Consider the following 72089-nt stretch of genomic DNA (forward strand, 5'->3'; position numbering starts at 1 on the left):
TGCTGTCTACAAGAAAGATGATTCGCGTGTAAACACTTCTGATTAAAAATGAAAGGATAGCAAATTATAGACAATGCAAACATTAATCAAAGCCAATCTGGAATGACTATCTTAATATCAGAAAAGTAGACTTCAGAGCAAGGGATATTTCCAGAAAAAAAAAAAAAAAAAAAGAGCATTGCCTAAAGATATAATTACATAAAGGAGTCAATTCACAACTATCCTAAATGCTATACACCTAACAACAGATCTTCAAAACAAATGAGGCTAAAACTGAAAGGAGAAATGGATAAACCACAATTATAGTTGGAGGCTTCAACGCTCCCTTCTCAGTAGTTGATAGAATAAGTAGACAGAAAAATCAGTAAAGATGCAGAATACCTGAACAACACTATCAACCAATTTGACTGAATTGACATTTATAGAGCACTCTAACACTCATACACATTCTTTTCAAGTGCACATAGACTATGTTTTGGACCACAAAACAAACCTCAAAAAATGTTTAAAAATTGAAATCATATGAACCATGTTCTCTGACATTAATGGAATTAAATAGAAATCAACAATTTTCTAATAACCAAAGACTGCTTCTTCATTTAGAATTTATCTTCTGGGAATAGCAGGGAAACTGGTCCAGATATAAGCTAAATATGAATCCCTTAAGTAATATTATGCTTAACTTAGGTCCTCAAAATTTCACTGCTAGATATTATTTTGGAATTTGGCTTCACCTCTCATGATACAGAAGGGGAAAATGAGACCTTGAAAGGCTGGATGGCTTACTTGAGGTGTCCATGGGCTGAATTCATCGTGGTCTTAGGACAGTCTGCCAAATAGTGGTAGCCCTTGAAGGAGAAGATAAATGTTTCCCCCTTGGAATGGGATGTTAACTTGTTTGAAAAGAAAAGCCATCTTCAAATAGTGTTGATTCACTAGGCTAGGAATCTGTGTTTTTCTCTGCTCATATATTAGAGAATAACATAGAAAATATGCATCAACTATCATCATTGCTGGAAAACGAACAGGAGAGATACATCACAGAGTCATGGGAGAGGGAAGGACCAGGATAGGCAGCTTATTTTTGGGCCTATAAATCTGGTCATTTGATTTTAAAAATACGACAATATCTATATCTATGTATCTATATATAAATAAATACATTTTAAAGTATTTTTATTTAGACGCTCTATGAGGTAGATAGGGATAACCTCAATTCTTATAAGAGAGCTATTATAGTGAAATTGTTAAGAGCTTGAGTTCTGGATTTAAATAGTTTGTGTTCAAATTCTCAGCTCTGCTACTTTGAAGCCCTATAACTCCCCTAGTGTATACAATGGGTCTAGTAAGAGCACCTTCTCATAGCTTTGTTTTATGAATTTCTGAAGAGATACATGAAAAAACCACTTACCCTAGCACCTGGCACAGATTAGAACTGTGTGGCTGTACGTCCTATTCTGTTACACCAGCTTGCTTTGGTTGGCTTGTCCGCCATCTCTATGAACATCACCCTGTTACTGCCATATTTCCTGCCCTCCTATCAACCAGCAGATATTTTTTGAATACCTAATATATGCAAAGACTTTTGCTAGATATTGGAGAAAATGGCAAAGAGAGATTATCCTTTAGTAAATAAAAAAGCTTTTATATTAAATAATCCAGGGAGGAATTTGGATAGTTTCTCCCCCTTTACCAGATAAGGAAACTTTTCAGTAAAAACTTTATTGTCCTCTTTATGCTATGTCACATTTTCTCAGCAAGTGTCCTCTGCAAAAAAGAAGACAAACATTCTTTCTATAGGAAATATGATGTTTAAGTAATTAAAATAATTCAAATAAGACAGGATCTATGAGTACAGAGCAAGTGATCAGAATTCTGAAGCTATAAGGATAGCTCTGGAAACAAAGGATGAACAGATGCAACATAAAGTCACATGTTTTGTTAAAAGCCTTTTTATCACCCCCCCAATTTATTGCTTCAAATTTATGGCTCCCTAAGGGATTACTCAAGCCAAATGGGTCAATCCATTGCCAGACAGGAAGATTTAGAAAATGTTCTTTTTCTACTAAAAGATTCCAGATTTTGACTCACAGCTGCTTCTATTTCTGCCACATAGTGTAGCTACTGAAAATTAGCCCCACACAGTCTAATACACCTGGATTCTGCACAGCACTGACATGCCTACAGTTTCCCGCCCCTGTGTGAGTCCTTTAGATTGCAATCACTGGTTCAGCCATCATCCCTAAGCTTGCCCTAAGCTCTAGAACACTGGCCTCAAAGGCCACCTATTCTCTGCCCAAACTCGCTTTCCCTTCATGACTGCCTTGTTCCTCACCACATTTGATTTCCTTTTCCTCATCGTGAATTCCCTTTTGAGGCTCCTTGTTTAATAGAAAACTCTTTTTTTCTTTAAGATTGGCTCCGAGATAACATATGTTGCCAATCTTTTTTTTCCTTCTTGTCCCCAAACCCCCCTAGTAATAGTTGTATATTCTAGTTGTAGGTCCTTCTGGTTGTGCTACATGGGGCACTGTCTCAGCATGGCCTGATGAGCTGTGCTAGGTCTGTGCCCAGGATCTGAACCAGCAAAACCCTGGGCTGCTGAAGCAGAGCATGAGAACTTAACCACTCGGCCACAGGGCTGGCCCTAGAAAACCTCCTTTTATAACCAATTTATCAGAGAATTTTTAATAGCTTCCCCGAAAAGACAGTGGTTGGTTTCCATCCCTTTCCTCCCAAAAGACTCATCTGAAAAACTGTAGAAATAAACCAGTTTCCTTCCTACTTTAGCTGAGGTGCTGTCAATATCATGCTACACGGTTCCCACAAGTACTGTGGACCTCTCCATCTAGCCTTGACTCTCAGGTGCCAGTCAGATTCTTCTCAGGACAAAGAAAACTGCTCCAAGCAGATCTGCCATCTTCAAGAAAAGCTGCTGGAAACTTTAAAATGTCAGCTTTTCCTTTAAACCAAATAAACATTTCACAACAATTAAGACCAAAGAGAATTCCATGAAGCTGAAAAACAGTAGGTTTTGAACAAGGAAAAGGTAATTCTGGGTTTCAAACTGTGAATTAAATATATGGAATTTTCTTGAAGCTGAGCCTCTAAATAAGTTCAAAACATGTTTTGAAGATAGACTCCAAGTGGGGATCAGCTGGGCTTTTGGGAAATGGCTTCACACTTTGAGTGAAACTGAGATGGACAACCCACATTACCAACAGGCAGAATGTTAGACTGAATGTAATTCAAATTGAGTTAATATTTTTGAGGCTGACTTGGCACAAGTTCTGTACCAGGCACTGTGCCCAGATAAAGGCAGCATAAAAGCCATGCTACTGAGCCTTGCGGAGCCTGAGTTGAACAATTCTAGTAATTAAGTAAGTGAAACTGTAGAGACTCTATAAAAAAAAAAACAGAGCAGTTCCACGTTTCTCAAAGTGTATTGTAGATTGTTAGACTGTTAGCAAAGTAGTTTGAGAAACTTTGGATTCAACAAAAGTAACCAGATTTCTTTACTGTGAGGCTTTGGGACATGTTTTGTGAATCTCCAAGACAAGTGTAGAGAATGCAAAGTTTTCTACGTGTGCTAACTGAGAAACTTTTATCTTCTGAGCATCTTTCAGTGATGGCGAGTGGTCTGCAGATCCCTCTTTGGGACTTGTATTGTTGTTGTTTCTTTCTCCCCAGCTGTAATATTTTGGGAAAGAGAAAATGGCACTGGTACAGACCCTGCATTTGCCACTTGTGCTAGCAAAGAAGAAAGGACAGCAGTATGCTAATATCCATTAACTTCTTTGCCTCATTATGCAGTTACTTCAGGGTTTTGATTAATGGAAGTATTATTGGAGACAACAGTTCTCAGGTCTTTTTCAGGCAGGCAGCACATTATTCCTAAAGGCGTGTACATTAATCTTTCTTACTTTGTTTACTTTTCCCTCTTTCTTCTTTATAAATGGCTACTTATACCATTTCTGGATGTCGTTCATTTGGATGAATTTGACCACAGGAAAAGACTTTTCAATAGAGAGGGATCTACAATAAGAAGCACACATGATATCCTCATACATACACCTATTCCTAACATTTCTCCAGTTGTGAGACCCAACTTGAATAACACAGCTATTTCAAGTCTGTGTTCTAAAGACATGAACTTAGGCAGCTTGAAAAGCTACGGAATTAGGGCACATGAACTGCTATTTGGCCTACTGCCTGGCAAAGGCAGGGCAATGCAAAATAATTAAGTCAAAGTAAGGGGACAAGGAATAAAACACCCAACTCTGACTTTGGGAACAAGGACTTCTCTTCTTGTGGGAAAACAGGAGCCTTGGAGCATTGGGCTGTGAAAAAGCAGTTGTTGCCGGAAATCAGAGAAGATAAGAGCTGAGAAGAACTCAGAAACAATCTAGACTAAACCAGTCATAAAATATGAAAAATCTGAGACTTTTGGGGTGTATTTAGGGAGAATGCCTGGGATTGCTCATATAATCAAGAGACTGAGGGGTAGAAATCTGTTCTCCTAATGCCCAATGAATTGTTCTTTTGCCTCTACTGTGACTTTCTTAAAGGTTTTGCTATCCCATTTGTCTGACACAAGAGACTCAGTTCCATCTCCGATCAGTTCCACCCCATGCTTTCTCATTTGGGGAAATGTCATCACCAACAATCTAGTTGCACAAATCCTCAGCCAAGGACTCATTCTTGATTTCTCTCTTTTCCCCAATACTTTCACTCAATCTATCCTCAAATCCTACTGGCTCAACCTTCAAAATATACCCTTCAAAATATAGCCATCTCTACTGATATACTCTGCTACATTTCTTTCATGGACTTTTTCCAACTGGTCTCCCTGATTCTATGCTTGATCCCAACATTCTATACTCCACCTAGCAATGAGGGATATTTATAAAATATAAATCATATCATCTTACTCTCCTACCCAGTGGCTTCCCATGGCCCTTAGAATATAATAGACTTTCTCATTATTCATAAAATCCATGATCTGGCCCCTAACATCCTCTCTAACATCAATTTGTGCATTAGAGCAACATTAATCTTCTTCCTTTTCTGCAGAAAAACCAAGCATTCACCATCACTGCTTCCTCTGCTTGGAGTGTTCTTTCTCTCCAGGACTTTGCAAGTCTGTCTCCTTATCATTACTGAAGCCTCAGTTCAAAAGTCTCCTCTTTAGAGCCCTCACACACTGCTGGTAGGATGCAAACTGGTGCAGCCACTATGGAAAACAGTATGGAGATTCCTCAAAAAATTAAAAATAGAAATACCATACGACCCAGCCATCCCACTACTGAGTATCTATCCAAAGAACTTGAAATCAGCAGTTCTAAAAGTCCCATGCACCCCTATGTTCACTGCAGCATTATTTACAATAGCCAAGATGTGGAAGCAACCTAAGTCCCCATCAACTGATGATTGGATAAAGAAGACACGGTATATATATACAATGGAATATTACTCAGCCATAAAAAAGGATAAAATCATCCCATTCACGGGGCTGGCCCCGTGGCTGAGTGGTTAAGTTCGCGCACTCCGCTGCAGGCGGCCCAGTGTTTCGTCAGTTCGAATCCTGGGCGCGGACATGGCACTGCTCATCAGACCACGCTGAGGCAGCGTCCCACATGCCACAACTAGAAGAACCCACAACGAAGAATACACAACTATGTACCGGGGGGCTTTGGGGAGAAAAAGGAAAAAATAAAATCTTTAAAAAAAAAAAAAAAAATCATCCCATTCACAACAATATGGATAGACCTTGAGGGTATTATGTTAAATGAAATAAGCCAGATTGAAAAAGACAATCTCTGTATGACTCCACTCATAAATGGAAGTTAAACATGTAGACAAAGAGAACAGATTAGTGGTTACAAGGAGAAAGTTGGGGTGGGGGGTGGGCACAAAGGGTGAAGGGGTGCACCTACACCATGACTGACAAACAATAATGTATAATTGAAATTTCACAAGGTTGTAAACTATCATAATCTTAATAAAAAGTAAAAAAACAAAAGTCTCTTCTTTAGATACGTCTTCCCTGACCAGTCAACTCCCTCCCGCCACCCCAGAATCATTGCTACCATGTAAACCTGTTTTCTTTTTTTCAATAGCTTATCACTACCCACAATTCAGTTTGTTTTTCTTCTTCTTTGTCTTCCTCCTTTCCACTCTTCATTAAAATATGAGCTACATGAGATCAGAGGCTTGTTCATCTCGTTTATCCCTGTACCCTTGGAGCCCAAAAGATTATCTGTCTCATAAAATATCCTCAATAAATATTTGCTGACTGAATGAGCATCCAAAAAGTTTCAAAATAAAAAGCAATGATATTTTTTGTTAAATTCACATATTTAATCAGAAAATGAGAAAAAATTCATAAAAGATTATAAGTCTTTGGGCTGTTAAATAATACCAGATAGATTTGGCAATGATATTTAACCTGGAAATACATGGGAATGAAGAATAAGAGAGAAGATGATGTACAAAAAGTTTTATTCAAACATTAGGGGGTTAATCCCATAGAAGAATGATAAGACTAGCTCTGTGTTGCTGCAGAGAGCAGAATGAGAACTAAAAAGTGAAACACCCCAGGAGGCAGATTTCAGAAACTACACTATAACTAAGTACTTGTAATAGTGACAGCTGTCCCACATTTAATTAGGTCATTTTAGGGACCAGGGAGAGCCCATTACTGGAACCCTTCAGAGAATGACTGTAGACAGGGAATGGTGTGCTGGCAAATGTTGAAACCTAGATCTCTATGGAGGGTAAACAAAAAAGCCCTGATTTGTTGAGTTTGTTGAATTCCACGGTGTAAATTTTCCCATCATGTCTAACCAACATCATTAAAAGCAGAGCTGGGGAGAAATAAGCACATTCGGTTCTCATAAGCTGGTGTAAGCCAGCTCTAGCACCGCATGGGCTGTAGTCAAAACTCTGTCAACTGCAAGTTTCAGGAAATGGAACTCAAATATAAGTGAAAAAAAAGAGAGAATTTTTTGATTCATATAACTAAGTTAGGGGAGAAGGCTATACCTTGGCAGTGCTGGATTTGGATGCTCAAAAGTCATGTAAGGAATTTTGCTACTTTCATTCACTCATCTATTCATTGATTTGTTCAAATATATTTATTGAATACTCACACTGTGTCAGGCACTACTCTGAGTTCTGAGTGTACAGTGGTAAAATAGACATAGTTCTGCCTTCATGAAGTTCTAATGGTAAAGACAATCAATCAATCAATCAATATACAATATTAGAGTGAGTGAAGAGTGCTATGCAGAAAAACAAGCCTAAAGAACAAGGAGTGATGGTGGGTTTGAGAAGGGACTATAACACATTGGGTGGTCAGGAAGGTGACGATCAGGAGGTGAGTTAGGTGAGAACTGGGCAAGAATATTTCAGGCAAAGTGAGCAGCAAGTTCACAGGAGCTGAGATGGAGCATGCTTTCGTATTTGAGTTGAGGAGTGTCAGGAAGTTCTCTGCGGTTGGAGCCAAGTGAGTGAGAGGAAGAGCAGTAGGAAAGGAGTTTAGGAGGGAAAAGCACCAAAACGTGTATGACCTTGAAGCCAGAGTAAGCAGTTAGGATTTTAATCCAAGACTGATGCAAAATGATTAGAGGTTTTGAGCAGTGAACTTCCATGATCTAATTTATATATTAAAAGAATTCATCTACCTGCTGTGTAAAGTATTGTCTGAAGGGGGCAAGACACTCCAAGAAGCAGGGAACCAGATAGGGGACTATGGTTATAACCCCAGTAAGAGATGGTGGTGGCTTGGACTAGGTAAAGCCGTAAAGATGGAGAGAGGTGGCCAGGTTTGTGACTGACAAGACTTAATGATGGGCTAGATGTGTGGTGTAAGAGAAAGAGAGGAATAAAGATTGGCTTTGAGATTTAGGGGCCTAAACGGGAAAATATTCATGCATGTATATTTTGAGATTTATAGAAATGCATATCAGACCATCTCAAGGGAGAAGTAAGGGCTAAAGGTAACAACTTGGGAGCTATCTATAAGTGAAAAGATGATATTTAAAGCCATGGACAGCAAGTGTACACAGTAAAGAGAAGAGGCTGTAGGACTGAGCTCTATTCTACAAGAGGAAGAAGACCTAGCCACGAAAAAGAGAAAGGAACAGCAAATGACAAGCGAAAAACAAAAGTTCTCAAAGTCAACTGAAGTCATATGTCAAGAGGTGGGAGTGATCAACAGCGCCAAATGCTAACACATTGAGTCAGGTGAGAACGTGACAAGAGCGATTTCAGCGGGATGATGTGATCATAATCCTGATTGGTGAGGGTTACAAGGAGATGAGAGGAGAAAGAAGACACACGGGAACATCAATTCTTCGAAGGAAGTTCACTGTAAAGGACAATAGAGAAATAGAGCAGAACTTGAAGGAAGATGTGAGAGTTAAGGGAAAGAATGTTTTGTTCGTCTTTTTAAGTTGGGAAAAGTCACAGAAAGTTCATAACTAGCGGCCATAATATAGTAGAGAAAACTTTGATAATGAAGGAAAGCCAGGAGTAAACAGAGGAACAAACTCCTTGAGAAGTAGGTGATAAGATTTGGGATCCAGTGCCCACAGGAGAGGGTTGTTATTACATACTGGCAGGGACAGATCACTATTGTAATCAAGGGAGGAAAAATATCTGGTACAAAGCTGGAAGTCTGATGGACTTATGAGTGGAAACAGGAAGTTCTCTTCTGATTGCTTCTATTTTCTCACTGAAACAGAAAACAGGATCATCAGATGCAAGTGGATGGTGAAGGGAAGATATGGGAAGCTTGAAGAGAAAGGAAAAGGTTTGAAGCAGACCTCTCTGAGAACAAGAGAGTAGATTGACCAGGAAAATATATTAGAATTGCCAGGCATTGCCAAGGGCTCACTTGAGGTTTGCAGTCATATTTCTGGATGCTGCCTTCATTTTCTGGCAGGCTCAATCCTGTTTATGCCAAGGTGGATACCTGCTTCTCTTGGCTTACGTCCTAGTAGCCTAGCAAATCCAGTGGAAAGGTAGAGCCTCTTTCCCAAGAGTTCCAGTAAAAATCCGAGTGAGCTCTGATCTGTTGGACTTCAGCTTTGGCTCAACTTGATCTCATTCCTGTGCTCGGGGGATGCTGTGCTCTGATTAGCTGGGTCATGCATGCTCCCAGAAGTCTGGGGTTGGGACGTATTCAGCCCCATTCAAACACAAGGATGTGGTGGGAGGCTTTCCAAAGAAGATAAGAGTATATGCTACCGTATGAAGGAGGAGTACAAACTATGCAGGCAAAAAGGCCAGTATCCACCACTGTGTGTTACTGGCATATCATTTACTGGAAAATTCACAGGGAGAATCAAGCATCACAGATGACCTCTGAAAACTCTTTCCATTCTAATAGTCTTTAATTCCCCAGCTTTGAAACTCCCAACTTGGGCACATTTGGCTGGGGAAAGGAATCATTTTCATCAGTCCTCTGAAATATTCACCAGTTATTCCTATTCAGTACATTTTCAACCTACTCCTAGTATGCACACTCTTCCTTCAGCCCTCTATCTTACATTGCTATACAAGCACTATTTTCTTCAGGATTTTTTTATACCTGTCATATTGTATTGAATTATTCTTACAGAGTTTCTCATACTTAAAATAATAAGATAAGATTCATCTTTAACTCTTTCTGCACCATCACCCCACAAAAAGCGCAATTCTGTTTTTATTAAATTCTAACTGTATACGTGTTTTAAAAATTTTCCTTCCTAACCAATTCATTGTGGATTTATATTCTCAGTATCTGTGTAATCACGTAAGTTGCTATGGTAATATTATAAAATTATTCCAAATCACGAGGCCTCTGAAACCGTGTATGCTGGATTTGGAAATAACGTTGCTGAAAACCCTGCATTTCAGATAAGAAAGACCCAGAGAAGCAGAGACTCAACGAGGTTTACTGCCTTGATTTTTTTTCCTTAACTTACCATTAAGTCCTTGGTTTTGAGTGATAACAAGCAGTGTAAAGAAAAATGATATCCTGCTCACCAAAAAACAAATTAGTCTTCAAAGAGAGCTATGTTGATATTTAGAAAGAATTCTGTTAATTAAACATAAGATAGATTTTATTTCCTCTTCTGCCATATACAGACTTATATAATTCTGGGCAAATCACTCGCCCTGCTTTAGTTGGCTCATCTATAAAATAAGAATGAAAATATTAATCCACCTTTTAGGCTTATTAGAATGTATTTGTTTTTCATTGTGGTAAGAACATTTAATATGAGATCTACCCTCTTAGCAGATTTTTAAGTGTACAATACAGCATTAACTACAGGTACAACATTGTACAGCAGACCCCTAGAACTTATCCATCCTGCATAAATGAAACTTTATACCCATTGAATAAAACTCCCCCTTCCCCACTCTCTGCTGCACCTGGCAACCACCATTCTCCTTTCTGTTTCTATGAATTTTACTGTTTTAAATACCTCATATAAGTGGAATCATGCAATACTTTTTCTTCTATGACGCTTATTTCACTTAGCACAATGTCCTCCAGTTTCATCCAGCATTATTCACAATATCCAAGAAAGGGAGCCAACCTAATGTCCATCAATATGGACAAAGAAAATGTGGTGTATACACACAATGGAGTATTATTCAGTCTTAAAAAAAGAAGGAAATCCTGTCATATGCGACAACATGGATGACCCTGGAGGGCATTATTCTAGGTTTATTAGAATTTAGATAAGGTAAAGTATACATGAGGTCTGAACACAGTGTCTGAGACTGAGTAATAATTTGTTCCCTCCCTTACTATCTCCCCAACCCTCACAGCATGGAGAACTCACAGGTCTGCAGCACCAAGCTGGCTTCTGTGTCCTTGGTGATTCATTCTCCCATCTGCCAGCTGAAATCAAAACAAATGGTTGTTTCTGGAGTACCCCTCTAAGTTCAGAAATAGGACACAAGGAGGACATTCCTCCGTGGAATTTGTCATGAATGGTTGTTATCGAATTGAGATAGGGCTCTTAGGTGAAATCAGTTTGGGAGTGAGGAAGCAGGATCAGGCAGGGGAAGATGGAGGGAGTGAGGGGGTGGGGTGCCAGGCAGGGGAAGATGCTAGGCAAAGACTCAGCCTGATCCCCACCCCCCGGGAGTTCTAAAGCAACAATGGCCCCACCAAAACGTCCCACCTTGGGGCAAGAGAGCCAGGCTTTTATGCCTCCATTTCAATCAGTCATTAACTGAGAGCTGCACTTGTGGTTGGGGTTGGCGGTGCTGGCATATCCTCCCAGGCATCCCTGAACAAGGTAGCTTCCACTGGCTTAGGGCAAATTTCCAAAGAGTATCCAGCTATGAGCCATTAGCGGCCAACACACGTAGCAGCTGGGCCCAGCAAAGGGACTCTGGGCTTCTTTTTTCTCTTTCACACTCTCTGTAAATGATTTGCTGCCCCTCTAAGAACCACTTCCCACTCTCCCTCCCACACATGTGTATGCAGTTTTCTGTCTCCACGATGGGAAGGAGAATGTCCTTTCGTAGGAATTACTATTAAGCTCTGGGTAATTGAGGGATAACGTATAGTGATACTATTACTCCCAAGGACCAGTGTAATGAGTTTTTTTTCTAGAAATAATGCAGTCTAAAACTTTGTTTTATGGAAATCACCACCATTTACTTATGAGCAACTATGATGTGTCAGAAACTGCTTATTTTATATACAATTTTATATACAATCTTGTCTATAGAACATTATGTCATTTGATCTTCACAGTAACCTGAAGTGGGAGGGTAAACCTGAGTAAATTGTCCAAGGCCACATTGCTATTGAGACGGAACCAGAGTCCAAACCCAAGTTTAGACAATGACTTTGGAGTTGAAACTCCTAACAGCTGTACTATACTTCCTTGCTTCTTGAGGACAAAGAGTATAGCCCTTTGCATCTGCCCCTCTGGCACTTAGATAGCAAGCACTCCTATGTTTGTGCATTGGAGAGGACAGACAGAGAGAGAGCATAATCATAATATGATTAAAAAAACAAAAGAACAACTACCACCAAAAAAACCACACAAACTACTATCTTACTAAGACTAGAGATACCATGTAGTGGTTAAGAACATTGGCTTATAGGTTCATAACCTAAATGGTTGTCATCTGGGACAGAAATATCTATATTTGATGACCTTGTCACACTCCTTGGATTTCAAAAGTGGCATTGTCCTTCTTCTTATCTCTGATCCCTAGCTCAGTGCAGAGAATATATTTGTTCAATGAAACGAGGCAGCTCCAGGCTCTCCAGCTTTGCAGCAGGACACGGGGGAAAGGAGCCTCCTTTCTCCAGCTGCTCTGTCGGGAGACACAGTTTTGAAGTTGACCTCAAGAGCCAGAGTAGATGGATAGAAGCATTTTCGATCCTAGAGAGACTCTGCATCAAACACTTCTTCCCTCTGTTTTCTTCTTAAACAATACAAGAGACCTAATCGGTGTCCTTGGAAAGCCTTGTTGGAGGAGCCTGCCCCGCCTCACAGTCCCCTCACTTCAATTTTATCTCCAGTCCCTTTACAGAACACAGAAATTACTTTCAACTTTAGGGTTTAAAAGGAAAAATTTGACCTAAAGTTTTCCCCAGCGAGGCAGCCAAGGCAAGGAGTCCCCTGCTCCCCCAACCTTAAATAAAGCCTTACACCTGATCGCCCACAGGATTGATAAGAAGAAAGATTTCTTGGGTGGGTTGGGAGCCTCTGGTTGGATTTTCAGTTTGACAATATTTGAGAAATGAATTTTAAATATGAGGCATTAGAGTGAAAGGATGAAGAAATATCTTTCTGACGAATATAAATCAAGGATATTTACAAACCATTACCAGAGACTCCTATAAATTATGCTATATATTATAAGTAGTTTTCAGTCAATTAATCCTCTTGGTTTTCAGGAGTATGTAGATAAGAAAGCTTTCTCTGCTTTATTGTTCCTCTGCTTGTTGGTGATGAATTATTAACACGACTCTGATATATGTGGGAGGCTTCCTGATGTTCTTCCTGCTCCTTCTCCAGGGGTGTCACTGCTGAAGGGAGCTTGCCTAATGAAACCTCATTTGATCATCTATGCATTTATTGAGCACCTATCATCTGTCAGGCTGTAAGGGAATACAGCCATAGAAAACACAATCTTTGCCTTCAAGGAGCGGGAGACAAAGAATCAATTCCAATGCTGTACGTTAAGTAACAAAAGAAGAAGATGCTCTGTAAGCATGGAGGATGAGGCCCTGAGCATCTTGCCTAGGTTGGCTAGAGACGGATGACCAGGGATCTGGGCAAAGGCTTTGGAGAAGACAAGGAATTTGAGGTGGGCTGTAAAGTGTAGGTGAGATTTCAATAGGTCAAGAGGGCTTTAAGAACCTGAGAAAGAGCCTTGGAGGGTGGGGATAAAGGCAGAAAATGCCCAAAACAGTAGAGGGCACCTTCTCATTGGATGATGTTGGATACAGGTTATTAAATGCTTGGAAAGTACCAGGTATTAGGCATAGCTCCATGTACACTGACTCATTTAATTGACATGCAAACTATATCAGTTAGGAATAGTTAGATGGCAAGTAACAGAAAATCCAGCTCCAACAGACTTACTCACAATAGAGAATTTATGGATCCATGTAACTCAGTAGTCCAAAGGTATATCTTGGGTGTGAGAAGGCTGACTCACTTGCGCAAGCAATTAAGAAAGGAAGCCAGATAAACCCTTCACCTAGAACGATAATACTTTGTTTTCTCCCTTATCTTTAAACACCTTGGCTGGTTTCACATGCTGACTCTTCCACTAACTAGATGTGTGATCTTGGGGAAGTTCCTTTGGGAGAAATTCTCCATGCCTCAGTTCCTTCACCTATAAAATGAAAATGACAATAGTAGAATCTACCTTACAAGGTGGCCATGAGGATTCCATGAGTTAATTCTCATAAAGCACTTTGAACATGTCTGGCAAAAAGTAAGTGCAAAATAAATATTAGCAGCTGTTAAATCTGTTAACTCAGAGGTCCTGGCTACATCTCAAATAGAGTCATTTTTTGCTGACCCAGAGAAACAAATCAAGGTCCCTGTCATCTGACATCCTGAAAATCCAGCGATCTCTACTAACTGGCGTGTCTCTCCATGAGAATTTTCATGCCTAACAAGGAACTAGAAAAATTGCAAGAACCTGCCGGGCTGGAGAATTACTGAGAAAAGATCCTGTTATATTCACTGTGATTGTATTGTTAAATAGATTCTCTTAAGTCTTGGTGTTTATGAACAGAAAATCAGAACAGAAAATAGGCCAAATTAATCACTTCCTGGATGTGTGAAACAATTGTTCAAGATAATTAGTTTGCTATACCTCAGTTTCTTCATGTATGTAGTTAAGGAGTTTAACTAGAAAAGCTTGAGAAATCCTTTCCGATGGTAACATCCTATGGCCCTATTAATTGATTACTTATGTGTACCAGCTATGGGGAACTGAGGCTCTGTATAATTAGATGTTTCAATAATTCAACAAATATTTATTGATTTCTTCCTATATGTCAGTCACTGTAATAGGTGCCAGGGCTACATTAATGGATGGAAAAGGCAGGTGCCTGTCTTTATGGAGCTCACAGACTAGAGAGAGGGGAGTAAACAAGCTACTGTAATATACTGTACATGAGTGTTTGGGACAATCAAGAACTTTTGACTCTGACCTGCTTGGAAAGGTCATAGAATATTAGAAGAATCAGAGAATATCTAGTTCCACTACCATAATTTAGAAACAGATAGAGGACAGAGAAAAGTTTTTGGAGAGCTTAAATAAAAAGATAAGGCTATGTTGGAATTGGGGTGCTATCGTGGGCTCCCTTTTTAAGTGGTGGCAAATCTACTTTGATGAAAATTGTCTTCTCTTTGTTCTTTAGGACCAAGGCATTGCTCCAAGTGATGCTTCAGTCTTCTGTCTTCTCTTCTCTTTTAGACTTGTCTGGGCTACCTAGTGATAGTCTGCACTCCACAATTATCTTAGAATGCTTTTAACCTTACCCCTGCCTGACATGTAGGAGCTATATAATTTTGGTATTCAGATGACATGTTAAAGTTGAACATGAAGAAGGAGCCAACCTATGATTTAGGCAGCAAGATACCTAGGCAAGTCTAATCCTTCTGTGCATATCAGCAAGTGCTAAAAACTGGGAGATACCAAGGGCAAAATGGAAAACTAGAAAAAGTCACTGGTTTGTGAGATGACCATGTCTGAAGTGATGACAAAGACTTCTGACCCCCGACCCCACAGAATGCTTTGATAGTGTTGCTTCCCATCATTCTTATGAGGTACAGGTGGTTATGGTGGTGTGTTGAGAATGGCCTGGAATATGTATGTTGAAGAATGTAACCATTTCATTCATGCCTGCCTTCAACAAATAGCAACAGAACAACAGCTGTGGCCCGGTCAATGTACTGTATCAGGAGGTATAACGTAAGACTTGACAGAAAAGGTCCCTGCCCTCAGGGAGTTTACAATCCAGTGAGAAAATAGACAATAAATGAGGAAATAATAAATAAAATAGTTACATATTGTGATTCAAGATTTATAAGATATTTACAGGCTTTTGTGTAGAGGATAACAAAGAAGATCTGCTTAGGTCACACGGTTACTTATAAGTCAGTTCTGGATTGTGATTTGTCTTCTGTATGGTTCTTTAAAATCATAAGAAAAATAAATGACTGAAATCCAGGCTTATCTTTGGCCATAGATCATCTCTGCTAACAGGGCATCTTAGGACCAGTAATAAAGCTACTTGTTGAAGCCAGTTAACCGCTACGAGAGATGACAATCCAGGCCTCTTTTCTTTCATCTATTGGAATAATGGCAGAGAGCTGGCCTTTGCAATTAGAACCCAGAATCTGCCTGGCCTTCTCTCATTTCACAGAAGTGAATTCCTTCTAGAAGTGAATTCCTGAGCTGTCTACTTTTTAATAGGGCTGTCTTCATTGCATGCATTATCCTGCAAATATTTGGAAGTATTATCCTTCTGAGAAAAACCCTAATGTGCTGGCCATGCCAAAAAGCATGTGTCTCCATTGTTAAGGTCTTAGAGTCTTTTTGCAGGGAGGTTGACCCATAAGAGTGACAGAAGAAAATGCCTTTTCAAGGGGCATCCAGCAGGACTCTAAGGACTGCGGTAATTCGGAGGAAGGATCAGTCCCTGAGTACAAAAGCAAAAGGGTCTTCATGGAGGAGGAACAGTAAGAGGAAGATGAGGATGAGGAGGAAGTCAAAGAGAAGGCGGCGTGGAGGTGGAGGGAGAGGAAGAAAACAGGAGGAGAAGAAGACGGGGCAACTTTTGAAGAAAGGGGAGGAATTAGGCACAATTAGTAGCATTTCTGGGCCTTACTTTCCTTGCCTGTAAAATGGTGGGGTTGGATACTTGGACTTACAAATCCCTTTGAGCTCAACAACCTATGAGTCATGGTTAAGCTACACTGATATCTTGTCTGGAATATTAGCAATTAATTCTTTCCAGACTGTCTTGCATCTCATCTTGCAAACTTTCATCCATCCTCCCAAGTCAGCTGGTGTGATTGGTCAAAAGAGAAGTTTGATCCTGTCACCTACCCTGTTTAGAATCCCAGGGTGGTTTCCCATTGCTCTAAAGAAATAGCCAAAAACAAAAACATAATGTGACACAGAAAGCATATAGAGTCTGGGTCCTGCTTGCCTCCTCAACCTTCTTAAGCCCTCCTCTCCCCCTTTTCCTCATGTACCAACCACATCGGTTTTCTTTTACTTCCTCGAACAAGCCATTTCTCTTCACACCTGCCCCAAACACACAGACACAGACACACTCTTAATTTCAACTAGTTTGCCTTCTTCATATCCTTTACATCTCAGGTCAAGTAGTCTCACAATAGATAAAACTTTGATGCCCGAATCAAGATCCATTTCCTATTTAATCCCTCTCATAACTGCCTGTAATTTCTGTTCACCACACTGATCACAGTTTGCCATTTTATATTTTTCGATTATTTGATTAATATCTGCTTAACTCATTAGACTTTAAATTCCGTGACAGGAGAAATTTGTTTTGTTCACCATTGTGCCACCATTAAACTCAAGGTAACTCCCCCCTGCGGTAGTTCCCTATTGCTTCTGTAGCAAATTCCCACAATCTTATGTCTTAAAACAACATGCATTTATTATCCTACAGTTCTGGATGTTGGAAGTCCAAAAATCAGTCCCACTGGGTAAAGTCATTATTGGTGGGTCTGTTTCCTTCTGGAGACTCCAGGGGAGAAGTTGTTTCCTTGCCTTTTCCGGCTTCCAAAGACCACTTGTATTCCTTGCCTTGCCTAAGGACCCATCCCTCCACCTCACAGTAAGTAAAGTAGCATCTTCAGCTTTGTCTCTGCTTCCACCATCACATCACTATCTCTCTGACTCTAAAACTACTGCTTCTCCTTTATAAGGACCTTTGTGATTACATTGAGCCCACCCAGGTAATCCGGCATAATCTCCCATTTTAAAATCCTTAACTTAATCACATTTGCAAAGTCCCTTTCGCCGTGTAAATTAATACAATCATATATTCCATGGATTATGACATGGGCATCTTTGGGGGGTCCTTTATTTAGCCTACCACATACCCAAACTGTACATAAAATTCTTTGGTTTAAGATACTGATGTCTTCTGATCACCTACATGAATTTAGATAAATAGCACTGTCTGCTACAGTTAGTCTTGGGGTTCAAACAGCTTTTGTGATAAGCCTTAAGGTGACTCTGAGGAAATGGGACACTGGACAGTTAAGATTTTATATTTAAAACAATGCTTGTATTTTATTCTAATTGTGAATGTAATCCTTTCATATTTTGTAAAAATCCCAAGAAATATAAAAAATAGAATAAAATTTAACATAGTTTTCTTACAGAGACAACCACCATTAATATTTCACTATATTTCCTCACAGTCTTTCTTCCATGAGTGAGTATAAGAGTACATACATATTCATATACTACACGTATAAACACGTACTTTTTTCACCCTGCAAATTTGACATCATAGATTAAAGGATTGTGCATCTTCCTTTTCGATCACTTAGCGTTATGTTATAGGCATGTCCCATGTCATCAAATATTTATTGAAAGCAAAACTTGAATGCCATAATATTCTGTAATATAAATAACTACCCCAAATTTTTAAACAATCCCCTATTTTCAAAGTTCTTTTTTTAATGCTCACAGAGCTTTATAGAGGTGTAATTAGGTAAATGCGCAAATAGTCACTTACTCACCCATGTAAACATCCAGACGAAGATGTACATTTCTATAACGCCAAAAAGTTCCCCTTTGCCTTTTTCCAGGCAATCCCCCTACCCAAGGGAAGAAGCATTCTTATTTCTATCACTATAGATTAGCTTTGCATGTTCTTGAGCTACATATAAATTATTTCATGCTGAATGTGCAATGCATTCTTTTTTGTCTGTCTCTTTTAATCAACAGAATGATTTTGAAATTTATTCATATTGTCTCAGGAATCACTGGATTTTCTTCTTATTGCTGAGCAGTATTCCATTATATAAATATAGCACAATTGTGATGTTGAACATTACTAATGGACATTTGGATTGTTTCTTGTTCTGGGATATTATGAACAAAGAATTTTTTAACATGCTGATAGACATTATCTGTGACCACATGCATTCACTTCTCTTGGGTATATACCATGCATGGAATTGCTAAGGCATTAGGTTGATTTCAGTTTATTAGAAACTGCCAAATGGTTTTCCCAGTGGTTGTACAATTTCACACTCCCAATAACAATGTATAAGAGTTTTGATTGCTCCACATCTTCTCCAACACATAATCTTTTTAGTTTTAGCCATTTTGATGGATGTAGTAGCATCTCATTGTACTTTTGATATGCTTCCCTAATACTAATGATTTTCATGTGCTTATCAATCATTCAAATGTCTTCTTATGTGGAATGATTTATCTTTTTATTACTGATTTGTAGAAGTTCTTTATATATTCTAGATACAAACTCTTTGTCAGATATAATGCATTACAAATATTTCTACACAGTCTGTGGCTTGCCTTTTCACGTTATTAATGGTGTGTTCTGATGAGCAGTAGTTCCAAATTTTGATGAAATCTGATTTGTAATTTTTTTATTTTATGATTGGTTTTATTTTACTCTCTTTACAAAATGTTTGCCTATCTCAAGTTCATAAATATATTCTCATAAGTTTTCTTCTAGACAACTTTCTAGCTCTAGCTTTTACTTTTAAGGCTACGATTCATCTCACATTAAAGTTCACTTTATTTTATATGAATATCTGCTTATTCCAGCACCATATATTGGAAAGACATTCCTTTTGCTGTTGAACTATATTGATGTCTTTGTCAAAAATCAGTTGACCATATTTTAAAACATTATAATTATTTCCAGTTTCTTGTCATAAATTATTTATTTATAAGCATTTTATTGTATTATCTGATTATGTTCTTAGAATAGATTACCAAAGTGGAATTGTTGAAGAGTCTGAATACTTTTAATGCTTTTAATACATTTTGCTAAATTTCTTTATAGATGGGCTGCTCCGGTTTATACTCAAGCCAACATTAAGTGAGTACACCCATTTAATTACCCTATCAATAGCAGCAATATTATCTATAAAATATAATTAATTTATAGGCAAAAAGATATGTCACTGTTTTAACTTGTTTTCTTTAATTTTTACTGAAGATTGTTCAGAACAAATTCAGAACCAGAATACTTGGATTTGAATTATGACTCTGCTACTTTCTAAATTTATGATATTGGGGATGTGATTTGAATTTTATGTACATTCATTTTCTCATCTTTAAAATGGGAATAATACCAGTATCTACCTCACAAATACTATAGGGTAGTAGAGATGTGAGAATTAAAATAATAAGCCAAGTATTTTATTATTTATTATTTTACTATAATGTATTTACAACAATGCCTGGCATTTAGTAAATCTTCAACATGTGTTAGCCATTATTAATATTATTACATAATCACTAGGCCTTTCAATTTCTTTTGGAGTTTTTCCATCTGCTGGGTAAGTTATATTTCATGACAATGGAAAAACATGTGAGAGATTTTACTCCAAAGTGGTGAGTGGTCCCAAGAGCCTGTAAGTGACCGAGTGAAGAGAAAGCAAAAAGAAGGGTGAAAAGAAATAAAAATCAAATTTCACTTACTTTAAAAATTTGCCTAGAGGTAGTCTTAGAAATATCTGTAAATTTAATTTGAAGCAATGCTTCTTAACATTAAATTCTAAGTGAAATTGTCAGGGTCATGCATGCACACACATGCATTTTTCTGGAAAGGAGTTCAACACTTTTCCGTAGATTCTCTAAAGAGCAGTTATACTTTATTTTAAAAACCTTTTGTGGCATCTACTCTTTATAAATGAAGGGTCAGATATCATGGTGTTCTTTGGGCAAGCCCTTAGACATTGAACATTAGCCCTGGGTGGTCATTTAAAGTTTCTCTACTGTGCAGTTTACACAAAGGTAAATTAAGACCTGGAGTCAGGAAGGGACTGGCTACTTAATGGTGTAGCTACTTAGTGGTAGACCCTGGCCTTAAAACTTGGAGTCACAATTCCCTGTTGAGTACCTTTTTTGTTACACTAGACAAATATGTCTTCCCAGGCAAACCCTCCAGCTCCTGGCAGTGGCACGTTTCTCACTGTACTGCATGTACAGGTGATGATCATTAATAACATTTATGAAGATAGAAGAGTCATGGGTTAAAGCAAAGTGTGGTTTGTGAAAGAAAAAGAATGACCATTGAAAATGCTGAGAACATATGCTTTATTTCTTTGATAAATAATTATTGAGTACGTAAAACCTAGCAGGCACTGTGGTAGGCATTGAAGCGGCAATGGTTCATAAGACACTCACAGACCCTGGCCTCATGGAATTATAGTAGAACAAGGGAAAGGGAGGTTAAACCAGAAGTTATAGTTATAATAAATGTCATGAGAAGAAATGTGGTGTGTGAATGGAATCATGAAACAGAGCTCTAACCTGATTTAACATGCCAGATGAGCTTTCCTGAACAAGCAACATTTAAACTGAAGTTTGGAGGGTGAATAGGAATCAGCTAATGAAAGAGGGTGGGGCACTGGAGTAAAGGACAGAGTTTCAATCAGAGGGGACAATATGTGTGAGGAGGATATTCATATTACTTTTAGAGATCTGAAGGAAGTGTAACATGGTTCAAGTATAGTTCATGAGGGGAGAGAGGCAGAGATGAGCCTAGAGAGGAAATCTGGGTCCAGATCATGAAGGGCTTTGAAGCCATTTTAGAGATACACCTCATTACTAATGAAAAGACACTGAAGGATTTGGAACAGGGAAGTAACACGATCACATTTGCACCCTGCAAATGGACAGTTGCAAGGGTGGAAATGCGGAGCCACCCTGGACACTGTTATAAGTATCCAAGTTAGAGATGGGTTGTAGCCATATGAAAGAGAAATGGACAGATCCCAGGGCTGTTTTAGAGTCCAAAATCAATACAATTTGGTATTAAACTGGATGTAGGGGCTTTAGTAAAAGGGGAAAATCAAGCGTGCTGCCTTGGTTTCTGTCAAAGGCTAGAGGAGGGGCTGGTTGGTGGGTGGAGGATATATCTAGATAAGTGATAAGCAAGGATCAGAAGACATGCTGCTGTTTATTGTACAGACTTTGAGTAATCCTAGAACACAGTAATACCAGAACTCCAAGCTCTGACGTAGAGGTATTCCTGGATAAATGGAGGGAAAGTGATAGTGATTGGCCCTAGGTATGCTTAGGGTCTTTGCCATAGGCTCCTAGAAGGCTGTTTCCAGGTGATATTGAGCAGTTGGTGACATTTCCTGGTGGTACTGAGCAGCTGGTGACATTTCCTAGTGAGCTTTGATAGCTCCCTGTAAGTTACCCAATACCCTTCCAGCTAAGACAATTTATCCTTAGATCCTACACACACTCAAAAGTATGCTAAATGAGAACATCACTCATTCATTCATTTCACATATATATATATATTTTAATATCTGCCATGTGCCTGGCCCTGGCTGGATCTAGAAATATAACTAATCACACAGCTGAGGTGTTTGGGTTTTAATCTATTTGAAGTCAGTAGCTCCTGGAGCTGATTCAACATATCTAGACTATAGAAACCAGACAGAAAAAACACCAAAGAAAGTATCTATGCACCAATTATTAGCTGAATAATCAGGTAGGCTAGTTTGCCTGGGAGGTCTTTACATCTCTGCTTTTCTCTTTTTGAAGTATGGAGATGAGAAACTCAATGAAAACTATCTACAGAATGGATGACAAGTCCTCAAAGACTTAATTCCAATCAAAACCAAGTAATGAAAAAAGAAGTGTGTCTCTAGATGGATAAAATATTCCCTACTGGCTAATTTACAGTGTGACCTATAAATCTTTTTCTCCTAAGAAAAGCTATTCATCAAACCTATTCAAAGGTTATGTCATGTCCCTTGTAGGCACGCAACAGTTGAGGAGCTTGAAAATGTGAATAACGAATGCCTTTCCACATAACAATTGGACTATTTCAAGAAACCACCTCAATAAATAGTCACTGAGCATCTCCTCCATGCAAACCACTGTATGTGTGGAAGGCAAGTTTGCCTATATCCCAGGATCTTATTACCTCTTCAGTAAAAGTAGAATCAGAAATAATTGACTCTAAAATAAGGCAGAGTGTGATATACTGGGGTGGGTAGGAGGAAGAGTTCTTCCTTTCACAGGTGGAAGGTGACATCTGATCCACTCTCTAGAAGAAAGCAATATTAGAATGAACAACTTTAATCCATCTCGCCATCTTATTATTCATTTCTCCCCATAGGAGAAAGAACTTATCCATTGGTGACCTCAGAGAAATCTGATTATATTGTATATATATGTATGTATAAATCTGATTAAAAGGCCATTGCTTTTAAAAGTCACTGATGGACAAGTATGATTTCCTGGTTTTGTTATTGTACTATAATTATAAAAGATATCAACATTAGGGGAGACAGGGTCAAGTGTTCATAAGACCTTATTCTTCATTTCTTTGCAATTTCTTGTGAATCTATAATTAGTTGAAAATAAAAATTTATTTTTAAAAAGCAATAGTGGCCTCTATGTTTCTCTAAGGCTTTACTGTCTAATAAAATGCCACCCACTATCTACATGTGGCTACTGAGCACATGAGATGTCTTTTAAGTGTAACATACATGCCATATTTAGTATGGCAAAAAAGCAGGCAAAATATCTCATCAATAATTTTTATATTGATTATATGCTAAAACGATAATGCTTTCGATATATTGGGTTAAATAAAATATATCACTAAAATTGATTTGCTCTTTTAAAGTTTTTATGTAGCTACTGCATGTGGCTCACATTATATTTCTATTGCACAGTACTGCTCTACGTCATTTTCCCGAATGAGTTTGTGAAGGAAGCTATAATTTTGCAATTAGCTGTCTATATATATGTAAACATCTTCTCAGTAGATTCAACTTTTCCCACACAGGATGTAGGCTTGAGAAGGGGTGAGGAATAGGGAAGCCTTTAGGTCTAAACCATGTTTAAGAATACAGGAAGATTTGTCATTTATGATCTTTTAAGCCTTATTTGTTAATTATCCCTTTTGGCTATTTGCGTCCATTTCAATGGCTAGAACTGGGTCAAGCGGACAAGGGTGATTAAGCTCCTTTAAGCTTCCAGCAAGAAGGGACAGATGAACTAAGAGAATATAAAGGAGGAAGAGATCATTTTTAATTCAGGGTGTACAAAAAACACTAATAACAAAATGGCATTTATGTTGAGATATGCGTATAGAAATATGAGAGGAAAGGGCATGTTAGAGACAAAATCATGGAACCTGGAAATGTGGGAGAGGCATGAGAGACAGTTAATTCTCCCATTGGGCCAGATATTATGATATTTGCCTGGGCAGGGCATAGGGTCCCCAAAGTTTCTTGGGACAGATTACAGAGGAACTTGAATAAAGGCTATGAGTTTTAGAATTACTCCATAGGCAACGAGGAGCCATAAAGTAATTTTTGAGCAGAGGCATAAGATGACTGGGACTGTGGTATAATATAAATGCTAGTAATGTGAAGAAAAGGTTGACATAAAGAGAAAATAAGTCAGAGAGATCAAAGTAACCAAGAATTACCCAGTATTCTAGAAAACCTGGACAGTAAAGGTGAGAAAAACTGAATTAGTATCTATAATTTTCTGCTTGAATTCAGTTACTAATTGTTGAAAATAGTCTCAACTCCAGGCTTGTGTAAGGCAGATGGGTTACCTGTCAAGCATATGGTCTACTGGAGAAAACAGACATTGAACAAATATTTATAAGTGTGTTACTGAGCTTTATGAAGGTCAAGTGCAAAGTACTTCCAGCACATTTAAGCTCAGAGAGTCCTAACCTAACTTAACCTTGGGAACCAGGAAGTCACATTTCAGCTGGGCCCAGAAAAATAATTCACCAGGGGAGACTCAGTGAATCAGGGAGACAGAGAGTGCATACACCAGGCTGATGGAACAACAGCTGCAAAGAAGCCAACATGATAAAGAGCACGATGCTTTTAAAGAACTTATAGGAGTCCAGTATGACTAGAATGTGAGAGCAAGAAGGGGATAGAGGGAGTGGATGAGGGTGAGATCACTCACGACCTATGTCATAATAGAGACTACAGTCCATATCCTTACAAAATGTCGGAAGTTGCTGAAAGATTTCATACAGGGGAAGGAAATGATTAGAAATAAATTCAATATTGGAATGGAAAAGTAGGTGGAACCCACTTAACCACATGGCTGAGAGGACAGGAGGAGAGGTGTGCTACAGTGTATAGAAGACACAGAAAAAGTTGCTAGGCACATTATCAAGGATGTCCATTTGCTGAATAAGTGAAGGAATAATGGATTGGAAGGGAGAAGAGAAGGGGTAGAAACTTCTTATGAGGGCATTATAGTGTGGGCAAGAGGAAGATGGTGATTACCTGAATGTTAGTTGTACCATTGAAAGTAGAAACAAACAGACAATAAAAGAGTATAAAATTATTTAGAAAGAAACTGGATGAGACTTGTTGATTGATTGAATGTAGGGAGGTGATGGAGAGAGAAGAGCCAAGGACAATATTCATGTTGCTGGCAGGTAGATGACATTTCCGTGAAGAAAAGGAAACAAGGAAAGGTGTATAGAGAAGATTTAAAACACCCAAAACAATGTATAGAGCCTCTTTTTCCTGTTGGACTAGATTTGTTAGGGATTTTGAGATAACTAAATTCAACCTCGTCATTTTACAGATGAAGAGCATTCAAAGTTTAGGTGATATTAGCAAGGTCTCACAACTGGTTAAGGATGGAGCTCGAACTAGACCCAGACTTCTTGAATCCTATGTAGCCCAGCTGTTTGCTCTGCATCTTTGCTTCTCAAAGTGTGATGCACGGACCTGGAAGGATCAGCATACCAGGGATTTTGTCAAAAATGCAGATGTAAGGCCCCACTCTAGACCTCCTGAATCTGAATCTACATTTCAACAAAATTCCCACATGATCTGTAGGCACATTAGAGTTTGAGTCTTACTGTTGTACATTGCACATCTCTATTTTGTATGTAGAAGTTCAAAGCTAAATCCACAAGAGATCATTCTTTATAGCCAGAAGACAAATACATTTATTTTCCTTTTCTTTTACATAACCCAGCACCATACATCTCAATTCTGTGTTAAGTAAAAGGAACCATTCCTGATCATGCCAGGGGGCTGCTTTTACTCTTTTGAAAAAGAAAGGTTAAAAATCTCAACCACTTTCCTCGTGACAGAGGATGTAACTGAATATAGCTATGAGCTCAAAATACAATCAATCCATTTTTAGCAACTTGAATTGTTCTTAAGGATAAGGATAACACAGTTGATCTCTTAGATATTACTGGCTTTGTAACTCATGCTTGACACCAATATGATTAATGCTGGACAGACTCTTGCTCCCAATTATTTGTAAGAAGAAAGAATATGTTCTTTGCTCTCAAAGGCTGTGGAAACTCCTCAAAATCTCTCTGTTCTGCACAACAAGGTTTCGCTTTTGGGACATTTAAGTGTTTTTCACAGAAACTCATTTGATTTGCATTCAGATCAAACTTTGTGGACTTTCAGGTGATCTTTCAATTCATTCTTCATCCTGTGCATAGGGGCAGCACAAGCTGTTGCTATCTGGTTCTCTATCTTGGGTCCCCGACCAAGTATTTCTTCCTTTTCTTTGCTCTTATAACTTCCCTTTTCAAAATTCGAACCCAGTCCATTTCTTCTAGTGCTCCAGGACCTGAGAGTAGCCAGGTCTTCATCAACCTGTAGCTCAGAGATTATAGGTCCGTGGCATAGGAAGTCGTCTGACAATAGAGCATAGTCTTATTTGTCTTGGTTCCCCACAACCTGACACAATGTACTTTCACTCTACATAGCCGGTTGAAAACAAGTGACAAAAAACCCTAAATCAAACAGGCTTAAACAATAAAGAATTCATTAACTCACAAAACCAAAAAGTCTAGAATATGTTCTGACTCTGGGAGAAGCTTGATTCAGTGGTTTAAACCCACTGAATCACCAAGGCCCAGTTGTCTTCTCTTGGCAGTATGATGGCTTCAGTGATTCTAGGCTCCACATCTTCATATCACACCATCAGAGGGAGGAAGAGAGAATATCCTCTAGTTGCTCCCATGGAAGAGAGAGGAGACTTCTTTTTCAAGAACTCCAGTAGCTTCTTGCTGTTTTTAAAGTGGCTGTGGTATGCCCATCTTAAATCAACCTTGGTCCAGAGAGATGGACTATGTTGATTGGCTTAAGCTAACCCAGGACACACTTGAATTCACAGGATGGTGGTGGGGCCCACCCATGCCACCTGGGTACGTGTACCAAAGAGGATATATGCACTAAAGAAAAATCTTAAAGTGGTGCTTAGGAGAAGGGCAGCAAACTAAAGATTTCTATTTGTTGAATAAGTGAATGAACAGTTGAGTTCGTATTGATTTTAGATGCCCTAACACAGAACCAAGTCTGAAAATTCAGTCTAGGGGTGGTAAAGATTATTTCTTAATAATTCCTAAGAAAGCAGAGCAGTATCAACATCTTCTTGTCATTCAAAGAAAAATTATCCATATTTCTATATTTTTTCAAACGAATTTATCCTCTCCTGATGTCTGTTTCTCCCTACATGCAGATCTTCTTTTCCAAGAAGATATTTACCCTTTTCCTTCTGTTCTGTTCACCATGTAACTGAATCCTATCACCCACTAATTTTGCTGTTATTCTGAGACTTGGAGTTTTTAAAACTCTCAGCTCAAAGCCAGCTTCAAATGTCATTTAATTGTGAGCTTATCTTCTTTCCTTTTTAAAGACCAAAGGTTAAATGTCAAAAGAACACTCTGCTTTGTTCTTCATTTGCCTCAGACTCTCTGTCCCATGTCTGAACTCATTGTTCATCTAGAACTAACTATGGACTCCCATTCCAATGGTTTATCTCCTTGGTCTGTTAGTACATCAGTTCAACATGGATTAAGAGCACCGCTTATTAGAAATCCAATAACAATGGCTTCTCAGCTTATATTTGTGGCCATTCCTCTATATTGCTTTCTTTCTTTTAGTCATATAGTGGTTAAAACCTGCTATCATTTACAGCATTCAAAAATAGCTTCTTGTAATTTAGCCAGAAAATATATCTTTTACACCATTCTAAAGAACTTGTATAACATAAATGGTATATGAAGCTGAGTCCTCTTAAATTATAGAGCAGAATTCTGGCTTGTTCTTATTTTTTTTTAATTTGTTTTCCTTCTAATTAGCTACTGTTTCAGTGACAGTTGTCAACTACTGTAGACATAGTCTTAGCTTGGATATAAATGATTTAAATGTCCATGTGTGAAGTTTCATGCTCTGCTGCATTCTTGGACCAATCCCAATGAACTAACAATGAAAATTCAATTTTAAAAATTACTATAGCATAAGTAAGACTGTGTTCTACATAACAGCATCAACATATTTTAGATATTTTTAAAGTTGTGAAATTGGTTATTTACTGCAAAAATATGTTAAATATTTTGACAGAGAATGGTAGATACAGTCTCCTTAGACAGCCACCCTAGTTTTTTCTCCACTCTGGTTTAGACTCCTTATATTGAGATGTAACTTGCTATGCCATAGAAGAGAATTGTTAGCTTTATAAATATACTACAGACTATCCTGTGGTTCTAAGAAGGTAAACTTTGGAGATGGATTTGGGTTCAAATCTCACTTCTGCCACGTACTTGCTGTGAAGATGTGGGCAAGGCGCCCAGCCTCTCTAACCTCGGTTTCTCTCTCTTCTAATGCAGAAAAGCATTTAGTACAAGCCGGGGACATAGTCGGCACTCAGTGAATGCTGATTATTGTTAACCATAAGTCTTCAGACGTTCATCTTGCGCCCTTCCTAGAGTCAGCAGAGTTCATCTGCATTGGGGTGGCGTTGGTGGGGGAGGAAGGAGTAGAGATACTTGGGGGAACATTTGGTTATTGTAAAGTAAGTGTTTTGAGAAAAGTGTCTTTATGGTACAAAATCAGTATTATTAATTTTTTAACACATCTGCCTGAAAAATGTCTGAGGTTATATATCACATCTGTATTGCAAGCCTAGACCTGCTAAAAGTATTCATGTAAATACTTACTGAAACACAGCCACACCCATTCATTTACCTTATTATTTTTGACTGCTTTCACACTACAACAGTAGAGTCAAGTAGCTGCAACAGAGACCACCTGGCCTGCAAAGGCTAAAATATTTACTCTCTCTCCCTTTATTAAAAAAATTTGCCAACCCCTGGGCTAGAATATCAATTAAGGTCATTAAAAGGGAGTCTAGGGCCTGGCCCGGTGGCTCAGCAGTTAAGTTTGCACGTTCTGCTTTGGCGGCCCCGGGTTTGCCGGTGCGGATCCCAGATGTAGTCCTACACATCACTTGCCCAGCCATGCTGTGGCAGGCATCCCACATATAAAGTAGAGGAAGATGGGCATGGATGTTAGCTCAGGGTCAGTCTTCCTCAGCAAAAAAAGAGGAGGACTGGCAGCAGATGTTAGCTGAGGGCTATTCTTCCTCAAAAAATAGATAAATAAATAAATAAGGGCATCTAGAAGCATTCAATGTGTTAGGGTAAATTAGCTTCAAGACTCATTTCAACAATCTTCTTCTGATACAGTAAAAATGCTTCAATATGATTCTTAGAAGATAAAACATAAAAGACGAAGTATGTTTACTTCACTTAGGCTTCTAGGCACATGTATTATAACATTTTGAGTCCCTCTGAAAGCAGAACTGGAGACGGGCACTTGTATGCAGGTAGTTTATTTGGGAAGTGATCCCAGGAAACAGCAGTGGGGACTGGAAGGATTAGACTAGGGGACAAGAGGAAGGATGTGTTATCCAGCTGACCACTACTTTTGACAATTGGCACTTTATCCTGCAAAGACCCCTGAATTGCTGTGTAAAATGCAAGTACAATGTCACCTGAGGGATGGAAGAAGAGAACATTTATCCACCAGCTTCAATCTTTCATTGGGCAAGCCTCCCATGGAGTGTTAACTCCCTCACATTTCCAGATTTGCACATGTACCAGCATTAAAGGATTTCTGTATATATGCCTCAACCCAGCCACATAGAAGTTCAAATCTCAGAAAATGAGAAACATGGTGCAGCTGTGGTGAGGTGAGGGAGGCGCTATCAGGCTGCTCGAAAATGAAGTAAGTTGCCTAGCAATGACTAGAGCAGAAGGCAGGCCAAGAGGATATGAGACAGGGCACAGGAGGTGCCCAATACGGTATGTGATATTTACTGAATGCGTAGACTGTGCGAATCACTAAGTGAGAAACGCTTTCTCTGAGTTATCCCATTAACTTTGATATCAATACCATGAGCTGAATGGGTTCTTTAACTACTTTTTGTGGTTAAAGAAGTTAATGAGGGAACTTAATTTAGAGAGACTAAATAGATAATAATAGCCATGATAGTGGTTAATGATAGTTATTTCCTGAACTTGTTTGATATATGAGCTAATGCTGTAATTCTTATATTAAATTGACTCATCCCCACAATAAACATTTGAAGTAGAGGAAATTGTTGTTTGTATTTTCTGGATGAGGACACTGAGGTTTAGAGAAGTTAAGCATTTTGCCTAACAACATACAGCTAGTGAATGGCAGAGGTTAGTTGGAACTCAAAGCCAGTTTCCCCTGACTCCAGAATTCATGCTCTTAAACATTTCCTTAATCTGCTTTCATAAATTTTTATAATTTCCCCTTGGCCAAACACAAACTTATCATTGCATACATTTTCTCAGAATTTTTGTGAACATTTTAATGATTCCTACACTATGACTTTGCCAAATGCGCAGACTAGACCACTCAAAAAAAAGGTCGAAAACTCCAACACGTTTATCATTTAATCAGTTATTTTAATCACTTGTTATTGATTAGATGACTGGAGAATAGTGTACATCCAAACTAAATTATAATCAATAAATATGCTGGAGTCTTCACCAAGTCCTTGTGGGCTTTTAAATTTTCATTACTTAGCTTCTAGGTGTTAGAAAAATGATCCAAGTCTGTAAATAGTATTTAAAAGCACATTAATACATTTTAAAGTGGTTTTCATGGCACAATATACTATGACTTTACCTATGATTACAAGCAAAAAGCAAGTGTCCAAAGATTAAAAGATAAATTAGGTCTCACAATAGCCTAGTAATGAGAATAATCCTGAATCCAGAGTCAGAAGTCAGGAGTTCAAGGTGTAGCTCTGCCACACAGGTAGCCAAGGCAAGGCTTTTAGTCCCTCATAGTCAGTTCTCTGATTTTCACAATGAGATACAGTGTACCTGGCAGACTATGATAAGATTTGGAGAAGAGCATATACTTGAGAACACTCAGTAAGGCTTAAATCTGATAGAAGGATAGAAGTCCATTTCAGCTGAGATTGTAGGCGCAGCTGAGCTGATGTCAAATGTGCCTTTGGTACCTCTAAATACAATCGACTGATTTTTTTCTATCAGAAATGATGGACCTACAGTAATAAATTAAAGAGCCTAAAAAACGTTGAAGTGTACAAGCAGACAATGAATCTTTTAAGACTCAGGATGACTACGATTACTACTTATATTTTAGTAGGACATTGGTTGGTCAATGGTCTTGCTGCTTGAGAATATCAGCATTTTCGGCTAAGGAAATAACTAACAGTGTGTTTTCAAGAAGACCTCTTTTTCAGTCAAATATGCACATAACTTCATGGCAATTTTTGAAGTTTTCATAATTTTTGTGAAGCTTTCAGTTAAATTAAATTAATGAACAAAACTTAACGCTAACTACTATTGCAATAGAAGGCAGAACAGTTATTGAATTGAGTAATAATAATAACAATTGCTAACGTTTATTGGATGTTTGCCATGTACCAGACATTTAGCTAAACATTTTTATTCTTCCTCATATTATTTGAGAATCCACCTTCTACCAAAACTCAAAAGTGCCACAAAAGAAGTGACTTTCTCATTTTTTCTCTATACATACAAAATTATTCAGTCATGTGGAAAATATTTTTCCTTCTATTTCTGGGTAGAGGGTTCTCCTAAGTGATTCCAGAACACGAATCTTCCACATTTGGATTCAGATTCATCCATGGCCTGTGTCAGTGGGACAGGGAGTCAAAGCATGCCTAGAGATTTGCAACAATATGGATGAGCCTGGAGGACATCATGCTAAGTGAAATAAGCCATCACAGAGGGCACATACTGCATGATTTCACTCATACGAGGTATCTAAAATAGTCATACTCATTGAATCAGAGAGTAGAATGGTGGTTACCAGGGGCGGGGTGGAGGGAGAAATGAATTGTTGTTCAATTGATATAAAGTCTCAGTTATACAAGATGAATTAGTTCTAGAGATCTGCTGTACACACAGTGTCAATAGTCAACAATACTGTATTATGAACTTAAAAAAATGTTAAAAGGGTAGATCTGTTATGTCCTTACCACAAAAAATTAATTCATTAATTAATTAAAATAAACCTTGCCTAGAGAACAGCAATGGCCAGATCCTGCAAGAGGGCCAGCTGACAGGTCAGGTAGAACGTCATCTCTTTTGCAAGAAACTCCTCTGAGAGCCTTAGGCTTTCTTTATCCTGCCTCTGAAGCTTCAAAGGAAAAGTTTCTCCCTGCTAAAGCTCCAGGACAAAGAAGAAATGACCTGCCTGTTCTCCATCTCTGAGTAAGTCAGTGAGCTGCAAAGAACCTGAAGGGAAGTGGCCTTGGTTGAAATAAACTTTATGTGATGTTCTTGCAGGAAGGTACATGCTGACTCTCACATTGCTCCTGATTCTTTTGTCAAACTCTCCTTGTATCTCCTTCAGTTAGTGACTTAATTCCTCCTTTCCTTTACTGCATCTTTTGCAAGGTTCCTGGCCTCCTTCATTCTGTATCTTACAAGGTTGGGAGTAGAGGTCTCTGGTGATATGTTCCTCCAGTGCAATCATGGTGCTAACTGCTGGAATGCTTCTAATTGTCACACCTCAACACACACACACACACACACACACACAGGATAAGACACAACTGAGGGGCCGACCCTGTGGCACAGCAGTTAAGTTCGTATGTTCCGCTTCTCGGCGGGGTTCACTGGTTCGGATCCTGGGTGCGGACATGGAACGGCTTGGCAAGCCATGCTGTGGTAGGCGTCCCACGTATAAAGTAGAGGCAGATGGCCATGAATGTTAGCTCAGGGCCAGTCTTCCTCAGCAAAAAGAGGAGTATTGGCAGTAGTTAGCTCAGTGCTAATCTTCCTCACACACACACAAAAAGATACAATTGAGAGCATGTGGATAGACTCTGACCTGCAGCTGTTATTATTATTATTATTATTATTATTATTATTATGGTAAGAATACTTAGCATGAGATCTACTCTCTTAGCAAATTTTTAAGTGTATATTACGATGTTGTTTACTATAGAGACATAGTCGTACAGCAGATCTCTAGAACCTATTACTCCTGCATAATTGAGACTCTATGCCTCTTGATTAGTAACTCCCCATTTCCCCTTCCTTCCAGCCCCTGGCAACCACAATGCTACTCTTTGATTCTATGAGTTTGACTATTTTAGATATCTCATATAAGTAGAATCTTCCAGCATTTGTCCTTTTCTGACTAGCTTATTTCACATAGCATAATGTCCTCCATGTTGCATATTGCAGGATTCCTTTCTTTTAGAACTATCATATGATCCAGCTATCCCACTTCTGGATATTTATCAAAAAGAACTGAAATAAAGATCTCAAGGAGATATTAGGACTTCAATTTTCATTGTAGCGTTATTCACAATGGCCAAGACATAGAAAAACCTAAATGTCTATCAATGGATGAACAGATAAAGAAAACATGGTATATACATACAACACAATGTTATTCAGCCTTAAAATAGGTGTGTTTTTTTAAATTGGCACACTTTGGAGTTTTCTATTTTGTTGTTTTTACTTTAAATTAATCTTTCAAAATTTACAAAATTAAATATTTCACAAAAAAATAGAAATTTCTGCCTCCTCTTGATCTATTGAAAGCTATACAACCTGGTCCACATCCCAGCATGGTGACAGCCCATGAGAGCTGAGAAGGGCCCACCTTCAGAGACTGGAGAAATGCTCTTTAACACATCACAGTCCCTCCTGGCCCACTTCCTGTTATATTTCCGCATGGCCCCTGTGATATGAAAGTTTGATATCTCTTGGTTTATAAACTTCATTTTCACCTCTAGAACCTCTGTCCCTTTGTCTGCCTGATCAGCCGCCAAGAGAAAACACAGTTAGTTACATGCCTGTTTGTCCCTTGCCAGTGACAAAAGCTTTTTCATATCACCCAGGCTGACTTTGGTCCCTTGTGATAAAATATGAGGAACTAGAATGTACTAGAATATTAGCTGCATGAAGACAAGGGTTTTTGTTTTCTTTGGTACTGTATCTGCATTGTCTAAAACAGTGCCTGCACATAGGACATACTCAATAAACACTTGATGAATAACTAAATGAACCAAATTTGTAGGATATCTACAGGTCTTCTAATTTCTGGAGGTAGAAGAAGGATATTCTGCCCATTTTGTGACTATGATCCTATGTGTTGCCAAAGGATAAAACTAAAGATCTAGACCATTTTGTTTCTATGAGAAAGAGTTAGTAGTTAAGACAATGAGGAGTTAAATTGCTTAAATTCAAATTCTAGTTCATCACTAAGAGCCGTGTGACCTAGGACAGGTTATCCGCTCTAAATCTCAGTCTACCTATAAAATGTTATTACCTCATAGAGTTATGAGGTTAAAAGAGATAATCCACATAAAGCATTTAGCAAAATATTTAGCACATAGTATGTGCTTGATAAATGCTGGATCCTAATGTTGTTCCTTGAAGCTTATTTTAGAATAGAGGCTAATAAATCATTTTGTCTGAAGCAGAGAATTCATGTAGGACAATAGTGGTAGGTAATGCTAGAGCTCAATAGAGGGCCCAGAACTCAATGCTAAGGAGTGTAAGCAGTGAGTGTGCTTAAGCAGGGAAATGGTTAAATTTCCTTTAAACCATTAATGGAATAGTTTCTCACTATGTATTAGAAAAATTCATCTGTTAGTAGTGAGGGAAGGGTTAGATTAAAGCTGAGTACGCATGGTCTCTGTATGTACTGACAAATATAGATTCCAGGGTTTCTGTGCTTATTTTCTTGTCACATGTGTAGGAATTATTCTTATTTTCTTCAGTTTGGGAAGTTTGATAGAATTCTAAAAGATGAATTAGTTCCTGGGTTTGTAAATTAGGCAAAGCCAGGGGCTCTGGTTCCCTTCCTCTGAGGCAAAACCATCTGCATCAGCACTTCTCAGAATAATGCACCAATCAAGGAAGGAAATTTCACCCACTCCCTTTGCTCTCTATGGTACTTAAGCCTTTCAAAATAACAGGCCCTTGTGACCAAGGGGTCATCTGGAAGCTATCTTGGGAGCTCTTCAAAGGCAGCACTCTCAGCATGTTTCTTTATGACCCAATGAGAGGAGGAAGCAAAGTAGGACATATTGTTTTGGGGGTGTTTTCAAGCACTGTTGCACTTGGACTCTCTCCATCCATGGGTGGAAAATTCAGTTAGTCTCCAGTTTGGGGCTATTTCTCTACAACTAATAAGCGATATCTTCTAGAATGTTAAAATTATTAAACAGGAGGCATCTTAGAGGTCTTCTCAGCCAAATACCCAAAGAAGGAAATCAATTAATAGCATGATGAGAGGTGACCTGGTTTTATGAAGAAAAAGGAGTTAATTTTATTTTACATTTAGATCCTTAGCCTTTCATTCATGCATATATTTATTCACTCATTCAACAAACACATATAGAGCACCTGCTTTATTCCTGGTCCTGGCTATATAGTGTTGAACATCACAAGCAATGTATTTGTCATCATGGGACACATATATAGACCCACCCTATATATGTCATATGCACGTCCATGCCTAATGCCTTTGGAGTCTGTATAGAATAATAATTAACAGTTTGAATTCCAGAGTTACACAGACTCTGGGATAGAATCCCATACTAGTTATATGGTCTTGGGCAAATCACTTAATTTTTCTAAGCAGCACCTATTTTATCAGTAAAATGGAGAAAGTAACAGAATCTCTCATATCTTGTTTTAAGGATTAAATGAGATAATGCACATAAAGTGATTACCATCATTCCAGGGACATAGTAAGTGCTCGATAAATGTTAGATATTACAGTTATAAAAAACATGATGCCTGTTGTAAAGATATACTACTGGCTCATCCTTGCGTTTTCAGTAATAGCTTATTCTAGTGACAGATTCTATCCACACTCCCCCTCATCTGTTCCTGCACAACCATGGGTACATCTTTTAAACTTATCTGGTCATGACCAAAAAATAGTAAAGAAAGGATATCCATACTTTTGGAGTCAGTAGAAAAGCAGTACATCCAATTTATAAACTTGACTTTGTCAATATTGTGAAACAGCTACCAAAGTGTGAGCTAAAGTATGAAAATGATTGATTGCCTCAAGAGTTTTCCATTTTTTATTTGGAATAAGTAGTGATAATAAACAAATCAAATAAAGTACATAATAACATCTAATCAGTTAGGCACTAGCAATCATTAGAAAAACAAAAATAAAGTTATCTGTCCCTGAGTAATATTTGTGATTTTCAAAATAAGTCAATGAAAATGATTTTATTCTTACTCAAAAACTGAACAGATGAGAAGCCCTAGGATAAGAGAATAATTTAGAATAATCTTTAACTTACAGATTTTTAAGTTTTCTTCACACACCAAAAGTGGGAATGGTAATAGCACATATCACATAGAGTTATTATGCATATTAAATGAGTTAATACATGTTAACATACCTATCCTGTTATATAGTAAGCCTTCAAAACTTTAGCCATGAACTACAGCATGTTTCCTACTAAGCATGACAGATAACCATCAGAAAATTACTAAACTCATGCTTTTACATGTAATCCCTCTTTGTAACATAAAGGAACAGCACATAAGACATATCTCAATTATAATACAATTTTTGTAATCTTTGAGAGTAGAATATAGATCTTTGAAGCAGGGATTTCCTTTATTGTTCACTGCTAATGCTTACCACAAAAATCCTGTTATTTACTGATGCAAAACAAGCTATCCTAAAGTTTCATGACTTTAAACAAAAACAATCTATTATTTCTCAAGATTCTGGGTGTTGGTTTAGCAGTCCTTCTGCTGGTCTTGCCTGGGGTTATTCACGAAGGCCTTCTCCTGGAGAATTGGCTGAAAACTGGACTCAGCTGGGATAGCTGGGATATCTGGATCTCTTTCTCCACGTGATCTTCATCCCAGCCTTCCTCATCGTGTGATGATCTCAGGACATCATTCTAAGAGGGTGAAAACAAAACTTGCAACACTTCATATGATCCAGCTTTGGAAGTCATCTGCCACATTCTTTTGGTCAAAGAAAGTCACAAGGCCAGCTATGTAAGGGCTGGGAAAAATAGGCTCCTCCTCTTGATGGGACTAGCTTCAAAGTCACATAGCAGCAAAATATGGGAGGAATTGCTGCAGCTATGTTTGAAAACAATCTATCTCATGCTCTAAGGCTACTCTATTGTTAATAGAGCAAACTGGAAAATGGAAATTTCGTTTGGCCTGTTCATTTTTATGTATTACGAAAATGCCTTGTTTATTTTGATCTTATGACTTTTCTGTAAAGAGATACATTGGTGTGAGTTTGCAGATGAGGAAATTGAGGTATAGGGAGGTTAACCTGTTACCACTCTCCTCCACCTAGTAGAAAACTCCCCTTCATAGGATTCTGTTCTAAATTGTTGGGCATCGCAGTGAGAGGTTCTTAGTTGTTTAGAAGAGAGGTGACCAAAAAAGGTATTGGAGAGATAAGAGCAAGCAGACAGCTGAGTAAGGAAATAGTCTGCCCATTTCATAATTAGGTTAGAATCTGCTCTGTTTTTGTTTTTTGATTTTTTAATGTAAAAGATTGTTGATTGGAAGGAAACTAGGCATCTACTATAACACAGAGCCTAGGTTTTTGCTGACCAATTAATGCATCAGACACAGCCAAACTTATTGATTAACTTGTTCAATACATGTGGTCAACAAACACTTGTTTGCCAGTGTCCTGACTCTGAAAGGATAGTCACAAAAACAGCGGATGTAAACAAAAAATGCAAATAAAGTTGTCTCGATTATTTTTTAAGTAAGTCAGTTGAGTATTTTTGGAATGATAAACTTCCACAGTCCAGGAATGTAGATGTGAGAAGTATTGCCTTGGTTTGCCCAATTCGTCCTCACTGAATAATTTCCACTCTCCCCACCTATCAGGCATTTTCCCACCCCACCCCTACCTGAGCAAGAAATTATCTTTCCTACCTGTCTAGTCACCCTCAGAGCCTACCATCATGCAACTTATCAAAGTAGACAAGTGTATAAGCAAAGGGTCTCTCCTCGGAGACTCAAAAAAAGACAAAGCAATATATTAGAACTTTGGGTTATAAAACCGTTAGTATCAACCTCAAAGATCTGAAAGCTTAAGGCTTGTAAGAGATTTAAAAAGATTAGATATTTGTTGATAAAAACTTTTTGTCCTAAATAATAATTGACTCTTCTCAGAATAAGCTGGCTGTCAGGGACACAGGTGTTGAGACAAGTCAGTGGAGTTACAGAGCCCTTAGTAACTAATAAATGCTAATAACACATTTTCACTAGAGAGTCTTTGCTGTGGAATTGAATGAATATGCTCTTGAGAAAAAAGAAGGTTGGTTTCAATTATTGAAATGTTTTTTGGCAATAACAAATCCAGTGCTTAAGATATAGCACTCTATGTCACAAAGGCAGGGTAAAATAAAAACCATTTACGTGGTAAGCCAAAGAGGAGAACTAGTGATCAAAACTTTTGGTCCTCTCAAAGAAACTAGAGTGATGTTTCTGAAGGGCAGAGTTTATCACAGAGTTCCCTACTCTGATGCTATTGGGAACCATGATCACATTGAACACACAGACATCTCAATACCACAGGAGTCAACTGTTCTAATTATTATGTGGTGGAATTATTAGGAACACCGTTGGAAAGGACAGAGAATTTATTTTAAGTCATGGAAGATGTCTAGTGTCTCTAGGGAATGGAACTACTTAGGAAAACAAATAGAATTGAATATGGTAGCTTTGTTATATAAGTTTAACTTACGCCTATAATTTAATTGAATTGACTGATAGCCAAGCTTACTCAGCCACTTGGACACACACCAGCTTCAGTGGCAATTGGACAACTTTTCCACATCACCCTTGTTCAAAACAGGCTCCTATTTGGGATCTCCAAGTCTCCCTTTTACAACTCACCAAACTCATTTGGTGCTATATTTTGTGGGTGCAATTAACTAGCATTAGAAAACCCTGATTAAAGCATTATGATTAATTCAAGCATATTCATTTCCACTTCATCAGTTCTGTTCATTTGAATCTGTGCTCAATGCCTCTTTTTAGCCACTGCTCCTTTATTTAAGTAAAAAATCAAAATGTCTTCTCTATGCCAGTAGCAGAGAGGGAGAAAACTGGCATGCTATAAGGTTGTGTTTTGATCTATTTGCAAGTTCCTCCTGAGCTGGGCACCAATAAATTTATTTATGCTAATAACATTTTTAGACTTGAGTTTTATATCAAATGTAGATTTCAAAGGAAGTTTAAGCAGCATGTTTCTCCCTCATTGAAGTATCAAGTATCAAAATGCTATTTGATGTCCAAAGAACTTGTAAAGCCTTCAGTCTCCTTTGAGCAAAGAAGGGCATAATTTTCTACTATCAAAAAGTATTTAAAGTCCCAATTTCTCTATTTTTCTCACAAGCAATCTCTCCTCTACTTTGACTGCTCTCCCCTTAGTTTCTCCTCTATTTCTTAAGGGTTTTTTGATTTCCAGATTTCTTCGATTTCTTCATTAAAGTCACTCTGCACCTGTATGTTGCCATCTATGCCCAATGAAGAAGAGAAGCTTGTCTATTGGATAAAGGACTGAGGTTTTAACTGAAAATGGATCTGATGAGCTGAGCTTGAGAAAGATAAAGAATCCAAAGAATGAGCTCACCCACTAACAAATGCATGGGGATAGGGAAATTTCAGCTACACGTTCTCATATATATTAGTCTCTTACTGATTTTCCCACTGTAGTGTGCCATGACAAGCTACATTTAGGTTGACACTTCTTTGTTCCATTCTTTGAAAATGTGGCATTTTGAGAAGTCAGTAATTGACCAGGCTGTGAAGATTATGGTCAGGGCATTTTCAACATTGAAGAAACTATTCACTCAGAATTTATTACTCCTGATATTACTGTTAACACCCCCCATCTACCAGAAGACCTGAAGTGATTGAGGGAGGAAATGACTCCAGAAAAGTGACAAAGTCGAAAACTGCACCGGTCATAACCACATGGCCTGGGGTGTGTTACTAACCATCTAGAATATTTCAGTGAATAAATAACTATTGCATCATATTGTCACTGTGTAACTTCTGCTAGTCCTAGAAATTGAACCAAATAATGAAAGGAAAGCAGGTTGACACCATCAAAACTATAAAACCCAATAGGATGAACCATCTGAAACCGATTTCCATAGAGAATGTTTAAAAATATGTTTCAACAAAAGGTATGAGCATTGAATGCTTGTGTATGTATGGGCAGAGGAGTGGAGGTACCTCAAAAGACTTTAATCATTTAAAGGTCTATTCTTTTAGAAATTTTATTTTCTATAATTTATGCACCAATATTTTTTATACCACTGAACGGTTTCAGTAAGTGATAATCTATATGATGAAATTTTAAGGTATACAGATAGGCCTGTTGAATCTCTTAGCAGACCATCCTATATTTAGGATATTGAAAGAAAGTAAACATTTTTATTAGGCTAAGACACAATTTTATCAAAGAGGAAGTACTATTATATAATTTCATTATATGGTATTATAATATATATACTATAGTAAATTTATATATTATATATTATATGTATATAGTATTATTTAAAAACTAGCTAGAATGTATTTATAAGATTAATCAATTATTATCCGCTCCCATGTAGGAATGAGTTTGTGAAAGAAAGAACATTGTGCTAGAAGATAGACAAGTCAGATATAAGTTCAAACTCCTCTTAACTCTCCAAATGGCATTGAGTAACATAATTATTCTGAATATCAACATGCTTTTCTGGAAAATGGGGATGCGTAAGACAGAATTTTAGTCCCCGTGAGGATCATCGTGGAGATCTAGATGAGACAAGAGCTGTGGATGAATGTTACAGAAGTGCAGCGTGGTCTCATGTTACATGGGGGTTAGGTTCTCAAATGAATACATGAAATGAAAATCAAAGTCAAAATTATCTGTGAAAAAAATCTTTGAAGTATTCCTTAAAGCATAGGATTTATGGTAGGGTTGCCAAATTTAGCAAATAAAAACATACTTACACTAAAATAAGTTTTCTTTGTTTATGTGCAGTTCAAGTTTAATAGGGTGTTCTGCATTTTATCTGGCAGTCCTAATTCAAGGCTACCCTCACACGACATAGGAGAGCTAATGCGATCATCTCTCAGTCCAATATAGCTGGCTTTCCTCCAGTTTTGGAACAGATCTATTTCTTCACTTGAGACCAGATGGAGAAAGTTGGCTTAAGAGCCAGACTGTATGAAAAATTTGCTCCTTTGCATAGCGGACTTGCACTCAGTGAAGTGAGAGTCCATACACAGAGAGGCAGATAGGACCTGAAAGGAAGAACAGATTTAGTCTCTCATCTCCTGCTCCCTCTGTGGCATATGCTTAGTGAATACAAGGGGAAAATGAACCACGGTTTTTGTTTTTCTTTTGTTTTGGCACGTCAGTATACATTAACATAACAATATGCAACATAAAGGTTGTATAAAGTGCCAGAAAATATCAGAAAATATGATTGTGATAACTGCTAATCAAAAACCCCATATGTACTGGAACAAAAACAGGCATATAGATCAACGGGAACAGAATTGAAAGCCCAGAAATAAAACCACACATCTACAGACAGCTAATCTTCAACAAAGGAGCTGAGAACATACAATGGAGAAAGGCAAGTCTTCAACAAATGCTGTTGGGAAAACTGGACAGCCATGTGCAAAAGAATGAAAGTAGACCACTCTCTTACGCCATTCACAAAAATAAACTCAAAATGGATCAAAGACTCAAAGGTAAGACCTGAGACCATAAGACTTCTAGAAGAAAATATAGGCAGTACACTCTTTGACATGGGTCTTAAAAGGATCTTTTTGGACAACATGTCTTCTCAGACAAGGGAAACAATAGAAAGAATAAACAAGTGAGACTTCATCAGACAAAAGATCTTCTACAAGGCAAGGGAAAACAGGATTGAAATGAAAAGACAACCCACCAACTGGGAAAAAATATTTGCAAATCATATATCTGACAAAGGATTAATCTCCATAATAGATAAAGAAGACACAACTTAACAACAAAAAATCAAACAACCTGATCAAAAAATGGACAGGGGATATGCACAGACATTTCTCCAAAGAAGATAACAGATGGCCAATAGGCACATGAAAAGATGCTCATCATCACTGATCATTAGGGAAATGCAAATCAAAACTACACTAGATCTCACCTTATACCCGTAGAATAGCAAAAATAACCAAAACAAAAAGTAACAAATTGGAGAGGTTGTGGAGGAAAAGGAACTCTCATACACTGCTGGTGGGAATGCAAACTGCTGCCGCCACTATGGAAAACAGTATGGAGATTCCTCAAAAAATTGAAAACAGAAATACCATATGACCCAGCCATCCCACTACTGGGTATCTATCCAAAGAACTTGAAATCAGCAATTCAAAGAGACTTATGCACCCCTATGTTCTTCGCAGCATTATTCACAATAGCCAAGAAGTGGAAGCAAACTAAGTGCCCATCTACTGATGACCGGATAAAGAAGATATGTTGTGTGTGTGTGTGTATATATATATATATATATATATATATATATATATATATGTATGTATGTATACACAATGGAATATGACTCAGCCATAAAAAATGACAAAATCATCCCATTCACAACAACATGGATGGACCTCGAGGGTATTATGTTAAGCGAAATAAGCCAGATAGAGAAAGACAAAAACTGTATGATTCCATTCATACGTGGAAGATAAACAAACACGTGGACAAAGAGAACAGATTAGTGGTTACTGCAGGAAGGAGGGTGGAGGGTGGGCACAAAGGGTGAAGGGGCACACCTATAAGATGACTGACAAATAATAATGTACAAATGAGATTTCACAGTGTTGTAAACTATCATAACCTCAGTAAAAACAAACAAACAAACAAACAAACAAAAAACCCATGTGTAACCTCCAAAGGAACAAAAACAAACTTCACACCATCTTGGTGATCTTTGGTCAATCTTGAAAGCCTGTCAATAGTTTTCACTCCAACAAAATTACAATTACCATTTGGAGCCTTGCTAGCTTTGTGCTTCCTGCAGAAGTTTTATGATGCAGCGAATGCTCCAAGATGAGCAAGAGGATCTTCACACAACTTCATTATCACAAGTCAGAAACAAGGAAAACAACATCAAGTACGTGCATTCGTCACCTTGACAGCCTGCCATCAAAAATGAACCTTTGAAATAGAATTTTAATACATATACCACGGAGATAGAAAAATGCCTTCTCTTTAGTACCCAGATAATAGCTTATTACATAATCTATTGCAATCTACAAATAAGATAGAATGAAATATCTTCATAAGGATGTTCATTGCTATTGTCACTTGGTAAAAAAAAAAAACTCCTGTCTTTTGATACCAAATTACTGCAATTAAGAATTCATCCAAGCATGGATAAAATGCTATTAAAATTAAAAGTGTAGCTGTAGAAGAATGTGAGAGCCCTAATTTGTTAGATTTTTTAAAAATATGATTTATTTTATTTAAAATTCAAAATATCGTTACACATTTTTTAAAAACCTCGTTCATACAACTTACAGAAATAAAGACAGGATGTGTATCTATGTCAGATTTCTTCTTAATTTGGTCCTATTTATTTTACCACATTCAAACTATTGTCAAAATATCCACAGCAGCTACAGTGGTTTCCACATGAGGGAATTCCCAACAGTTGAGAAGCTGCCATGTTTGGAAGAGTGCCATATTATCATTTTCATTCCAAAGTTAGGTTCCTGTGCCATCCCTGACCGGTGAGTAAGGTGACAAGGACTTGCAGCTGTGCCCAGTGTATTGTTAATGGGAGAGTCACTTTTAGCAGTTCCAAAGAGTATATAGTTGTGGCTATGTTTAACTAAGTAAAGTGATTTGCATCCTAGTTATTGGAGTTTTTCCAGAAACTAAATATACATAGTGAATTTCCAAATACCAAAGGGATCTTTCTTTCTTTCTTTTTCTTTCTTCCTTCCTTCCTGTCTTCCTTCCTTCCTTTCTACCTTCCTTCCTTCCTTTCTTTCTTCTCTCTTTCCTTTCTTCCTTCCTTCCTTTCTGTTTTTCAGGAATGTGTCTACACTACCTAAGGGACAGCAACCATAGGAATAGGTAACAATTTGGTGGATTCAGACACTAGAGAGAGCCACTCCAGTATAATAAATTTCCCTTGTGCTGACATCGGGGCTGGAAATATTGGTGGAGGAGATAAAGGAGAAGGGTGGTGCCCAACTGGTTCTTTCTCCTTACTTTCCCCCATCATTGTTCAAATACTCAGTGCTCAGAAAATTCTGAGCTTTTGAGTTGTTTTGCTGTCCTATTTCTACTTTATAGAACTCCTCTGTCTCTCTCTCTGCCTCTCCCTTTCTTTCTCTCTTTTTCTCTCTTCTCTCTCACTGTTAAGGTAGTTGATAAATAAACCAGAGATTGAACCAGAGGTAGAACTGTATTGCCTTGAGCTCACCTCTTCACTTCTCTGGACCTTGCATACCTATAAAATGGGGGAGGAGGGGAAGTGTTGGACTGTTTCCTGAATTTTCTCTCATTTCTGACATTCTCTAAAGAAAATTGTTAAAATTGGTCCAAAATTATAAGCTCTACTCTCTGAAATGTTTGAGACTAGATGGTGTCATAGCTAGACCTGAGCAAACATTTTAGCAGATACAAAAGTAGGCCTGAGGATATAAATCAAAACAAATGACCTTTATTTTTTTATTTTGAGTTACTTTAGTTGAATTGTTTTCATTCAAGACCTCTCTGGTGAGATCTAATATTCTATGAATGGATTTTCCTTTAAGTTTTTTTATTTGTGTTAAAGACTGGATTTATACACATAATAATATGTATAATATGTACAAATAATTTGGAATAACAATAATTCAAACACCCATATACCCAACAGTTTATGGGTCAAAACGTTAACAGTTGCATATAAACCCTATTAACCATTGTCTTGAATTTCCTGTCTACCATTCTCTTGCTTTATGTTTAAAAATTTTGCCCTGTATGTACATCGCCAAACAATAGGTAATTTAATTTTTTATGTTTTTGAAGTTGATGCACATGAAATAATACTGTAGGATTTCTTTGGTAACTTGTTCTCTTCTCTCAATATTATGTTCTTGAGATTCATCCATGTTGATGGGTACAGCTTTAGTTCATTTCTATTCAATTTCATCTAGAATTACTTTGCTAGACTCCAGTTTATTTTCCTGTTTTCCTTTCAATGGATGTTTGGGCGCCTGCACCTTTTTTTGCTAGTGCAATGAACATACCTGAGCATAACTTCTGAAACACCTATGCAAGATTTCTCTTAAAATTAATAGTTTGTGGGAAATAGGTATTTCAGCTTCAGAAAACATTGCCAAATTATTTTTAAAGTAGTTGTACCAATTTATATAATTAATAATACCATCAGGGTATGAGCATTCCTATTGCTCCACAACTTTGCTAATACTTATCATCCAACTTTTTGACCTTTGCTTATCTGATGGGCATAAAACAGAAGCTCATTGTCACTTCCATTTGTATTTTGAACATTACTAACAATGCTGAACATCTTTTCCTATATTTATTAGCCAGTCTTGTTTCTTCTGTAAAAGGCCTGTTCAAGTCCATTATCCATTTTGATTGGATATTTTTGTCTTTTTCTTGTTAATTTGCAGAATTTTATCACATATTCAAAAAAGAAGACTGCTTTATTAAGTATCTCTTTACAACGGTTAGTTTGTATTTTGACATTCCTCTTCGTACCTTTGATGAATATACATTTTATTCTTAATGAGGTTAAATTTGTCAATCTTTATAATTTACATTTTTGTGTTTTTTTAAAGATTCTAACTTATGACAGGCACAAGATATCCTTCTGTATTTTCTCCTACAAGCTTTAAAATTTGCCTTTAAAGCTGAATTTTTGTATGATGTGATTTGGAGGTTCAACTTTTTCCTTACGGATAACAAATTGTTCCGGCATTGTTTTTTGAATACTCCATTCTTTCTCCATGATGTGTAACTCTAGTTTTGCCATAATCAAATATCCTTACATACAATTCTATTTCTGGACTTTTTTTGTTATGTTTGGTCCATTTCTCCTTCTCTGCTACAATATCATTATATTACTGCTGCTTATAGCTTGATTACAAGTCTTTATTTCTGCTAGGATAGTTGTCTTATCTTATTCATCTTTAGAAATATCTTGTCTATCTTCTGGCCCTTTGTTCTTACAAATAAATCTCAGAATGAGCTTGCCAAGTTACACACAACATGCAATTATTAGAATTGCACTGGATCTGTAAATCAATTTGAGGAGCATTGATGTCTTTATGATATTTCGTTTGACAATTCATGGACATGGTACATTTTTCCATTTACTTATGTCTTCTTTAATGTCTTTGAATGAAGTTTTAAAATTTTTCTCCATAATGGACTTGCAGATCTTTTTAGATTATAATTTAAGTTTATTATATCCAGGTAATATCCAGGTAAGTGATATATTTTTAAATTATATTTTCTGTTCATTGAAGATGTAAAGAAATTTATTTGGAATTTATACATTAATCTTTTTTTAATCCAACAACTATTGAATTCTTTTATTAGTTCTAATAATATATCTGTACATTCTTTTGGGGTTTCTATGTAGATGATCTTATCATCTGCACATAATGATAGAATTTCTCCTTCCTTTCCAATATGTATACCTTTTATTTTTTTCCTGCTTTACTTCTCTAGTTTGAATTACCAACAGAATGTTGATTAGAGAATTTTGCAGTTTTCCTTTTTGCCTGACCTTAAAGAAGTGTTTTACGTTTCTCATTATTCTGAATAATGCTTGCTATAGATAGTTTGTAGATGTCACTTTTCAAGTTGAAAAGTTCTCAGATTTTTATTTGCTACATCTTTTTTTTAATTATCTTTTGAGGTTGAATTTTATTGAACATATTTTCTTTGTCGATAGATGATAATGCTTTTTCTCTTTAATATGTTAATGTGGTTAATTATATTGATTGGATTTTAATCGTTGTTAAACCAATCTGGCATCTTTGGATTGAGCTCAATATTTTTTGTTGTTGTTGAGGTCTCATTGGCTTATAACATTGTGCAAATTTCAGGTGTATGTTACTGTATTTCAGTTTCTATACTGACTGCATCATGTCACCACCAATAGTCTATTTCTCATCCGCCACTATACACATGTGCCCCTTCATCCCTTCGCCCTCCCCTCACTCCTTTCTCCTCTGTAACCACCAGCCTGTTGACCCTAACTTTTTAATGTTGTATTGTTTTTTTTGTTCTCTGCTGGATTCCATTTACTAATATTTAGTTTAGGACTTTTGCATTGATGTTCATGAGTGAGACTGGAATGTAAGTTGCCTTTCTCTTACATCCTCATCAGCTTTTGGTATCAAGATTATATTAGGCTTATATAAATGGAACTAGAGTTGTAGTCCCTCTTTTTCTGTTATCTGCAGCTACTTGTGTGAGATTGGTGAGATTCCTTGGATAATTATTGCAACTGACCTGGAAGACCATCTGGGTATTGGCAAGATTTCTCAGTGGGAAGATTTTTAACTACATATTTTATTTATTTGGTGGTTACAGGACTAACTAAGCAAAAATTTTCTTTCTTTAATTAATTTGACTAGTTACATTTTTCTAAGAAAATTGAATTTTCAAATTCATTGACCTAAAACGGTTTATATGATCCTTACATACATTTGTAAGTATCTTCTGGATCTATGGTTATGTCTCCTTTTCTCATTTTTTATTTTGCTTATTTGTTCCTCCTTTTCTCTCTGTGTTTGGATGAGTCACAGAAGTTTGTCACTTTTATTAATTTTTTCAAACAACAAAACTTTGGCTTTGGAGGTTATCTCTATTGTAGCTTTCTATTTGGCTAAATTCTGCTCTATATTATTGATGTTGATATCAAATTTCTTTGTGTTTATTCTTTATTCTTTTTCTAACATTTTTCATTGGATGTTTAACTTATTGATTTTGGCTTTCTCTTTTTCAAAAGTAAGCATTCAAATGTACAAATTAAACTTTAATTACCTGCACCCTAGGTTTTGTAAATATGTAATATTTCTATTATAGTCAAATTAGGAATATCTTCTATTTTCCTTTAAGATTTATTTTGTGGCCCATCCATTGTTAAGAAGTATATATTTTGTTTTTAATTTTCAATCATAAATAATTGTTCCTTTTTTTACACTGATTTCCTAATAAGTTGAATTATCTTCAAAGAATATAAAATGGATGGTAGCAATTCTCTGAAATTTGTTGAGACTTAACTTATAGCCTAGCATCCATGCATTTTAAATGTTCAATGTGTGCTCAAAAAGAATACTCATTCTCAAAATTTTGGTACAATTTTCTGTCACATGAACTTTTATTTTTGCTCTTAAATCTTCAATACCCTTTCTGACTTTTTGTCTGCTCTTCTACCAATTTCTAAGAGTGGAGTACATGGAGTTCTAACTGTAGTTGGGATTGCTATCATCTTTCCACTAAGTTCATTGTGGTACCTTCAACATCAAATATTGTTTCTTTATCAAGAACATTAGTGATTCAAAATTATTATGAATTTTCCTCATTGCTTTGCATAATTTCACTGGCTGTGAGCATATGCTTCAAACACCCTATTTTATTCAACAATTTGTGTTTCTTGTTACAAGTAAAATTATCTTCATTTTAGTTAGGGAAGAAGAAAACGAAAATCTCAATACCCAGAAATTTGGACACTCTTTTGTTAGATGGGAACAGAAATTGGGAATAGTCCCTTGTTTGTGAATGAAACATTTGAAAGTATATACAGGAAATTGAGCTGGTTTGTGAAGTCTGTGCTTTTTTTGTATTTGTAATTAGTACTGTGGGAAAAAAATGCAAACCCTAATTTCTAAGATGGCAAGAGAACTTTTCAAAAACAACAGTCCTTTCTCATCTATGACAGCCGGCTAGTAATACTGATATGCTATATTATGAGCTCCCTCATTAACTGACTTTGATTTAATGTAGCACAAACACCACACTGTTTCTGAAAGCATGCAAATATAAAATCCTCTAGTTACTCATGCACATAAGTGTTCTGTTCCTTGAGCTTACATGGAACCTAGGGCTAAAAAGATAATATGGGTCAATGGAGAAAAGAGTTTGTTGATTTACTTGTCCATGTCTGTGATGAACTCTTTTAAGAGAAGAAAAGAAATTTTGCTCTCTCTAAAAATTCTTCCAGGGGCTGGCCCGGTGATGCAGCTGTTAAGTTCGTACGTTCCACTTTGGCAGCCCAGGATTTGCTGGTTCAGATCCAGGTGCAGACCTACACACTACTTGTCAAGCCAAGCCATGGCAGGCATCCCACGTATAAAACGGAGGAAGATGGGCACAGATGTTAGCCAGGACTAATCTTCCTCAAAAAAAATAAATAAATAAAATAAAAATCTTTCCAATAAAACTTATAGTGTAGGGAGAACTTCCATGTTAATTCCTCTGCTTCCTGTGTTATGCAGTCTACCATGATTACCTGGTTTGAGATGAGTCCTTCAGTGCAGAGAAAGGAAGTTTTCCTAAACCTCATTTGGGACAGAACCTTTTTGTGTGATGTATTTTACAACCCCTCCTAGAAAGTAACTAGAATTCCTAATAAAATACCTGAACAATCATCTGATAGCCTTTAATGAGATTAATAATTCCCTAACGGAAGTGAAGGCTACCCACCCTCTCCGTCTGTTCTGCCTAACAGCCTCATACCAGACCTTTAAAAATACGTCTTACAATCCCCCTTGTGACTCTCTCCTAATAGTTTTTAACTGGACATCCCTGTACATTATTTTCGGCATGTGTCCATCAAGAGAGAACTCTTTGAATTAGCTTTATTTGGAGTCTCTTCCATTGAGGCCAGTTAGATATGTCTTTTTTTTCTTTCCCTGAAGAAGATTCACCCTGACCTAACATCCATGCCAATCTTTCTCTATTTTGTATGTGGGTTGTCGCCACAGCATGGCTGCCAACAAGTGGTGTAGGTCCACACCTTGGAATGGAACCCAGGCCACTGAAGCAGAGCACACTGAACTTAACCACTAGACCACAGGGCCAGCCCCTAGATATAAGTCTTTTTCACATGTTTGTAATCAGTTTGAGATGTTAACAGGGTTTCTGAAGAGGGAGACATTACATATATCTGGATAAATATAAGATCTTCAAGGTTGGACAGTTAACAGGCTGGACCTTGAGGGATGAGTAAGATTTTGACACACAGCATTGAGAAAGGGAATTCCAGAGAGAGAGGCAAATGTGTAAATTAGTTTTATAATTTTTGCATCATATTTTCTCACTTCACCCTTCCGTTTAAAGTAAAGTAGAAAAAAAAATTTAAATAAACACTTTAACAGAGTGTCTGAAATTTCTGTCTGAATTTATGGGAGAAAATATTATTTTTAAATCATTCAAAATATCCTGATAAGCTAAATAAATATTTAGTTATTTTAAAGCATATAATTTACCTTTTTAAATGCACATGTTAATAATCTAATTTGCTGATAGATTAAAATGATTCTCTCAATGAATACATTAATTACAAAGATAAATTCCTCAATAATCCTGTATTAAATGTTTATGTATTGTATTGAAGCTCCAAGACTCATGCTTTCAACAATATTTTGAAGTAGCAGATGGGTTTAAATATTGCTATTTATTGGAAACAGTCATTTCAAGATTAAATTTTAGAAATAGAGTATGTGTTTTTACATACATACAAAAACCCACAAACCAAAGGATTAAAGAGGACTGTCTTTTACAACATACTTCATACATATGAAAAGGACTCTAAAGCAGATCTCTAAACACGCAGTTGGTGTGTTCCCTGTCCAGTCAATACAAACTCTGTAATACAGTGAAACCTAGGGAAAAGCTGATACACTAGGTGAAAAAAATATACAAATAGTTCACTTCCCAGAGTGTTTTTCCTCTTTCCTCAGTGAAAAACTTAACGCTTTAAAGCAAAAACAGCTGAGACAGGTATTAAGTTATACAATCCTCGTTTTTTCTTTTCTTGAAAAACAAGACAAATAGTGCCTAATACTGGCGAGCTCTCGATGCTGATTGAACAAGTCAGATAGGAGGGGGATCTGGTGACCAGCCACACGGGCCGGCTCCAGCCCATTAAACTGCAGCGGCAAAGCTGCCCTGCTACAGCCAGCTTCTTGCTTAGGGGCAGTTATTTTGGAAGCGTTTTCTTGGCATCAGATGCACATCTGAACATTTAAATCCAAATATGCCAACAGATGTCTCTAAAGCAAGAGCATTATAACACCAGATTTCCCTTCAGTCAGAAATACTTTTTCCATCCGATTTCATAAACTTTTAAATTTATAATGGTTCTAGATTTACAGAAAAATTGCAGATAGTACAGAGAGGGTCCGTATATTCCACCCTCTGTTGTCCCTATTGTAAACATCTTACGTAATTAGTACAGTTGATTTGTCATAATTGATGAGCCAATATTGAGATGCTATTATTAACTAAAGTCTATACGTTATTCATATTTTCTAAGATTTTACCTAACGTCCTTTTTCTGTTCTAGGATCCCATCAAGGATATTAGGTTACATTTAGTCATCAGGTCTCCCTAGGCTCCTCTTGACTATGATAGCTTCCATCTTTTTGATGACCTTGACAGTTTTGAGGGGTGGTGATCAGATCTTTTGTAGAATACCCCTTAATTGGGATTTGTCTGATGTTTTTCCTATGAACAGACGGGTGTGATGGGATTTGGGAAGGAAGATCACAGAAGCGAAGTGCCATGCTTATCACATCAGAGCAGGGTACATATTATCAACATTATTTATCACTGTTGATGTTGACCTTAATCACCTAACTGAGGTTGTATTCACCAGGTTTCTCCACTGTAAAAGTTAGTCTTTCCTTTCTCCCTTTCTATACTGCATTCTTCGGAAGGAAATCACTATGAGCAGCCCACACTTAAGGAATAGAGAGTTAGGTTCCACTTCTTTGAGGGCAAAGCATCTTAATAAAATCTTTAAAATTCTTCTGGCCAGGAGATTTGTCTCTTTTCCTCTATTTATTTATTTATTATATGATTATTTATTTAATTATATCAGTATGGACTCACGAATATTTATTTTACACTTTGTTATAATCTAATACAAATGTATTTGTTTTATTGTTCAAACTGTTCTGGCTTTGGCTTTTAGGGGTTCTTTCAGTTGGTTCCTGTGTTCCTTTGACATAATCCCATCATTGTGGGGTGGGTTTTTTCTTTCTTTTTTTTTTTTTTTTTTTAGCACTTTCTAACTCTCTGTTACTAAAAGATACTCTAGGCCCATCTTGTATATTTTCTGCCCCAATTCTAAAATCGGCCATTTCTCCAAGGAGCTGTTTCCCTTTAATGGAGAATAGCTTTAGAGACCAGTATCTTGGCACCAGGTGTGCTGGTTTCTACTGGGATATGCTTGCTTGTAGGCCTTCTCAGCTGACAGATGAAGAAAATATAAGTGTGTATGCTAATCTGTACACATATACACATATTTATAAATATTTCTTTATGTAACCATCCATGCTTATATTAAGCTAAATATGAGTTCATACTTACATCTCCAACTCTAACCCATTACCACATGGATCATTCTAACCTTGTTACCTTGCTTGTCTCTGACCTTTCACTCCAGTAGTGAGAGACCTGGCTCCCACCACCCACCATCTATTTATTTAATTGTTCAGTTTCAGTACACATGTAAAGTGATTTCAGAATTGTTAAACCATGCTCCCATGGGAAACAACCTTATCAGCTAGAGTATTGTGCTTATGTGCAATTTCTTTTGCCTTTAGTTTTATAGACTCCACTCATTTCCAAATGCTGTCTTCCCCCACCTCCTTAAGTAAGATCCTTTCCTACATTTTAACATAGTTAAATTATCTTATCATAGTCTGAATTCCATCATGAGATCCCCCAACCTTCTAAATTTTTTAAAATTTGTGTACATTAAGGTTTACTCTTTGTGCTGTAAAGTTTTATGTACTTAAACAAATTCACAGTGTCATGCATCCACTATTACAGTATCATACAGAATAGTTTCACCACTGTAAAAATATCTTCTGTACTTTATCTATTGAATATCTTCCACTATTACAGTATCATACAGAATAGTTTCACCACTGTAAAAATATCTTCTGTACTTTATCTATTGAATATCTCCCTCCTTGATTTTTTTCCAAATTAAGTTGTTTGGGTCTACAACTCTCTAGTGAGCAGTTTTATAGAGAAGGCCATTTGTTCCAACTAATACAATTTGGAGAAGAGCCTGAAAACAGGTCTCTCTGTCTCTCTGAAAAGTCAGGGTCTGAGGAGGACAAGTCCAAGGACACTGTACAACTCAAACAGAAGAGAGAGCAAAGGAAAGCATGAGGGCACTCACAATAAATGTCACTCATTTTTATGATTTGTCTTGAACAAGCTACAACATGTCTTTGCTTCAATTTGTAAAGAGCCATGTTCATTCATTCAATAAATATTTATTGAGCACCTACAATGAGTGAGATATCATTAGGCACAGGGGATCTGGTCCTGTCTATACATACCTCCTGCTTCAGAAAGGATTTCATCTCATAGCTCTTCATCCCTAGATTTTCATTACCTTCCAGGGTCATTCAAGGAATGTTAGAAGGAGCTTCACAGCAGTCGAGACATAAGTTCAAACGCTGACTCTGACATTTACTAACACACTGAGTGTACGACCTTGTTGGGCACGTGACTCACTGTGGTTTTTTGGTTTCCACACCTATAAAACGAGATACGAGCACTCACCTCAAAGAATTAACACATAGATTTTATGAGCTTGGTCCTGAAAAGTGTCTGGCGTGATATGATTCTTCCGTTGGTGATGTTCCAGCCTCCACTATTTTACAGTGGACTAGGACTCATTTGCACTTCTTTCAAAAGCAGCACCTTTGTTGTTCTCCCTCTCAGATTTGATCATGAAATTTCAAAAGAGCGATAAAAGTGCTCTGTGAGATGCAAACATCTCTCTAAACAATCATCCAAGTCTTTTTTTAAAACCAAGTTCCTGGTCCCCAATCCAGATCTACTGCATCAGAATTTCCAGCGTGAGCGATCAGGGATGGAGGACCTGATGGCCTATCTTAACAAGCACAGAAGGTAAGTCGTATCATTACGGAAATCAGGGAAACCCTGGCAGCATTTTTCTAGATTGCATTTATTGTTGAGTGGAGCTATGCCCAAGACCTCACAAAAGGAACTGGTAAGGAAGTGTGGTGTAGTAATAATGACAATAAAAATATAATGCTGATGGTGTTGGCACCAATGTTCATTGAGTACTCTATTCTGTGTGCCTGGCTCTGAGCTGAGCAGTTTTTAACCATTATACAATTATATCCTCATAACATCTCTATGAGGTAGACACTGTTATTTTTCTCTTTTTACAGATGAGTGAATGAGCCTTAGACAAATTAATTAATTCGTCCAAGTTCATCACTGCTAAATAGTGAAAACCTGTTTTGCCCGACTTAAGAGCCATTTCTCTCAACTACAACAAAAAAATAAATTATGGACAAAATGCTGAAGACTGGAGACTTGGGTACTAGGCCAAGCATTAGTCTTGTCTATATGCTCCACTAGACTATAGAATTCAAGTATTTGATAAAAGAATGATTTTAGGTCAGTCATTTCACATGCCTCAGTTTCCCTATGTGTAAAATGAATGGGAGTTCTAACATTCTGTGATTCCCTTTCTTGCCTACTTCCCCCCCCCCATTTTTCGTTTGTTTCATCCATAATTAGTGTATTCATTTTCTATTAGAGAAAAAAAATGAGTCTGTGATTCTCACTTTGACTTTTACAATTCAACCTTTCTGATTAGATCATTTAGCTATTCCTTCAATAGGAGAAGGAATTCTGAATCTGAAGATAAACAAATTTCTGAAGTTACACAAAGTTGGACCAAATAAGACATTATTATTTTTAACTATTTTGTAAATTAGCTTATTTGAGTACTCTTCAAAATTGCTGAAGCCCCAATCCGGAATTCTGTCTCTGAATTGAGTTGATATATATTTTGCAAAAAAAATTATATAGAACTATTTCCCCACAGTAACAGTCATATTTTCCTGATTTCTGTACCCCAGTTGGGGCCTATAGACAAACCTACCTTCACAGATGAAATGTAGCTTCCACAAGCCCCCTTAGAGCTCAGATCTTTCATCACTGCAGAATCTTAAGCCAAGTCCCACTGTCTTTCTAAACCAAAAGTTCACAGCTAGAAATTGATTTTTAAAAACTTAGTTATTAATTTTCAAGATGAATCTCAGTTTAAAAATGTTAAGAGTTCTAGAAATATAATTTAAGGCATTTGGAAAGCTCTCTCTTGAGGCTTTTTAGTTAGAATTGGGATGTTTTCATGATGAACTCTCTTTGTTTCTGAAGCTTTACTGCACTAACAGCAAATTTTAGTATAGTAAAAAGGGCTGTGTAGATTATCTATGTTAAAACACACACACACACACACACACACACACACACACACACACTAGATGAGTTATTTTAAGGACTTACCCAAGGTTAATAAATTGGTTCATGGGAGAGCAAGCTCTAGAACCCAAAATTTCTAACTCCCATTCTAGAACCTAAGATGCCACTTTGCCTCCCTTTCTGCCCAAATTCTTTAATAACCACATTCAGTAAACAGTCAACATGACTGTGGAGTACACGTATCACAAGTTATCTATTCAACTAAAGCAAACACTTATGGAGGAGAGACTATTTGTCACGCAGTGGAGATAAAGAGATAGGCTATGGTCACTATCTTCAAACTGCTTATCCTCTGGGGAACCAATAAGAGGGCCATGCCAAATGTGACAGTAAAGACAGATGGGACTCTGGGACAAGTGTCTGGAAATATTTCATAGAGGAGTTGCATTGCTGTTGGCCTCACAGTATATAGAGGAATTTTGATAGATGAACATATATTGTGTAGGAGGATAGATCAGAGAATAGCATGAGCCAAGGTAGGGAAGTGAGGAATTAGAGGACCTACTTACATAACGTGGTCTAGTAAACTCAGTTTGGCTGGACACCAATAAGTGCAGGAGTAGAGTGGATGAGAAGGTAGGAAAGGCAGCTTTGGGATAATTGAGATTTTGTTCTAAATGTCATACACGGGAATGACTGTATTGTTGCTGCTGTTTTAGCAAAGAAGTGACACATTCCAGGTAGTGCTTCAGGAAACCTGAATATGACACCAGTGTATGTAGGGGATAACTTTGATTGGGGACTGACTGCAGATAGGGACATTAGTTAGGAGGTTGTTACTAAAGTCCTGTGAAAAGAACTAGAGTTTTGAATAATGTAAATGGCACAAGGGTTGGCAAGGAAGGATGAATGGATGGAATGGACGAGACGGTTGTGGGTGGGCTACCCTGCTGGCTTCCTCCATGGAGGACAAAGTGCCAGTTCCGATAGCTCCTCAGAGAAGACAGGTAGTGAACCTCAGAGTTTGTATTCAGTAATGGCACAGCCCTTCATTAGTCCTGCCTCTTTACTTTACCCAATAACCACTGAATAAGCAAACACTTCTTTAGCAGATAGAGGATGGGATTTCAATTCAGCAAACTTGGATTTATATCTTGGTTCACCCACTTATAGCTATGTGAACTTGAGCAAGTCACATACCCTCTCTCAGACTCAGTTTCCTATTTTAGTGGATTGTTGCTATTTAATGGGTTGTTCCTAGTTTAGTGGATTTTCTTTAGGAAGAAAAAGATTTACAGTGTCTGGCATGTAGTAGGTGTTTGAAAAAGGTCAGGTCTTGTAATTATTTGTGTCACGGTTATTCCCTTGAAATGGAAAGGGTGGTAGAGACCTTGGAGGGCAACATCAAGATGCTTGTTCATGGTTCAATTCCATCCTGTCTCCTTTTACTCTCAACTAAAAGAGAACTTAAAACCATTTTTCGCCTTCCTGCTTATACATATTTACACCATATTTGCCAAATATCCTGTTAGTGAGAAATCAATTTTTCATAGCTTACTTGTATTCTTTTCCAAATGAGACAAGACTTTCATAGACATTTGTATGAGTTAAAATAAAATGAAACATGTTCTGCTTACTCCAAGGCTTGATTCACCATGACAACCAATACTTTGTTACTCCTTCCTGCAGACTCCATTTGCCATTATGCTTCTTGAAAGAAACTTGATAAAACAGTACTGTACATTTTTAACAGCTATGTTTTAAACAAAAATCAACTCTTGAGCCACTGCTTGCCTCTTCCTTCCAGAAACAACAACACAGCTCGGAAATAATAACAGTATGTGGCATTTATTGAATGCTTCTTATAGGCTCTGAATTTTGCTGAAGTCTTACCTGATTATTTCATTTAATCACCAAGCAAATCCTAACAATAGGCATATAACAAATGGTAGTGGCTAGTAATATTATCGTTTCTACTCTTTTTGGACTTTTAACTACTGACAAAAGCTCATTTTTTTCAGTTTTTTTTGTTGTTGTTTCTCTGAAACTCTATTTTTCCAAGAAGATTCCTTATGTATTTATTTATTTATTTGTTTGTTTGTTTGTTTGTTTTTTGAGGAAGGTTAGCCCTGAGCTAACATCCATGCCCATCTTCCTCTACTTTATGTATGGGATGGCTGCCACAGCATGGCTTGATAAGCAGTGCATAGGACCACACCTGAGATCTGAACCGGTGAATCCCGGGCCACTAAAGTGGAACATGAAAACTTAACCACTGCTCCACAGGGCCAGCCCCCCCAGAAGATTCCTTTAATTTTTTACCCTCTTATTCTTCAGCTCTGTCCCTTCTTTTTACCCCATCGTTAATGATATGGATGTGCTAGGCCAAGACCTTTCTGTCTGTTATACACTGAATCATGTCCCTCCAAAATGAGTGAAGCTAGACCACTATCTTACACCACTCACAAAAATTAACTCAAAGTGTGTTAAAGACTTAAACATAAGACTTAAAACCATAGACTCCTAGAAGAAAACATAAGAAAAAATTCCTTGACATTGGCATTGGCAATGAGTTTTTGGATCACCAAAAGTACAAGCAACAAAAATTGATAAGTGGCACTACATCAAACTAAACAGCTTCTGCACAGCAAAAGAAACCAACAACAAAATTAAACGGCAACCTATAGAGTAAGAGAAAATATTTGCAAATTGTTTATCTGACAAGGGGTTAGTATGAAAATATACAAATTACTTGTACAACTTAATAGCAAAAAAAAAAAGATTAAAAAATAGGCAGAGGAATGGAATAGACATTTTTCCAAAGAAGATATCAATGGACAACAGGTATATGAAAAGGTGTTCAAGATCACTAATCATCAGGGAAATGCAAATCAAAACCACAATGATATATATCACCTCACATCTGTTAGAATGACTATCCTCGAAAAGATGAGGCAAGTGTTGGTGAGGATATGGAGAAAAGGGAACCTGGTGGTCGGTAGGAATGTAAATTGGTACAGCCGCTATGGAAAACAGTATGGTGTTTTCTCAAAAAATTAAAAATAGAAGTACCGTACGATCAGGCAATCCCACTTCTGAGTATATATCCAAAGGAAATAACATCAGTATTTTGAAGAGATATCTGCACTCCTATGTTCATTGCATCATTATTCACAATAGTCAAGATCTGGAAACAAACCTAAGTGCCCATCCATGGATTAACAGGTAAGGAAAATGTGACACACACACACACACACACACACACGCAATGGAGTGTTATTCATCCTGTAAAAAAGAAGAAAATCTTGCTATTTGCAAGAACCTGGATGAACCTGGAGGACATAATGCTTAGTGAAATAAGCCAGACACAGAACTACAGATACTGCATGATCCCTTTTATATGTAGAATCTATAAAAATCAAACTCATATTAACATAGAGTAGAATAATGGTTACCCGTGGCTGGGACAGAGGGAATGGGGAGATGTTGGTCAGATAGCACAAACTTTCAGTTATAACATGAATAAGTCCTGAAGACCTAATGTAAAGTATAGTGACGATAGTTAAAAATACTGTACTGTATAACTGAAATTTTCTGATAGAGTAGATCTCAAGTGTTCTCATCACACAAAAAATATTGGTACCTTTGTGAAGTGATAGATATGTTAATTAGCTTGATAATGGTAATCATTTCACAATGTTTAGGTATATCAATACATCACATTGTCCTTTAAATACACAAAATTTTTATTTGTTAATCGTACCTCAATAAAACCAGGGAAAAAATGTCCTGGTGGCAAAACTAGCTGTGGAATAGGAAGTCTTCTAGATTTCACATTGCCACAGCAGCAACCATGACCATTTTTTCCTGGAAGTGCCCTTCTGGGAATAGCAAACCACATTGACAGCCTACTTCCAGACTTGGAAAAATCCTCTAGGAAAAAAGAAAAGGACTTTGATTGCAACTCACCTAGAAGAGGCTCTTTCCTCTCAGGAATTTTAGTTATCTATCTATCTTTGCTTCCCTACTCTTCTGAGAGCCCTCAGGGACCAGTGACCCTCGAGAGGATCCTTTCACCAAGGGCCGCTCAAACTAATAGAAGAAGACTGGGTTCAGAATAGCATAGAAGAAACTTTACCCATTGATCAATTAATAGAGGAGGCAGAGCTCGTGCTTTAAAACACTTCTCTCTGAAGGGAAGGTGAGCAGGGTTCTTATATGACGTGAAGGGGGAGGAGTCTCACATCATCACTCAGGAAGGGGGCATTTGGGGCATGCAAAGATCTTCCCTTCTTGTGATGCCGGCCCTGTTATCAGTTCCCCTACATTAAACCCAGCGTACATGGGGTTAAAACCAAAGCACTCATTCCAGGTTTACTCTCCGGCTGCCCAGCTCCGGAATCCACTATATATCATGGAAACAAACAGCCAAGGTCACTTATCTGCAAATTTCCTTACCATCCTTCTCCTTGTAAGCAGCCTCCCAAGGCCAAATGCAGGCTGGTGGGAAAGCTCTGCCAACCAGGCCACTGACTCCCTCTGCCTCTACAAGCAGCCATGTTCCTCATAAACCTTTAAAACCCCTCCTTGTCTCCCCTCTTTCAGGGAGATGAAATGAAACAAAACAAATTTGAGGGCTCATTCTCGTCTCCTGACTGATAGCACCCAAAATAAAAACGCTTTCCTTGCCATAAGCCTGGCATTCCAGTTTTTATTTGGCCCCTCTTGTGTGGCAGGTAAAGAACCTATGCTTGTAGGCACTAACACTTGCACATGGCACCTTTTGCACATGTTTCCTTTTGTAAACAACACCCCATCGCCATCTTGGACCTTTCTGGTTTGGACCAGTCTGCCATTTGGCCATTTTGCATTGTTCTGCCTCGGTTCCTAAAAGTAAGCATAAATTAAAAACAAAGCATTAGACATGGAGAAAGTTTTAAGGACTTCCCTGGGTGATAAAATCTCTCCAATGTCTTTTAAAAAGTACTATTTCTAACTATTGATTCTCTTATGTGTGGTTGCTGCATAGAAGCAATGGCTTCTTACTACTTATTTTATCTGACTTGGAAACAATTTCTGCAATGAATTTGAGGTGAGACGTTTCTCTGTAATTTCTCTCTCAGCTCCTGACCAGGTCTCCATCTTGAAAATCACAAACATTTAGTGAGTGCTTGTTAAATACCAGACACTGTATTAGGTTTAGGTGATACAAACGTATATTCACAATGCTTTTATGGTCCTTACCATTATAGTACTCACATCAAGCGGGAGAGTTAGGTACTTTTTTCTTTTAAATCAGCACACAATTTAAAAAGTTAAGTGTTATGGAAGAATATAAGGTTGTAAGAGGCTACTGATTTAGGTTATGGGGTCAGGTAAATCCTCTCTGGGGCAACAAATAAATTGCAACCTGAAAAATAAGAAGAATTTATTCCAGAAAAGAGTGGAAATAAGATCATTTCATGGAGAAGAAACACTATATGTAATAATCTGAAGGGGGAAAGCGTGAGATTGTGATTTATAATAAATATGTATTTGGTCTTCATCCTTATTTCTGGCACAGAGCTCCTAAAACCCTTGGAATTTCCTAAGTGATGAAAGTGATAAAAGTGTCTTTTGTTAGGTTAATGAGGTGGCTTTTGGACCACACCTGAGGATGGGGCTGGCTGCCAGGAGAACCAACCATGTGATTAGAGGTTGGAACTTTCAGTCCCACCCCCCTGACCTCCAGGAAGAGGGGAGGGGCTGGCGATGGAGTTCAGTCACCAAAGGCCGATGAATTAATCAGTCATACCTGTGTGATGAAGTCTCCATAAAAACCTAAAAGGAGAGGGTTGGTAGAACTTCCGGGTCGGTGAACACCTGGAGATTGGGGAGAGTGGTGCACTGGAAGAGAGCATGGAAGCTCACTGCCCTTCCTTATACCTTGCCCTATACGTGTCTTCCATCTGGCTGTTCCTGAGCTATATCCTTTCATAATAAACCAATAATCCAGTAAGAAAAATGTTTCTATGAGTTCTGTGAGCCACTCTAGCGAATTAATCAAACCTAAGGAGGGGTCATTGGGACCTGTGATCTATGGTCATTTGGTCAGAAGCACAGGTGATAAACTGGGCTTGTGACAGGCATCTGAAACGTGGGAGGGGCCGTCTTGTAGGACTGAGCCCTTAACCTATGGGACCTGACTCTGTCTCCAGGTAGATAATGTTAGAATTGAGTTAAATTGTACGACACCCAGCTGGTGTCATGGAGCATTCTTGGTGTGGGGAAACCCCACACACATTTGGTGACAGGAGGTGTCAGAAGTGAAATATTCTGTGCAAGTAGTAAAGGAGACACAGGAAGTGGAAGACTTGAGCTTTTCCAATACAGGAAAATATGTTTTTATCAAGCATTTGAAAACATGCAAGCTTGAGAGAGAAGGAGCATGTCACTACATGAGGTTAATGTAGGAAGCAAAGACTAGGTAGTATATAGCCTTACGATCACGTTAAGATTTTGTATTTTATCCATTTGACAAATAGAAATGGCAGGCAATAGGATATATTGGAGTATATGAGGAAGCCATTTGGTGTAAACCTAATTTGGCCTGACTTTGTTTTTCCAAAAGGGCCTGACATGGCCATTGAGCATGCATTGTACATCTGCTTTAAGCATTTGCTATGTCCCAAAGAGAACAACAAATGGCCTTACGATAAAGGTGCGACTTCCTCCACATTGGCATTTCCTTAAGGATAAGCATCTCTCCCTAGGGTAGGAACTGATTGCTGTGCTCACCTTTGACCACTCAACTCAGGACAACAGACCTGCCACCCTGCTGTGTCCACTGAGACAGCAGACCTACTACCTGCTGAGTCCATCAATCACTGTGCCGACAGAGCAGTCTCATGACTATTGCAAAAGGGACATTTCTTTTTTTTTTTTATTGAGATAATGATAGGTTACAATCTTGTGAAGTTTCAGTTGTACATTAATGTTTGTCATTCGTGTTGTAGGTGCACCACTTCACCCTTTGTGCCCACCCCCCACCCCACCTTTCCCCTGGTATCCACTAAACTGTTCTTAGTCCACATTTTTAAATTCCTCATATGAGTGGAGTCATACACAGATTATCCTTCTCTAGCTGGCTTATTTCACTTAACATAATTCCCTCAAGGTCCATCCATGTTATTGCAAATGGAATGATTTTGTTCTGTTTTGCAGCTGAGTAGTACTCCATTGTATATATGTACCACATCTTCTTTATCCATTCGTGTGTTGATGGGCACTTAGGTTGCTTCCATGTCTTGGCTATTGTAAATAATGCTGCAATGAACATTGGGGTGCATAGGACTTTTGGAATTGCTGACTTCAAGCTCTTTGGATAAATACCCAGTAGTGGGATGGCTGGATCGTATGGTAGTTCTATTTTTAGTTTTTTGGGGAGTCTCCATACTGTTTTCCATAGTGGCTGCACCAGTTTGCATTCCCACCAGCAGTGTATGAGGGTTCCTTTTTCTCCACAACCTCTCCAACATTTGTTACTATTAGTTTTGGATATTTTTGTCATTCTAACGGGTGTAAGGTGATATCTTAGTGTAGTTTTGATTTGCATTTCCCTGATGAGCATCTTTTCATGTGTCTATTGGCCATCAGTATATCTTCTTTGGAGAAATGTCTGTTCATGTCTCCAGCCCATTTTTTGTTTGGGTTGTTTGATGTTTTGTTGTTGAGTTGTGAGAGTTCTTTATATATTATGGATATTAAGCCTTTGTCAGATATATGACTTGCAAATATTTTTTCCCAGTTAGTGGGTTGTTTTTTTGTTTCAATCCTGTTTTCATTTGCCTTGAAGAAGCTCTTCAGTCTGATGAAGTCCCATTTGTTTGTTCTTTCTATTGTTTCCCTTCTTGGAGAAGTCATGGTGTCCGAAAAGATCCTTTTAATACTGATGTCAAAGAGTGTACTGCCTACCTTTTCTTCCAGAAGCCTTATGGTTTCAGGTCTCACCTTTAGGTCTTTGATCCATTTTGAGTTTATTTTGGTGAATGGTGGAAAAGAATGGTCAATTTTCATTCTTTTACATGTGGCTTTCCAGTTTTCCCAGCACCATTTGTTGAAAAGACTTTCTTTCCTCCATTGTGTGCCCTCAGCTCCTTTGTCAAAGATAAGCTGTCCATAGATGTGTGGTTTTATTTCTGGGCTTTCAATTCTGTTCCATTGATCTGTGCACCTGTTTTTGTACTGGTACCATGCTGTTTTGATTACTGTAGCTTTGTAGTATGTTTTGAAGTCGGGATTGTGATGCCTCCCGTTTTGTTCTTTTTTCTCAGGATTGCTTTAGAAATTCGGGGTCTTTCGTTGCCCCATATGAATTTTAGGATTCTTTGTTCTAATTCTGTAAAGAATGTCATTGGGATTCTGATTGGGATGGCGTTGAATCTGTAGATTGCTTTAGGTAGAACTGACATTTTAACTATGTTTATTCTTCCAATCCATGTACATGGAATGTCTTTCCATCTCCTTATGCCGTCATCCAATTCTCTCAGAAAGGCCTTGCAATTTTCATTATATAGGTCCTTCACTTCCTTGGTTAAATTTACCCCAAGGTATTTTATTCTTTTTGTTGCGATTGTGAATGGTATTGTGTTCTTGAGTTCTTTTTCTGTTAGTTCATTATTGGAGTATAGAAATGCTACTGATTTATGCAAATTGATTTTATACCCTGCAACTTTGCTGTAGTTGTTGATTACTTCTAAGAGTTTTCCAATGGATTCTTTGGGGTTTTCTATATATAAGATCATGTCGTCTGCAAGCAGCGAGAGTTTCACTTCTTCCCTCCCTATTTGGATTCCTTTTATTCCTTTTTCTTGCCTGATTGCTCTGGCCAGGACCTCCAGTACTATGTTAAATAAGAGTGGTGATAGAGGGCATCCTTGTCTCGTTCCTGTTTTCAGGGGGTTGGTGTTCAGTTTTTGCCCATTGAGTATGATGTTGGCTATGGGTTTGTCATATATGGCCTTTATTATGTTGAGGTAGTTTCCTTCTATGCCCATTTTGTTCAGATTTTTTATCATAAATGGCTGTTGGATCTTGTCAAATGCCTTCTCTGCATCTATTGAGATGATCATGTGGTTTTTATTCCTCAGTTTGTTGATGTGGTGTATCACGTTGATTGATTTGCAGATGTTGAACCATCCCTGTGTCCCTGGTATGAATCCCACTTGATCATGATGTATGATCCTTTTGATGAATTGCTGAATTCTGGTTGCCAAAATTTTGTTTAGAATTTTTGCATCTATGTTCATCAGTGATATTAGCCTGTAGTTCTCTTTTTTCATGGTGTCCTTGTCTGGTTTTGGTATCAGCGTGATGTTGGCCTCATAGAATGTGTTAGGAAGTGTTCCATCTTCCCTAATTTTTTGGAATAGCTTGAAAAGGATAGGTATTAAATCCTCTCTGAAAGTTTGGTAGAATTCCCCAGGAAAGCCATCTGGTCCTGGGGTTTTATTCTTTGGGATGTTTTTGATTGCTGTTTCAATCTCTTTCCTTGTGATTGGTCTGTTCAAATTGTCTGCCTCTTCTTGAGTGAGCTTTGGGAGATTTTAGGAGTCCAAGAATTTATCCATTTCCTCTAGGTTATCCATTCTGTTGGCATATAGTTTTTTGTAGTATTCTCTTATAATCCCTTGTATTTATGCAGAGTCTGCTGTTATTTCTCCTTGCTCATTTCTGATTTTGTTTATTTGAGCTTTCTCCCTGCAAAAGGGACATTTCAATCGTATGTGAAACGTGCTGTTTGAGGGTCTATAACCACTCTGTACACCCACTTCTTTGGTGCCCTCCCTTCCTTGGGGAAGGGAGGCCTGGGCTATATGGTCCTCACATTTTGGCTCAGAATAAACTCACCCCATTTTTCATTTATAGATTGGTTATGGATTATTTACATCGACACACTGAATAGTTTTAAGCAGTGAAGTGCCAATTTGCTCTGTGGAGAATGGGTGGGAAAAGAATAAGACTGAACACAGGAGATGTATTAGAAGGCTATTGTAAGTGTCCAGGTGAAAAATGACAATGACTGATTAAGATGGTGGCTGTGGAAGTGGATAACTGGTTGGATTTGAGATATATTTTAAAGGTAGAATCAATAGGACTCAGCGGCAGAACAGAGAAATGAGAGAAAAGGAGGTATCAAAGGTTTGCCTTAAAAATATAAAAGCTTACATTTTGTTTATAGGGATTTCACAAAATACTTCATGCGCATTATCTGATTTGATCCTCACAATAATACAACAAGATCAACATTACTACCCCTCTTACAGATAAAGAAAAGAAGGCTCAAAGGAGTCAAGTGGACAGTCTGTTGTTAATCCAGTAATTAATCCACAGCTGAGAACCCAACCAAATCCTGCAATGCTGGTCCAAGGCCCTTTTTCTGTATATAGCTTTGCTCCTTCAGTATGTATTTAAGAAATGCCAGAGAGGACTCTCGCGGTAATTATCAGAGAGTTGATGTTTCTGCCATGTCCTCTGTCACTACAAAAGTCCCACTCAAACCCATCATCAAGTAATTTAAAGCCAATAATCTGGAGTTTATAATAATATTAGTTGAATTTTATTGACACCGTCACAATCTTTCAAACCTTTAACATGCTTTATCTCACTTGTCATAATAATCTTTTGGAATAGATACTAATATAAATCCACTTTAGAGTTAAGGAAACTGAGCTACAGAAAGATTGAAGAATTTCCCTGAGATGACAGAACTGATAAGTGGCCAAGCCAAGAGTTTGCGCTATGCTGCCTGTTATGAACTCCAGAGGAAAACTTTAATAGTGAAAGCATGGACAACAAGACGATAGGACTGCATGAAAACTGAATTCAGACTACAAGATCAGCATTCCAGTGCTCGTTTTGTCAGGGGCTGTAGCCTTCAGTCCCTTCCTCACCCCTCAACTCCTGCCTCGCCGTCTACCTATAGAAGGAAAGGCTTTAGTACATTATTTCTAGGCCTCCATTTGACTCCTATTCTTTTTGTTTTTTTCTGCCTGCTTGTAGGTGCGGGGGCCTGGAATTGGCCACCCCAAGATATGTCTCTTTGGCATGAGGATTATTTTAGGCGGGTTACTTTTAAAAATTGCAGACAGCAAGGAGGCTCTGAGGAGTAGAATTTACTTACCCTTTGTTAAGAGATATTTACATTGTAAAGGAAATCTCCATCTGTAAAGTTGTCTCCCTCTCTGTACCAGGAAGAAGGGGGATGACTTTATCTCTAGAAACTGTTATCAATGCAGAAGGCAAGGACTTAAATCTGCATAATAATCTTATTCCTGTTTACTGTGCTTGTCTGGTAACCTCCTGTAACTGACTCTCCCCACCCCCAACATCCTCCTTTGTCTTTAGCTGTAGATGATATTTAAGGTGGTGGCTTCAGCCATTTTGGCAAGTTTCTCAGCTTGCCTGAGCCTCTCCCATGTACACATGTTATAAAGCTTTGTTTAATTTTCTCCTGTTATTCTGTCTCATGTGAATTTAATTTGTTCTCCAGCCAGAAGAACCCACAGTGGGTAGAGGAAATGTCTTCCTCCCCTACATAGGAAATCATATTTTCAAGAGTTAGTTAATATAGTTTGTGTTACTGCCAGCCAATCCCTTCACTGACCACCCTCAACCAGTTTTCTCCTCAGGCTTGAAAACCTCCCACTATGCCAGAACCCTGGTTTCTTAGACGGCTCTCAGCTGGCTTCCAGGGTGCTCGAGAAACATTAGCTCCATTGATAGCTTGGCAATTAACTCATCCTGCTAGCACACTCCCTGTGTTAAAGCGCTAAATTGCAGAGGGTGTTTATCATATGTCAGGCTGACAGCCTCCTGCTGTCGGCTTTGATTTGCTAAATACCTGCAAAAGCTTTGGTGACTGGAACACCTGGTCTGAAGAACAGTCTGCACTGCAAAGCTGCAGGCAGCATCTCAAGAGGATCCTGGGTGCCATCCTCATGCCCCCTCCCCTCTGCTTTTCAGAGAGTAGAGAAGAGAAAGAGGCACTTTACATGAACCAAGATAGATTTTAGTCTGGACTGAAATGGTTAATAGAAGTGGGAGCTCACCTCCATCCCTCTGCCCTGGTTGATGCTATAATGATAAACTAATGAACAATTATGGTGTTCATGATTTATTACTTATTACTAGGTGTTTATTACTAGTACCAGGACCTATGCCAAATACATCACCTGCACAAACTTGCTTAATCCTTATAACACCCCAGGAGTTTAAATAACTTGCCCCGGGTCATCCAGCAGGTGGGTATTATCGCAGAATTGGATTTGCCTGGTTCAAATCTCAGCTCAGCCTGAGAATTTACCATCAGGCCTCCCAATTCCTTCCCACTGCCCTGTTCACCACACCCCCAGGCCACTCTATGCTTTCTGGAAGGTAGTAAGGAGTTAGCAAGCAAAATACTTTCTGCTGGGTTTTTTCTTCTCACTTATATAACTCTGCTGCTCAATCAAAGCACAATAGTCCTTAATCAAGCTGTGACAAAGCAATAGTTAAGTCCCTCGGCCCCTTGATTAGACAAAAGGAGAAAGAGGTTTGATGAGTGCCCAATCAGAGCATACTTTTGAGACTGCTGTCCTCTCTGTGTAATGTTGACGCTGGCTCCATGCAGTCCCAGTCTTTCAATTGGGAAGTTGCAAGTTAATGGTCACTTGGCTCAGCTGGACATAGCATTTTATTTAAAAAACTGAACACCAAAGGCCACGTATCACTGCTACTACTTATCATTGTTGGAATCAGACATACCTGAATGAGAATTTTATTTTTTGCATATACAAACTCTGCCATCCTGGACAATTTACTTAACTTCTCTGGACTTCAGTGTCTTCATCTGTAAAATGGAAATAATAATAGTACTTACCTGAAAGCCTTGCATGGGGACTAAAATGGAAACTTTATAGGAGAAAGGAAGCATGGCATTATGAAAATGCATGTGCATTTGAATCTGGTCCCTGAGATTCAAGACACTGAATGAGTCACCCAGTGTCTGTGAGTCCATACGTTTCGCTTGTAAATGGGAATAATAACACTGCTTTAAAGGTCGTATTAAGAATCAAATGACATATTTAAAATGCCTGGAGCAGACCCTGGTGCAGAGTATTGCTCAGTGTAGTTCCTTCTGTTTACACATATTCATATGTTAATTTATTAATTTTTTGCACTCACATGTAAACTAGGTGACTTTACCAAGTCAGTAGAGAAGGGAATACTAGTTAAATTGGTTGATGAACATGGACATCACTCAGGAATTCAGTGGGCCTGATATCTTTGTAGACCGATTAGTTTCTTCTTACTTTCATAGTTATGAATTATGAACACCAGCTGCACAACTGCATATGGGTCAGAAGTGGTGTAGTTGAAAGATGTCAACCTACGTTCACAAATGCTGGTGAGTGGTATCATCATGGCGTATTGATTCTGTGTGTGCAAGCAGTGTGATTTTTCTCTCGAATTTGGCAAGTTGGAATAAGGAACACACTGAAGCCAAGTCCGTCTCAGGCAGACGGGACGTTTGCTGGCATCAACTGTGTCTGCCCCTTCCAAATTGGGGCTTTTATAGGACTTCAAGGTCCTACAGTTGACCAAATTTTTTCCACTGTTTCCCAGTTCTTTTTTTCTCCTTAAGTGTAAAATTCTTTGACTTAATGATTCAACTGGGAGTAGGTAATGGTAGATTTTTTGGGAAGTATCAAAAATGTTTCCTTGCTGGGATTACGTAAAATACAGTTGTATTGGCCCTTGGGAGAAGGGGGCTCAGATTTGCAGAGCACGCGCACACGGTCTTTCTGTAGCAGCCTCTATGCAGTCTATCCTGAAGAGACACTTGGACAACTTTTCCTCCAGCAGATGTCTTCACATATGAGGCATCTGGAAACAGGCAGTTGTCTTATTCTCCAAAGCTAACTTCTAGGCCAAGAGAGGAATGTGGTAACCTCAGAGCCCTGACACAGAAAGCCTAGTAGGTCAGAGACCAATACCCAAATTTCAGGTGCAATAATATACCTTTGATTTGAACCACTAAAACATTGTAACAAAACACAGGGATTTGTTGAAAAGAGACAATGTAGTCAACTGAAAAAAGTACTGGGTTTAGAGTCAGAGAGACCTTGATTAAGGTCCAAGCTGTGTGACCTAGAATGTTACCATCCTCTCTCTTCATCAGCTTATTTTTCTATAAAGGGATACTGATGCCCACCTCAGCGGGATTTTTGAGGATTAAGTGAGATAATATACACAAATCCCTAGACTGATTTCTGGCACAGAGCGGGGACAAATGAGTGGTGGCCTTTTTGATTCTTGATTCCTTATGGGAAAAATGTGACTCTTTGAAAGTGTTGCAGATTTTAAAGCTTGTCTTCTGTCCTCCTTGTTTAAAAGGAACACTCAGACTTGGGTATTAAGTGATATTAAGGCCCTTTTTCGAATATTTACTACATGCAGGCACGAAGCCAAGTGATTGATATGTATTCCACAATTAAGAGGTGCCTTCCATTATTACCTCCTTTTCACAGATTAAGAAACTGAGGCTCTATCTTTAAGTAACTCCATCAGTGACCTAGTTAGGAAGGAGCAGAATCAAGATGGAATCTTGGTCTACTGGGAGAACCCATATACTCATCAGTTGAACTTTTCAGCTACACTAAATTCTTGGCTGCATGGCCTCATTTATCCCTACTTTTTTTTTCACCTCTTCCTGACCTCTTTCCAGTATCTTTTCTACGATAAAGACTTAATTCATTTGGGATTTGTAAACATTCTGATATTGAAGCTACCACTGCACCTTGTTCAGCAAACACTTGCTTCACATCCAGTGTAAGTAAACGCTGCTGTGGATGTGTTTGAACTACTTAGGGAAGCGAACCGTCCTCAAGTATCCTCGAGGGCATCAGAAGAACCCAGTCGATACATAGGCCGATTATCATTGTTCTTGTTTACTCATTAAATCATCACCTAAACTGGACAAAGCCGTCAATCCTAACTCAGTTCCTGCCTGCCTATGACATTGAGCTAGAAGCAGCTTTAGTTTCCCTTGTCTATCTCCTTCATTTTTCACCAAAAGACTCTGGGACCCTATAGGTGATAGTGGCAGAACAGTAGCAGCTGCAGTAGCGACAGCCGTAGTCCTAGCGGTCATAGCAGCAGCATCGAGAGCCCACTGTGAACTGGATAGAGTGCTATGCATTTTATTTGTACTATATCATTTAGTTTTCACAAACAGCTATGAAAAACAGACATTATTTTTATCCTTATTTATAGGCAAAGACACAGAGGTTAGATAATTTATTCAAGGTCAATTAGCCAAGAAGTAATGACATTAATATATTCACACAGTGTGTACCACTGAAATATAAAATAGCAACTCCATCCTAAAAGCACTGCCACATTGGGTTCCCTCAGACCACTCCACTTGAGTTTGGTGGGTGACTATTTTCTGAAATATCCAAAACCACACGAATGAGGCAGATGTAAGTTTGAAAGCATAAAAATGTAGAGAACAACTATGAATGAGGCCATTTGAACTTCTGTGAAGAATTAGAACAGGGATCAGCAAACTATAGCTTGTGGGCCAAATCCACTCCATCACCTGTTTTTGTAAATAAAGTTTTATTGAAACAAAGTCAAGCCCATGCATCTATATATTGTCTGTGGCTGCTTTCTTGCGACAACGAAACAGATGAATAGTTACAATAATGACTTCAAGGTCTGCAAAAGCAAAAATATTTACTGTTTGTCTCTTGACAGAAAAAGTTTGCCACCCCCTGGCGAGAACACCACCAGTTCTAATGATGTGCTACATTCCTCCCAGATCACATGCCAGCATCCCACTGCTCCTCAGAGTAACTGCTATTCTAAATTTGGGGTGTACCATTATCTTGTTTATTAAAAAAAAATTTCAGCACCTACATATTCATCTACAATATTTTATGTAGTTTTCTTGCTTTTTTAAAGGGAGCCTTTTATTGAAATATATACATCGAGAAATGCACAAACCATAAATTTGCGGTGTGTGAAATGTTTATAAAATGAAAGTCATACTAGTGGTGGTAGTTGTGGTGACAGAGGTATTCCCCACATGTACCCACTGCCCGGGTCACTGTACAGAACATTATCAGGACCTCGGAACACACCCTCGTCCACCTTCCCAGTCATCATCCCTTCCTGAAAGCAAGGACGATACTGACATCTATTATCAGCCGTTAGTTTTGCCACTTTTATGATGAAATCATTGGTTGTGTCAACTTTTGTATTTGTCGTCTTTGCTCAATATTATGTTGGTGAGATTCATCCAGGTGATTGCATGTGCCAGTAATTTGTCAATTGTCATTACTCTATGTTATATGTTATCTGACCATAACACAATATACTCAATATTTTACTTATTATTCAGTTGTGTTCTTTATTTCATTATAATTTTCTTTTTTTGTCTCGACAAAAAATTCAGTTATTTTTTAACTTTTT

This window comes from Equus asinus, chromosome 9, assembly GCF_041296235.1.
Source record: "Equus asinus isolate D_3611 breed Donkey chromosome 9, EquAss-T2T_v2, whole genome shotgun sequence".
Taxonomy (NCBI): domain Eukaryota; kingdom Metazoa; phylum Chordata; class Mammalia; order Perissodactyla; family Equidae; genus Equus; species Equus asinus.